Raw genomic sequence first — 61,571 nt, 5'->3', positions numbered from 1 at the left:
GAAGCTCTTTGGCACCGACAGGACAGACCCCGATACCACAGAGCCAGAGGGATGTGTTTGTTTAAGCAGCGGTGTGGCGTAGTGGTAAGACATAGGGCTCATGACCAAGAGGTGACAGGTTTGATTCCCTGCTGGGACGCTGCTGTTGTACCCTTGGGCAAGGCACTTAACCCACAGTTAATTCAGTAAATATCCAGCTGTATAAATGGGTAACATGTTAAAAATCGTGTAAGTCACTCTGGTTAAGAGTGTCTGCTAAATGACAATAATGTAGTTCACAGGATTCCTCATGGCCGTTCACACCGAGGCGTGTGAAGGAAGCAGCAACATGCCACTTAGCCAGTGAGGGGCAAAGTGCACCCTTCAGCAGCACACACCTGAGAGAGCGGGCACACCTGCTCCCTAGCCGCACGTCACCTGACACACAGGAGCTCCAGAGCGAGAGGCTGCTCTCACAAAGCAGACAGAAAACACTTCAAACGCTTCTTTACTGCAAGGACATCAAAGCTGCTCCTCCAAGCACAGGCAGCAGAGGAATTTATAATGTGTAGCATAAAAACACCAAAAAAACATATCTCACAACTCAAGCTGACGAGTGCCCTGCATTTTTAACAGAACTGGCTACAGAGAGATTTCTGTCACTGCGATAGACTTTCAGACAACCATGTACTGACAAGCTGATCTGTTAAATTGTTAAACAAAAAAGTCTACACACTCTTAGCTGCACTTAATGTATTTATTCACAAGGATAATGCTCTGATCCATATTCGATCTTTCTCAGGTCATCTGGTGAGGTAAGGCAATCCAGTACAAACTGAAACATTGTCCTTGTCATAAAAATATAAAGAGGAGCTGAGAGTTTGTGCATCCTTTCCTTTATAAAATCACCTGTTCAGTACCTCAGCTGCATTGGACAAGCACATGACCCCTCTTCAGCCTGTAAAACATGAATCATTTCCAAGAAAATTTCTCTAGGAAAAAATAAGCTCTTTTCATCCCCAAAATCTTCAGCTCCCCAGTTTTGGAGACTTAGTCTTCAGTATGCTGAATAGGGCGGGTGAGAGAGGAGTTCTTTAGAATATTTTATCAAATGGGTTTCAGACATACCAGGCTGCTCTGATAAGCAAACGCATTTCATTCACAAGAGGAAACGCAGGACGAAAAGAGACAGGACACTTTCACATAATTGTGTATAGCTTTTGTTTTATTCAAGAGTAACCAATTTGTCTGACTGACAAAAAAATCACTCAATAAGCAAAAGGGAGACACCTGTATCAGGTAACAGAATACAAAAAACGCTTCAAATGAAGCAACACTTCACTGTTTTTATCATAAACCCCATATAAAATCTGCCCACATGAATTCAAAAGGAGAATAGGACAATTAAAGTGCATCTGAGGGTCTCCGTTGAACAAGGAAGCACCCAATTGGATGAACAGAGGGCCCAATCAGACGAAGACGTCGGTGTTGGTCAAGGGGGACCGGATTGGGCTTGCTTGTAATTTCTGGAAACCAGTCACCTTTCAACACACGCAAATGTCATAGTGAATGACATTTCCTTTCACATGGTGCATTCTGCCCCACTGAATATTTTTGGTTATTTCTTTGACATCTCAAAATCTTTTAAATTCCCACACAATAGCCTAGCTTATTCTAATTTAGCAACCCCCCCCCCACTCCCCCCACCTTTGTGCAAAAAGGACACAGAACTCCAAGGTGGCCGGATTGAGACAGACTGGCACTGACTCAAACCAACATGAAGGTGAAGTTCCTTCATCACCCCTGTCCTGATAGAGTAATGCAACCCATTTAATGTGGACAAGAAGAGAGAAAAAAATCAACACTGTCCAATATAAATAGTTTCCACTTGGGCCTTTGGTGATTCTTCGGTTTTGTCATTTGTCCAGTCCTCTAACAGCTGTATATCATACTGACAGATACACCAAGTCCTCCACTTCCAACAGCAGAATTAATACCCAGAACAACTCCCCTGGAGAGCACAGAAAATGGGGTCTATATCCACACTGCAGGACACCCCCTTTCTGAGGGGACACTTTTGCAGGTGTTCAACCACGTGTTATCCGTGTGCTACTGTCTTCGTTTAAAAAAGTCCTGCCCCTGTATTTCTGCGCCAGGCATGCTGCCCCCTACAGTCCGAGGGGGGGAACAGCCAGGCTATCTCCAGCTCCCCATGTGTCCGATATGACTCCGTCCTGCTGATAAAACTCAGCACTGCAATCCATGTGTTTCAGGCCAGGTCAGAAGGCCGCTCAGTCTTCCACAGGGTGTGGGGTTATTTCAGTGGTGTGTGACACAGCCCCCCCCCTCGTTCTGTCGTTCTCGCTCTCCGTCTCCGGGCGGCTCATCTCTTCCTCCGCTGCCGCTGCTGCCGCAGGGCCTTCCTGCGCTTCATGATCATGTCGTGCAGACGCTGCAGGCCCTCGTCCAGCCCCTCCCCGATGATGGCGCATGCCGGCTGCAGGTGCCAGGGCGTGGCCGCCCCCAGCTCGCCCAGCGCCAGCGTCTCCTCAATCTCCGCCAGCGGCAGCGAGTTGCGCAGGTCCTGCTTGTTGGCCACCACCAGCACGGGCACGCCGTGGTTCTCGGAGAGCCGCGTGATCTTGTGCAGCTCCGTCCGCGCCTCCTCCATCCTCTCCGCGTCCACCGAGTCCACCACGAACACCAGGCCGTCCGCGCAGCGCGTGTACGAGCGCCACAGCGGCCGCAGCTTCTCCTGCCCGCCCACGTCCCAGAAGTGGAAGGTGGCCGTCCGCGAGCCGCCCAGCGCCACCTTTATCTTCTCCGTGTTGAAGCCCTTGGTGGGGACGGTGTTCACGAACTCGTTGAAGCGCAGCCGGTAGAGCACGGTGGTCTTCCCGGCGCAGTCCAGCCCGAGGATGACGATGTGCAGGGACTGGAAGGGCAGGAGGCTGGGGAAAAGCGAGCGCTGGTCGGATAATCCGTTTCCCATCCTGTCAAAAAAATGAAATAAAAAAACCGCGGCGGGCTGTGCGGGAGCGGGAGCGCGAGGCGTCGTCAGGAGACGGAGCGCCGCTTCATCGAATATTCACAAAGCCTCTTCAATCCCCCGAGGGCTGCAGCGCAAACCTAACAACACATACAAAAAAAGAGAGACATGATGGGGCTGCCGAATAAAGGAAAACCAATAAACACAGACAGCTGCCTTGCAACCGAAAATGACTTTTCATTTAAGTTAATGCCCCCCCCCCCCCCCCCCCACTCACTACACACCCCTCCCTCATTATCATATCAAAGCATTACATCTTCAGACCGGTAGGGTATCTTTGGGGGCCATCAGCGATCAATACCACATTAAACAGCGGGGCGCGCGGAGTGACATTTCCATGCAACGACTCAATGTCGAGTGATTTCACACGCTAATTTCAAAACACATCGGCATGCAAAGGGCTGCGAACCCTTCCATTCGCGTCTCTCGGCCCGTTTTCACCGCCTTGAACCTCACACACATTCCGCACGCGAGACCGCAGGCGCCAGCAGCGTGCAATGCACTTGCTCACGAGCATCTGCCTGAAGCACGCGCTGCCCAGCCCCAGGATTTTTTGGAAATATTTTGGAATGCAGTCATAATCATGGACGTCCAGAATCAGTCCATCCAGGTGAAAGCAAGACCAGCGATCGTGCTCTGAACTAATACCCCTGATTAAGTGGATATTTTTGCCCGTGTTACTGGCAAGAAGGAGAGTTTCATGTATACGGGTAACCACAAATGTGGTATCATCTACGGTTATATGAATAAAACACTAACAACATTAGCCTATTTGCTACCGAACAGACTAGACTGCCTGCTAAGTACAGCATGTTGATGATATGGAAAAGAGAAAGATTAGCATTCTCTTTCATTACCTTCTCTACGTATGGCTTTTCACAACCATTAGCTAGTTATGTTCTGCCAATAATACCGATGACAGCTTAACTGTACGTGTGTTGGCATTGGTTACATCGACTAGTTGTTTAATTGCAGTTTGTGAGCTAGGAAGTTAGCCGACTAAATCAAATGTATGTATCGTTCAACAACATACCTTACTCTGAATTGCAAACGGTATGCAATATATGCGGTTGCCTGTAGAAAGTCAAGTAGCGGTCGAGGCGAAGTATCCTCTGCTCACTTGATCCCGGATCGCCCTGCCGACCCTCGCCGTGAACCTCTCTAACCGCACTGAAAGATGAAGCGATCCAACTCTCATAGTCATCCCCACAGAACCACCCCGAGAGGACGGAGGCCGCTGATTGGCTGCGTTCCCCAGCAGGCTGATATGATTGGTGTACTAGCACGCCAGTCATTTTATTCTGCGACACACCTCCACCTGTGCCTGTCACACAAGAAGTCGCAAACACCCGGATAACTTCTCACTAGACGCTAAATCTGTGCCCCTCCGCAAAGGGTTCACGTGATTTGGCTCGGAAGAAACATTTAATGAAGACAATATACATATTTTCCCTATTATTCTAGGCGCAGTCGACAATGACACGAAATGTAATCAAATCAGTGAAAATGTAAAATTTCAAGTTCCCCGCCCAATTACCTGTTTTCTGTTTAAATATTCAAGTAGCTATGAGTATAATACATACCAAAGGAGAGAATACATTTAATACATCTCAGCACTGAATTTACCTGTGATCTTGTGTGCCTCTGTGTCCAGTTTGGTCTTGAAGGATCCCAGGGTCTCGAACTCCACTATAAATAGTGGAGTTTTTCCATGCACGTTAACTCTTCATGAGGAATAATAACTCCCTGTGAATTCCATACAACTAGAGTTGAGGTAGGTGGAGGAAAAATGGTTTGCAAAGATTGCGAAATTATTGTACTTTGGTATAATTCTATGGTGTAATATCTACATCTGACTCAACTATGTTTACCTGGTGATTATCAAATCTGTATTTAATACAAAGTAAAGGCTAAAAAGACTCAAAATGTACAGACTGTACATAAAATGTAAAAGGATTTAGGTTTACTAGCTGTGAACCCCGATAGCAATTCGTTTTACACAGCTCTTCAGAGGCCGGTGGATATTTTGAGTTTTAGCCTTCACCGTGTCGCCATCTCGTGGTGAAACGGCAGAAGTGAATAAAATGTTGACACAGGGTCCTGCGTCCTCGATGTAAGTTGACAAACAAGCAAATTGTCATAAAGCAATTTTTTCCAATGGAAACACTAACAGCATTGTAACGAATATATGTGTGAGAGAGTATAATTTTTGCCATTAACAATTCCACTCATCCCTTTTCAGAATTTTAATAAAAAGGCGTTTTAAACATTGCAAGAACGGCCATTGACCAGAAAGAGACTCGTGGCACAGACGTGTGGCAAGGCTGCATTCGTGATTTCTGAGCTTGAAGGAGTCAAGAATGTGCTCTCTTTGAAAGCCACTTCAGAAGTATCCCAGAAGCACTTCAAAATGCTGGTGTTCATTGCTGTGATTTTCACCTTTAACATGTCTCCTGAATAATAAAAAAACAATATGCCCACATGGCTGGGAAAATTAACACAGCAAGTAATTTCAATGGCTGTTTTTGGATCCTTTTGAAACCCTCAGAATATTTAGTTCAGCTGTCATATCAAAAACAGCGTAATCCCCTTAGACTTCCCTCTCCCATCTGCCTCCATGATATCTAACAAACACTCTGAAAGACTGAAGATTAAAGAATGTTCTGCTCAGTTGCTTTAACGTTGCTGATTTGTTAAATAACTTAGAGGATAGAAGGGCAAGGCTAAAACACGTGCTTAACAAAATGGCCACCAGAGCAGAGAGAAGATTCTCAGCTGAACAGAAGGAAATGCCTTAACTGGTTGGAGACCTGTGTGTGTGTGTGTGTGTGTGTGTGTGTGTGCGTGTGTGTATGAGAGAAAGAAGGGAAGAGATGGAGCGTCAGTTTCCTAAATCCTTTGCGCAGCGGGAGGGGGAACGAATGTCCAATATGTACAGTGTGGCACATTTTAGATGGAAAATAAAGTCTGTAAACAGGTATGAGGGTACCTGGACTCAGGTAAGAGTAATGACGAGGTGTGCTGTTTGAACCAGATAACAGAGACCTGCTGGGCTGGAGGAGATGGCAGAGCGTGAACCTGTGGCTGTACTCTCTGCTGTCACACCACACCACGCCCCCCCCCCCTTTCTCTCCACACTGTTACTCTTCAGTGTTGCTTTGAGGTTCCTCTTGCTCAGCTTTCATTCACAGAAGGTGCTAGACAGACCCACAGATCTAAGAAGGAACATCTTTCTTAAATGCTAATAAAGCCGAATATGAATTATGTCACATTTAGCACCCCCATTAGGAGCCACTCTTTCAAAGACCCATCATTTCAAAGGACAGGCGTTTCCCTCGGCCATTTCACTGATGTGTTAATTTTATTGAGCGATACGTGATTCATCATTTTTCATAGGTTAACGGCCTTGTAATGAGCTCTGTTCTCAGTTGTGAAGGCTGTGGTTATACATAAAAATACATCAAAGTGCAAACTGGATAACATACCCTTTCCCTGAAACTTTGGGAGAGCTACACATAATACTGATAAAAATGAATATAGGGCTCCTGATGTATGCAAAGCACTATTTCTGTAACATACATGGTAACAAAATGTTTTAAAAAAATTGCATCAGATTCAGCATAACGTGGTACATTGTAGTGAAGGTGATAATTTCCTATTAGCTGCACTCGGGTAATCAGAACAGGCTGCAATAGAAAAGGGAAGATTACATTACATTACAGTATTGAAGCTAGCCAAAGTTTTTAATATCACAGCTACTACAGTCATCACAGCTTTGCGGTCGTTCACCACGTTATGCTGAATCCAGCCCAAGTAGTTTACATAGGGAATAGCACTCAAAAGCATATAAAAAGCATTGGGGAAAAAAGCAGGAATCCAGGCTCCTCCGGTCAGGATGTCACTGGACCTGCAGTGATTTCATCGCCCGTGCGACGGGGTCGCTGTCCCAGCGCGAGGCGTCCCAGCCCAGGAACCAGCCGGTGAAGGTGGGGGGCTCGTGACCCTGCTTCACGAGCACGAGCGGGGTCTCCGCGTCCCGCCCCGCCGGGTCCGTCTCGATGTACATCCTCGCTGAAAACGGTACGACATTCCTCATTAAGCAAACCGGCCACCATCCATGTGCATACAGATCAAAGCCAAAAACAGGGAGATTGTATGTTGATATTTTTAATTCTATTAGAATTCATAAGAAAAAATATTGTACATGAAAACTGTGAGACTTGCAGGCGTCACTGTGTTGAGTCTGTATTCGTAATTCTAACACAAGAGGGCACTGTGGTAATACCCATGAAGCTCACTACAACATAAATGGTTACCTACACTTTTATTGTTTTAAAGTGTTGACTACACATTTTCTGAAAAGTCTTGTTTTAGCTGTTAGAAATCCTTCAAAATGCTTCAAAATGGATTTCTTGAATCAGTATTTCAAGAAATCCAAAATTCCAAAATTCAGCTGCTCTCACTTTGATTGAGGGCCCCCTGTATTTATGATGACAGTTCAAAGGCAGTCATAGACATCTGCAGCCTAAGGGTGAATCTAAAACTCAGGTATTGTATATTGGAAATTACCTGACCAATGACATCCTTCCTCTCTCCTTACATACCTGATTTCACTGACTCTGTCTTCTCAACTTCATTTGCATCCTTTCCAATCCAGATAAACACCTAGCCATGAAACATTACATCTGATGTGAAGTTCATCCAATGACAGTAATGAATTTTAAACTGTGCCTAAGATGGTTTTCAGGAAAAACAGACTCACGGTTTACTCTACAAGAATCATTTAATCTTGAGATCTACCTGGAGCTTCCAGTTTATTTGAAAAGATTTCTGAGGAAAAAGTAAGTATGCATTTGAAGATCAGCTCCAAGTTAGGGAGGATGTTTTCTTCACACCCCCCATGGCAATGGCCCATACTACTCTACTTTCAAAAGGTTTGGAATGTCCAGTCAAAAACTTTCCCAGGGTTTTATTTTCTCATATTGCCTCAGTATGGGGACATTCACATCTCTGCGATCCCATTGGTCTCACCTGATCCCAGGCGTCCAATAACATCACATCGTCTTCAGCCAGATCATCCTGCGTGAATTCTCCAGGCACTTCCTCAACCTGCATTCATAGAAAACACCTGCTACTGCATTCAGTTTTCTTTATCACCTACCAGGTAGGCTGGACCCAACAAATGTGGCATTACTGATTAGCAAAATGGATTCTTAGTGGGAAAACTCCTTGTAGTATATTTCGTATATTTAACTTAAGTCACATTTAATATGTGCCCCGTACTGAAGGAATAATTAAGTGTGTTTTGGAAAGCAAAAACATCTCAGAATGCCCTAATTTAGTTCATCTGCTTCATATTCTAATGAGGATGCAGCAGGATGGCAGGCCTTCAATGCTCTAACTGTGAACATTAGTGTTATTATCAGTAGAATGCAATGCATTCTCATGATCTATGACACTATTGTGAGCTCTGCTTGGGGTAGAGAGTGAGGATGTGCCTATGAAACACTGTGGTGTTTGCCGTTTGGCACTCACAGTGAAGCGACCGGTCTTGTTGGAGCAGGCGAACAGCCGAGGCGGGTGGCTGATGGTCTTACTCTCCAGACGTGTAGATGTCTGATACTCCTTCTTCCCGCCGAGAGCAGCCCAGAATTCAGCTGACAAAAACATATGCAACTGCACCTGTAAGCATTGCTCCACTCCAGGGAGGACATCGTCTTTATCACGTAACAATCTTCATCACGTAACAATCTTTACTGTTGACTCTGTATGGTTTTTTCTTGTGTTGTATTGTACCTCACTTGTAAGTTGCTTTGGATAAAGGCGTCTGCCAAATGAATAAATGTACATAACTTTTTAATACATATATATTATATATTATATATATTATAAGACAACAATCTTTATAACACAGCAATCTTTATCACAATCATCTTTATCACATAACAATATTTATCCCTCATCTTTATGACACATGATGTTGGGGGTGTAGATACCCGCGTGTGCAGGTTGCGGGTGCAGTGCAGATCCTGGCGCTCACCTGGCTCCTCCCCCTCAGCAATCTTATTGGCCGAGCAGTGCAGCACCTGGCTGATGTACTCCGCCCCCTGCACCTCCTCCTCACTGGCTCCCTTGCCCACCCACAGGTAGCCCTTCCCCTCGGGCAGCTTCAGCAGGTAGGCGTCGTTACAGTTCAGGTTGGGAGCCTCGGCCTCCACCTGGCAGGTATCACACATCACCAGGGACTCAGGTGTTTCAGTGGGGATTCCACAGTACAGTCAGTATAAGAAAGACGCCTGCATAGGCTTTCCTCTGTCTCTCTCGCAACCTGTCATTCTCCCTTTCTCCCCCGTCTTCCCCTCTCTCTTTCTTTCTCCCCTTTCTCCATCCATCTTTTCCCCTCCCCCTTATCTTCTTTTTCTTCCCCTTTTTCTTTCTCCCTCCCTCTCCCTCCTTCCCCTCCTCTCTCTCTCTCTCTCTCTCTCTCTCTCTCTCTCTCTCTCTCTCTCTCTCTCTCTCTCTCTCTCTCTCTCTCTCTCCCCCCCCCCCCCTCTCTCTCCCCCCCCCCCCCCCCCTCTCTCTCTCCCTGTCTGCGTCCGCCCCCCCCCCCACCTCAGCGATCCGCGTGATGCTCCCCAGGTTTCGGCGCACTTGGAAGAGGCGTGTCTGGGGGGTGGAGGCCTGCCCCCCGGAGCGGGACGTCCCATTCTTGAACACAATGAGGGGCTTGGCTTTGAAGAGGCTCAGCAGGTGGGGCGGCTCCTTGCCCTGGGACACTCTGACCTGGGATAGAACACAATGTGGGCGGGGCTTCGGTTGGCTTAGTGTGTAATAAAAATACTTTCCTACAATTCAGTGGAACTAGGGAAATGAGCTTTAACCCCAATGAAGCCCGTTATCTGGCCTTAAAAGACGGTTCACTAGTACGCGGCTTGAGCAAATGACTGCCTGGGTGTAAATGCATCGTTTTCACTAAACTGAGAGTTTCACCACAGACAGCCACCAGGTGGCGGTGTGTGGCCATTGAAGACACAATCACTTCTTGTTCATTTTCAGTCCCGTGTACCAGGAGATAAATAACATCAAATCCTCACATGCTCTGATGTCTCATCACCTCAGACAGTCAAACCTATAAAGCCACAGGTGCTGTCATGCCTATGGAAAATTTCCAAACAGACACGCGAACACTTCGACTCGTGTAAATGTCCAGCTCATTCACTTGACAGGAATCACAAGACCAGCAAATGCAGACGTGTGCTGACATTAGTGTGATAACTCTCTACTGTAGCTCCCAAAGCACTGAGAGAAAGCAGACAGTGCTTACACAACTACAACGCCTAACAGGAAAACTGCTTCTAAAAGGCCAATTCCATAGTTTCTTCAAGCGAATTTGTGCCATCTCCCGCAAATGGAACTGATCTAGCTGGTCAAACTGATGACATGAACCATGAGCACATACAGCCAGGCAGAGACAACATTCACCGTGAAACAGGTGTTTACTTTATTCTCGCTGGAGCATATTCTGCACTCACCTGCTGGCCAGGTACACATGCATGCCAAGCCATGCCGAGGGCTCTTAAATTCTACCTGGAATGGGTTTCCTTTCACTGAGATAGCCAGCTGCTAGTACCTGACCAGGGGCTACTTTTTTAGCAGTTATTGCCTGTTGCTCATACCTGGAGCAATTCATATTAGGCACCCTGACAGCCTCCTCAGCACTCAGCCACACCGCTGGCCTGCTTCCAGATTACCTCGCTCCATTTGACGGAAAAAAGAGAAACTCGTTTCTATTCCTGTCTGTGGTGGGGAAGCAGGGCGGAGGAACAGCCGTTTAAACGGCATTAAGTTAGCCGAGCGTGGAGCTTGTTTACTGTCCTGTGGAAACGGCAGGTGAGGGAACAGCAGCGGGGGTCCTCTCAGGCCACAGACATGAGCGAGGCTTTCGGGGAGAGGCAGTGAGCAAGGGCGGTGGAGATTATGAGTCAGCGAAGCATCAAAGCCGTGGGGAGAAGGCAGCTGAGAAGGGGAGTGCTGGCGTAGGTGGAGCGGTAGGCGAAATGAATGGTCTCTTTATGGAAGACCAGACGTCTATCACTGTATCCTCTGTGCACGGCGCCCTCTCTGTAGCCTGTCTGGCCTCTATGAGTGACTTGTCTGAAAGTTGCCTGCTGATCAGCGAGGCAGCAGTGTGACATAGCGGTAAGGAGCAGGGCTCATACCCAAAAGGTTGCTGGTTCAATTCCCCACTGAGGCACTGGAAATATCTGGCTGTATAAATGGATAACATGTAAAAATTGTAGCCTATATAAGTCGCTCTGGATAAGAGCATTTCGTAAATGACAATAATGTGATGTCAGGAACATTAGGCTTATATCAGAGGCCCTGATCTGGAACATGTAACTTATTCAGGCCTTCTGTCTCATCATTATTTCTTTAGGCTAGAATCCTTTAGAAGGCTTAAAGAGAGTCCACTTTTGAATGTATGATTTCTGCTATTAAAATTGAATCACGCAAAGCCTAAATGCCTCACCTGAACAGCACAGCCCCCGAGTGAGTGGTCCAGCTGCACTGTGAGGAAGGCCGAGGCGGTGAGCTCATCCCTTGAGGAGCTGGAGCCCTGCCTGCAGATAGGAAGGATCATGGAAACAGGAAGTCAAGACACCATGAAAACAGGAAGTAAAGACACCACGAAAACAGGAAGTCAAGACACCACGAAAACAGGAAGTCAAGACACCATGAAAACAGGAAGTAAAGACACCATGAAAAAAGGAAGTCAAGATGGGAAGCCAGCAAAGGTTACTATAGAAACGGGAAGTGAAGATGGAAAGTCAGCAAGGGTTACTACGGAAATGGGAAATAAACAGGAAGTGAAGATGGGAAGTTGGTAAGGGCCTTTTAGGGAAACAGGACATGAAGGCTGTGTGTCAGCAAGACCTACAAAAGGAAATGGGAAGTAAGGAGCAATTCAACCTACCAGAGAAAACTTCGAAGTAAACAGGAAATTGAGATTAAGAAATGGTAAGGGCTATCACGAAAACAGGAAGTGAAACAAGGTGACAGTAAGGCCTACGATAAATATAGGAAGTGAAAACATCGCTTGGGATACAAGCCTCATTGAACAAAGAATGCGATCACGCAGTCAGGAAACATGTACTGTATTTTACTTCTGCTGTGTAAACTGTTTCTGACAAGATTCTGGGAGCTGCAGACACTGAGCACATGTATGGCCAAAGACGTGCTGCCATCCCCTGAGAGATTATAACGCTTCAGCGTTCAGCCGTGAACTGTGTGGGTGGAGTCTCCCCCATCGCAGCGCTCATGAGTGCTCTGCTTCAGCTGGTGGTGAAGGTGCGACTCGTTCTTCTGCTGAGCTGTCTCTGCAGCTGCCAAACAAGTCATGCTCGACGGCGTCTGAGAGCGTGAACTGGCAGGGGACTCGTGATGCGCTTAAAAATAACTGCATTCTGATTTAAATATCAGCCAACACACAGACCTTCAGAAAATCTCCCTCAAAAGGAGAAAGTTCAACCAAGATGTTCTTATGAGAGAGACTGAATTATGGAATTTTTTGTCTCTTGGTCAATGGAATGAGACTGAACATATTTGATTGTGAGATCACTATTCAATTCCTTGCATCAGTATTTAAATATTTGTCAACAAATCTGAAAAGATCAGGGGTTTTATTCTATCCCATCCCCAATTCATGAAGTTGGGCCTAAGAAGCTGAAATGCAGAAATAAGTGGGGTTTCATTCAGTTATTGGGAAAGAAAATCAGAGGGCAGCTATGTGAATATTCAGTATTGGGAGCCATGGACTACCGTAATATGAAATAACTGCAAATGCACCTGCTTCACATGGTGCATTCCGTGTTCCGTGCTTTTTGGGTGACTCACCCCCTTCTAGCCACACAGGAAGTTGAGATTAATATTGTTACATAGTACAGTCAAGAGTATGATGTAAGTATGCCTATTGCATTTTCTGAATATCTAATTTAATAGATGTATGTTATAAACTGTAATTCTACATGATGTTATCAGTGTGAATTGACTTGTAAATTAAAGGAAGTTGTAAAAAAAAAAAAAAAAAAAAAACTCCTCTTGCTCCCTCAGTCTGAAGTGAGAGACGTGCGTTAGACTCACCAGGTGTAGATGATCTGCCCCTTGGTGTAGGTGTACAGGATGATGTAACAGTCTCCGCCATAGAACTGACCGTACGTGCCGGGGTCGACCGGAATGCGGCCACTGCTCTCCACTCTCCAGACCTGCAGCAGACAGACACCAGCTGGAACTCAGGAAACGTTGGTGTGTCTCAAGAGGCGTTCAGGCAGGTCAGATAAGGTACATTTCTGCTGTGCGGGTGTGGTTTGCATGCTCTCCAGATGCGGCCCATATGATTCCCAAATGTGGTTTGTACGTTTTTCAGACATGTACGTTTTCGTTTTGGAGCGCAGCCTGTGTGCTCAGCGCATGCGGGATGCTCGCGTTCACCTCTGTTTTCCCCGTCCCGTCGTCCACCATGTTGTACTGAGCCGCCATGTGCTGACACTCGTGAAGCTTGGAGGCGTCGAACTCCACCTGCTGGATTTTGGCGATTCTCTCGGTGACATAGACCTTCCCCAGTCCCTCGCTCTGGTCCTTGTCCTTCCAGTCTCTGAAGAACTGCTTGAAGATGGGAGTTTCGCCCCCCTCTGGCAGAACCTGGATCTGCAGGTAAATGAGAGGAACAAAGGCCTTCAGACCTGCTCATTAATTCACTGAGGAGTGAGTAAGAGTAAGCAGATGATTTCTGAAACCTTAGCCATACCAAGCACACATGAAGCCACTGACTTTTCCCCGGCTTTGTTTCTGAATGGCGTTCAGCCAAACATTTTCCCTGGAGTTTTATCACCTCATAGAACTGCCTCAAGTACAGGATTGACCAGGGTTTTTAAAGCACGAGTGATGGTTACAGGAAAAAGGCAGCTGCTTTAGAGCCCATGAGGAACCTGAGGCACAGTTGTCCGGTTTGAGCTGAGTAATCAGTAAGTTGAGGTGAGTAATGTTATCATTAGCCATTAGGCTGAAGTGTAGCATAGCGGTAAGGCACAGGGCTTGTAACCAGAAGGTTGCTTGGTTTGATTCCCTCCTGGGACACTGCTGTTGTGCCCTCGGGCAGGGTAATTAACCCACAATCGTCTCAGTGAATATCCAGCTGTGCAAATGGGTAAAATTGCAAGTTGTAAGTCGCTCTGGAAAAGAGAATCTGCTAAATGACAGTAATGTAACGTAAATGTAAGCTGTGGCAGACAGAACCTGGGTGTTGGGCGGGTAGCCCATCTGCTTGATGAAGCCCTCTGCAGTCTTCATCGCCTCCTTCCTCTCGCTGGGGTTCGCTTTGTGGCCTGTGGGGAAGGACATGGGCGTGGCACAGGAAGGATGGAGGTGACACAATAACTGAGAGAGTACGTGGTGTGGATGAGTCATGTGATGTGTGTCTGAAGTATTGATGCTGGATAGGCAGCGGCCATCTTGCTGACGTCGCAGTGGAGGAAGACGGTTGGCTCACCTTTCCAGACGAAGATGATCTTGCTTTTGCCGTGGTCCAGGATGAAGCACTCCTCCGACAGCAGCTGACTCTGGGAGAAGGGGTTCTCCTCCGACACCAGGGACACCTGCATGCTCCCCGATGCGTCCGACACCTGCAGGAACAACAACCATATTCTGCACTGGACATCTTTATGGGTGAAGACGTGCCTGAGGGTGTGTGTGTCTGTAAGAAAGAGACTTTAAGGGTATGTGACTGTAAGGGTGAAAGTGTGTGTGTGCTGTGTGTGCTTGTATGTGTGTGTGCGTGTGCGTGCATGTGTGTGTCCGTGCACTGATGTGTGTGCGTGTGTACATGTGTGCTCCTGTGGCCTCCATACCATGTAGAGTTTGGCGATTTTCCTGTTGGAGATGTCAGCTGTTGCATCATCATTGTCGTCCCCTTCCGGAAGGTCTGGCTTTTCCCCAAGAACCTACAGCCCCGACAGGGCAAAAGACACAGAGAAAATCCTCTATGAGACTGAAAACATTTACTAAAATATCATGCAGATTGCACTCTGTTATTTTAAAATGAAACAAAGTAAAGGGACTTTATTGGGAGGTTTACTGTCAAATACCAGAGGAATAGCAGCCATGTGAAAGCTGAGACTGTGGGCAGTAAAGGACCACAGAACAAGTATGCTTTATCAGAGACACAGTTTAACCACATAAAAAACCACAGACTGACTCACTGGTACATTGTGGTAGATTGGAACACTGCTAGATTGTATTTATCAGCCTCTTTTTGGTTAACTTCTGTCTGACCTCTGACCTCAGACCTCTGAACTCACTTATGTTGGAACAATAACAATTAATGTAACAATTACTAACCTGCATTTCAATTGAGAGACATTTTTGAATATCTCTTCCATGTTCAGAAGTTGGAAAACTGGCTTTTAATTAGAGTGTATATTCCACTTGTGGAATATGTTGCAAAAACAGTTAAAATGGATACTATGTTGCCTTATTAAACTTGAAAGCTTAATCCACAATACTGTTACCCAAGGAATGCTCCTGTTTCTAACTGTGTATATCCTGAATGTTATGCTCTCCATGTTTGTACTGTACACTTTTACGTTGTATTGTAAAATACAATGTGTGTGTTATAATTGTTTGATACTGCTGCTTGGCCAATAATGTTAAAATAAAGGATAAATAAAAATAAAATAATTAGAAGTTCCCCAAGTAGCTCCATCCATGAGTTCCAGCCGTGATCACAAACTCTCAGAAGCACACAGATGAGATATTTCCCATTATAAACGCAGAATAGAGTAACCCTACAAATGTGCGTTTTGTCATAGGATTCTGCTTGTCACCGTTGTCATTTTGGTTGGCTCATGTCCTTCCTCCACCACAATCAGCTGCGCCCTCCCACTCCTCTCGTTGTCACGGATACCAACTGCTACTTGGGTGGCCTTCACCCTCTCGAACTTGTTACACTTGGAGCCGCACCACTGATAGATCACCTGGAGACACAGAGAGAAGGGCAGTAACCTGTGGCTTCCTGAAAGAGCAGGACACTCAGAACAGCCTACAGGCAGCACTGGGTTTGATCCCAACCGTGTCATCAGCCAACAGAAGCAGAACAAAGCTGCTTTGTACACTGACAAGGTGGCAGGGGAGCATGGTGGTAAAGGAGCAGGGCTCATAACTGAAAGGTTGCTGGTTCAATTCCCTGCTGGGGTACTGCTGCTGTACCCATGGGTAAGGTACTTAACCCACAATTGCCTCAGTAAATATCCAGCTGTATAAATGGATAACAAAATGTAAAAAAAACTGTAACCGATGTAAGTCGCTCTGGATAAGAGCATCTGCTAAATGTCAGTAATGTAATGTTCCAGCAGTTGTAGTGCTGGGTGTGTCCACAGGGTTCCCACATCTCCCCACGTTGGTGCCCTCTAATGGCTCCTGAGGTGGCCCTCTGTGACATCAGTGGGGATCTGCCCATCCTCCAATCGGCATGCGCCCTGCTGTGGTGCACTGTGGGACTTGTAGTGTGAAACGCAGCTGTTGGGCTGAGTCTCAGAGCATCTTGCCCGGCTCGCTTCAGAACCTCCACACAAGCATAGAGTGTAATCAGTCAGTGTATAACCGATGATTCCAAACTCTGGTGAAAAGCATAGACGGTCAAGACAATTTGTGGTAAAAGGTAATTCATCACATTTCTAATAATGTTAATACTTATTTTTGTTGATATGCAAAATACTGAAAAAATTGAATTTGTCCTTGTTGAAATTGAAATTGTTTTCAGGAAGGGACTAGGTCTAGATCTTTATCTGGCTTCAGTGACTATTAGAAACTTGTCTTGCAGCAGCTGTAATACCTCAGGAAATTCTGAAAAAAATTCAGAGTAAATATGATAAGGCTCTTGGAAACTGCATATTCACTGTGTGGTTATGTCTGTGTGGGTAACACTATTCTTGTATTATCATATTTGCATATATCTTCAAAAAAAAGCAAACTGATGTGCAATCTTGAAACGGAAACGCATCAGTGATCCCTGAATGACAGATGCTGTCTCTTTTTTCACTCTTGAAGCTATGAGCCTATTAGAAGGGGTCTTGCAAACAAGCACTCGACAGCACCAAATCCCTCACAATCTGTAAAGCCTGCAAACAATGCGGGAGCCATTTTGTAGTCTGATGGGAGTAGAGAGATGGGGCCTTACTTCTCCGAGGTCCACGATGAAGCAGTCGCCCCTGTTGAAGCTGGCCCAGTTGAGGGGCACCTCCATGGCCCTCACCACCCTGCGGCCCTTGATGTGGAAGAGCCGCTGAGCGGTCAGGTCGTTGGTGACCACGTGGTGAAACCCGGACGCCACACCCCCAGCCTGGGGAGCAGAAGGGATAGAGCTGGTTTTCATCCCTCTCTCTCAATATTTCTCTGGAAAAAGAGCTTCTCTCTCCATCCCGCTCCCTCGTCCCAGTCACGGCCTGCACTGCTAGGCTCCTGCCAAGCTTCTCACAAACCCCAACCAGAAGAACATTCTACATGGCTAAAATATGTAATATTTTGACCGTAAAAGGGGGGGGGGGGGGGGGGGGCTAAACACTTATGTTAAAAGATTGTTTATGTAAATATATATGTATTTAATCAAAGAGAAGATTAACTAAATACTGTACTTTCTGGTTGTGAAACATTTCCTCTGTGGGATGAACAGAGCACGTCTTTGACCCAAATTTAGTTCTGCCAAAAACTTTGCAACTGGGAAAGAATGTGGTGAGCATTCGTGGGCAATAAAACAGAGAGTGCACTCGAAATGACAGTTATAAAAAGACAAAAATAGAAGAAGATGCATTTCCTGATCAGCAGCAGAGGCATGTTTCAGAACAATTAATAATATCAGTAATAATCATTATTAATTTTATCATTATAACAGTGCACGCTGACATTATTTATAACTACTAATGTATTAACCAATCAAAAGATGTTAAAGATTAAATATCACACACATCTCTTCAGCTGTTGGAATGGAGTTGGGTTTTTTTTTTTGCATCAATTCCAAATTTGTTATTTTCATACATCCACAGAGCAAAAGATTGGATTTGACCATTTACCCTTTTTTAACCTTTTTGACCTTAACCTCTTTTTAAAAAGTTAAATGTTTGAGTGGCATGCTCTGTGCAAGACAGTAAGCAGGAGTCTGGTGCTGTATCTGAAGCAGGGCAGCTAGACAGTCCTCTGCGGGCTCAGGGATGTAAGGCCTTTGGGGTGCATGGTAAGAGGCACACACAGGGTTAATAGAGGCACTGTACTTTGTAAGTGATTCCTGCTTTGAAGTAGCTGGAGAAGGTGGCCGACTCAAAGCCCTGCAGCTCGCGGTACTGCACTGGCTTTCCCTTCAGGTAGTCATCCAGCTGCACAGCAAAGATGGCCGCCGAGGTGCTCTCATCCTGGCTGCACTCCTTACCTGCACAGGTAACAGGTACAGGTACACATTCAGCTACAGTTAGAGCTATAGGTGAAGCTACGGGGACAGGTGTAACTACAGTTACGGTTAGAGGTAAAGTTGTACACACAGATACAAGTATAGTTACAAGTATAAATACGGGAGGAGATATAGTTAAGGTGCAATTAAAGGCAGAGTTACTGACACAAGTACAGGACAGGTAAAGATGGAAGTGAAATGCATGTTTTCCATGTGTTTCAGTCTATGGTGCAATATCAGTAACACATTACAGTTAGAGAAGTTAAAGAGTCTTGGTGTAGTTATAACTACACAATGAATCTGTCTTTGACTGCACCTTCACCTCCAGTTTTCTAAGAGAAATAAAAACCATTAGATTTCATTAGAATTCAGGGGCAGTCAAACAATGGTTGCAACATGTCCTTGAGAGGCAGAAATAGAGTCCTCTTCTAGGCCAATAAATGGTCCTTGTGTAAAGAGTTTTCTCATCCTAACAGACCCACGTAATAGCCTCACATAACAAGTTCACGATTCAATTCAACTTGCTTTGCAATCTGCTCTGTATAAGAGTGCCTGTTAAACGAAAAAAAAAAGTGATATAAATGTAACTTCAGCTTCAATTCAATTTCTATCAGTGTGAAAACCAACAGAGGTCTTTTGCAGAATAACATCTTCATTATTTGTAAATTAGGTTCACGCCATCACGCCATTTGATCTTTGCATTCTTAGAGCCTGGCTTGATGTGTCACGTACTGTTTTAGTGGATGTCCTGCAGACAGGTCTCTTGGACGACGCCATGCAGTTGCACTGCAGTGCTTGCATATTCTCACACCTTGCGCTGCACGGTGTTATTCTAACTTTGTGGATAGCAGCATGTATTGGAATTGATAAAAAAAAGCCAAAGCTCTTGCAGAATGATATGAGACAGAAGCACGTCACACTCTTCAACCTCAGACATTTAATTATTGATAAGAGTGAGGACAAGGCAACATCCAAGTACTATGGATTTTTCAGTACCAGAAATAGCAAGCAGTCAACTGATTCTTCTTTTGAATCGTCTTGTTATACACCTTTCAAGTTTCACTGGACATCACATGTGTGTTTCTGCCATGCAATGGTATGTTGAAAGAAGTGTAAAGAGTTAGATATAATCTGTGTGTGTCCACAGTAGAGACGTTAGTTTGTGTAATCATGGTAATGAGCCAATCGCTGGGCTTCCGAGAGGCTCAGCAAGGTGCTTGACCCAAGAACAGCCTGAGCCCTGGTTTTGAAATGGTGGAGCCATCAGCTGACAATGTCCAGAAGCTCACAGCTGTGGAATAAACTGGCTTCATTGATTAGGTGTGGGTATGTTGCCATGGTTTTCTGGTCTCTCTGCTCTCAGGCACCCTGCGGGTACTCAGGCACCTGTTGGTGCAGGTCACTATCCTCCAATGGGCACCCACCACACTGTGGTGCACTGTGGGACTTATTAGTGTGAAAAATAGCTATTGGTTGTGTGGGAATGTATCAGAGGACTACATTCATATCACTTCAGTGCTTCTACAACTGCAGAGGTTGCTGCTGTGAGACAAGCCGAACAGCTGGTTGTATTATTAGCAGCTTGTTGGTAGCATTAGTTTTACTTCATGACACAATGAATGCCATCACCCAGCAAAGTCCCTGTGCTCTTTCTGCACCAACAGACATCTGAGATTATCTGTGTGGCCCACTAGTGTTGGCATCTTCAAATCTTGAGCATTTGTGAAATATATGCATGTATGTCCAAACATTGTGAGTAAGTGACATGGACAGACTTTACCCTTTACCATAGTCCATGTGCCATACATATTTTTTATTAGCGTCTAACGAGAACAAAACGAGCTAATGTACCCCTGGCAATTGCTATATTACAAAGGGTCTGAGCTTCCTTAAAAAAAGACATGAATATCTATGCAATCTATATCATTATAATCCCTTTGGATGTCAATTTAAAACTGTTGCCTACACAAACTTGCCATGGCAGGCAGTGTTGATCCCTTCAGAAGAGATTGCTAAAGCTGGCTAGCTAATTTACAGCACCATGTCAATGCTATTGTGTCAACAATCTCCGTGTCTCCACATTAAAACTCCCTAATTTCTTACATATGTAACACCACATGTAACACCACATGTGTTTGCACGCAGCTGTGCAGGGGGTTTGGTTTCGGGCGGGTAAACCCCCCTGACGGCCCCGTGTGGAGGGGCAGCTCACTCACCCAGCCAGAAGTGCAGGTTGTAGAAGCAGGCGTCCTTCTGCTTGGCGGTGTGTAGGATCAGGTAGGCGTCGCCCACGTAGAAGCTGCCGTGCAGGGCGTCCGGGATGGGCACCAGTTCCATGCTCTCGATCCGCCAGACCTGCAGCCCGGCGGACCGGCCCGCCTTCTCGAACTCGCGGTGATACAGAACCATGGTCCGAAGGCTGGACACAGCAGGAGCCAGAGGAGGAAAGCCAGGTGCAGGGCAGAGTGTGTGAGGGACGCTGTCTGTGTGTGTGTGTGCGTGTGTGTGTTTGTGTCAGTTCCTGAGGAGGACTGAATCAATGAGACCAGTGTAAGTCAGAAAAGCAGAGTGGGTGTGTGCATCTAAACCACAAACCACTCTCTCTCTCTCTCTCTCTCTCTCTCTCTCACACACACACCTCTCTCTCTCAGTGCAGTGTTAATGCACTGTTGTGTCCCGTCAGTCAGTGTGTATATACTGTATTAACCTCTCTCTCAGTGCAGTGTTAATGTACTGTAGTGTACAGTCAGTCCTTGCATTTATACTGCAATAACCTCAATAAATCATTCTCTCTGTCCCTCTCTCTCCCTCTCTCTCTCTCTCTCACACACACACACACACACACACACACATACTTTCACCCTTACAGTCACATACTCTTACAGTCTCTTTTTTAAAGACACACACTGTCTTTCTCTCACTTTCACTCTTACTCTCATAGGCAAGGAAAAACAACCAATGGGATATTCATTTGCACACACACTCCCTCTCACTCACACAAACAAATAATCACACACACACTCCCTCTCACACAGACGCACACACATACACTCCCTCTCACTCACACAAACAAATAATCACACACACACTCCCTCTCACTCACTCACTCACTCACTCACTCACACTCCCTCTCACTCACTCACTCACTCACTCACTCACTCACTCACTCACACTCCCTCTCACTCACACAAACAAATAATCACACACACACTCCCTCTCACACAGACGCACACACACACACACACTCCCTCTCACTCTTGCTCTCGCTCTCACACACGCATGCACGCACACACACACACACACACACATGTATTAATCCCTCTCACCTAGACACACACATTTTCTCTTTCACTCTCTCTTTCATACACACAGATACACACAAATATCTCTCACTCTCTCAGACAAGAAAAAATGTTCATGGCTGCTCTGAACTCTGCCACATAAATGAACTCAAACGCAGTCCTGCTGGCTCTGTTTTGGCTCGGTGTTTATGGTTTTTTTAAAGTTGGTATTATGATTTCAGTTTTATAAGCCCCGTACCACAGTCATTTAAAATCCACACAATCGGGTACCAGCAGGAGATGGGTTTGAACCCCACTCCCCTCACACTCCCCTCAGAGAAGAGAGACAACGTGGAGAAACAGAGATACAGCCAATGAAACAATGAGAAACAGAATCCCTTTCTGAGGACCTTTTCTCCTGCTTTCTTGTACCTGGTTTCAGGTAGCTATAGTGGACACCTCCCCTCAATGCATTTCTCTAGCCTGCACCTAGCCTGTGCCAGTCTGCAAGTTCCCCACTCTTCAGATGACCTGGTATTTTTAGGGCAACTTAACAGTAATTACAGTACTTCTTAACTGCCCAGTGTTTATTTATTATGTAACTAAAATAAATGTATTCCTCTTGATAACATCAAGAAAAGCTCCCTGGCTAACAAGACCTTAAATACTATTTGGCAACTCCGAGCATGTGCTGTCCGAGTGTACCTGTGTCTGTCCAGTTAAAGTGCACCCAGCCATGTTTGTACAGGGGCCACCTGCTCCAAAAGCAACCCCTAGCTGCTATAAACCCAAACCACGCTTTGCGGCAGCGCCTTCATCATTACATCTTCATATACAACCTTGCATCCCTGTGCTAGCATGCAGTACCGGTAGAACTGCAGAAGAAAACAGCCATGAAACTTCAGTTGCTAAGTGAACAAACCTTACAGAACCTGAGACCTAGTTCTAACATACACCCTGATCCCTACACTCCGTCTGCCCTGGCCGGGAGATGTGTGTAGTATCACAATGTGTTTTGGATTCTGTGATCTAGGGACTCTCTAGTCGGGTTGCACAAGTTAACTTGAGGTAGGGCTTGAGTAGTGTTATACTCACTCTCACTGGTCTGGGAGTGCTGTTAGCCTGGTCTGACGCTGCTGGTCATTCAACTTGAATCAATACACTTCTGTTCTCTTGTGATGGAAGTCGCTCTGGATAAGAGCGTCTGCTGAATGAATATAATGTAACGTAATGTAATTTAATGAGATTGCCCACACACTCTTGGAGATCTCCAGCCTGGGCACCAGACAGACAGCACACTGTCCCAGACTCCTCTTCCTGCATGTGCACCTCTAATCACTGAACGCCTCGTTATCACCGATTCATTTCTCTTGGAGGGTGTGGAGTCTCGGCTGCCCTAAGAGCAATCATCAATCCCCCTGCCCTCAGACAGGCAGCGTAGGTTCTCTGGAGTTCGCAGGAACCGCCATTCCAGCATGCACGCCCTTTCCTCCGATTACAGCAGACGTGTGCTCCCTCAACCCCCCGTCCACGTCTGTTCCAAAGTCCCCCCCATGGCACCCACACAATCTCCCTAAACGGCGTGCTAACGAGTTCCTGGAACTCTTAATAATTCAGCATTACAGTGGAAGCCCTATCAGCAGGACCTTGAGACCAGGAGCTTTGCTCTCTCGGTAGCTTTGGTAATTGCTTATCTAGCCAGATTTTATCTCCTAACATCCTCTATTCAGGGGAAAAAGACAGACAGACGCATGGCGCGTGGTGGAGGGATACGATCGGAGAGAGTACGCGCTCTGGCATCAACCCACTCACACCTCCACCACACGCTGCCTCAACCCCTCCGCTCAACAAGCGCATCCCACTGAGCTGGAGGAGTTATACCTATGACGAAACATAATATTTTGCATAAATAATAATTATAAACTAACAAGACATGACTGAGACCCAGTGCCATGCTGAACCTCTCCAGTACCCTCTCTCTGAGCCGCTGGCAGGAGATTAAAATCCACAGTCATAAATGAGTTTGTGCTTCGTCTGCACGCTGCTATGAGACAAGATGGTGAAACCGGGGCCTGCATTTTGTACTGAACCATTTCTACTCAGGACAATTCTGGTGCCAGAGCGAGGCCACACAACGGTACAAAATAAATGAACACCCAGATAACACACAGAGACAAAGACAAAGAAAAATAATTATGAGGCGTGACATCTAGCAAAAAAGTGAGAAAGAGATGCAGAAATTAACAGCAGTGCAGAGCTGCAAGGAAACCACAGAGGCACCGTCCCCGGGGGGGGGGGGGGGGGGGGGTTCAGGTTGGGGGGGGGGGGGGTGGGGGGGGGGGTGGAGGGAGGGATGGTCTGTCATGGGGGTCGACCTTTTCCCATTTAAGATTCTGGGTCACACATATCCTCACCCTGCCCGTTGCACACCGAGTCCCCCTTCAGTGCCCACATTCTGGGTAATTAAATGCTCAAAAGAACCGTGGCTGAAACAAGGGGGTGGTCTAACTGAACTTACCTCTAAAAGGAGCACAGCGTGGTGGCAAGCAGCAGGCCTTGTAACCATAAGGATGCTGGTTTGATTCCCCGCCGGGGCACTGCTGTTGTACCCTTGGGCAACGTACCCAAAATCACCTCAGTAAATATCCAGCTGTATAAATGGGTAAAGCTGTCGGTCGCTCTGGATAAGAGCGCCTGCTAAATGACAAAGATGTAATGAAAAAGACAACCACCTCTTACGGCACCACTTCCTCTTGTAGCCGAATGAGATGCTAAACAGAGTTGGATTTATTTTCTCTTCAGTGACAAACCTGAGAAACTGATTAGAGAAAGGGCCATTTCTCCTGTCCCTTCTGCCAGGCTGATACCAATGCATCCATCCAGGTGAATTCACTCTGAGGCTGACTCTCAAAACTTTACTTTCTGGCATGACCTGGTCCCTCTCTCTCATGTCTGAGAAATGCTGAGGCACTTTTGAGAAATACTCTGTATTTCAGCTCCGTGTTCTCCTGTGTGACGCTGCCATTACACAACACTAAGACAAGTTGGTCTTGAAATTATTTTAATGTTTTTTCTCCACTGCAAAACAAAGACGACTTCATAGAACAGCTTTATATTAATCAGTACATGATGAATACAGATACCGAGAGAAATCTAAACTGGGAAACTACATATGTAACACCATGTTAATGTAGCTTAGGACACCCTTCATTGCAGTCCCTGCACCCTCAGTCAGTTACAATCCGGATTGGTTTAAAAAAAACAGGAAGTGACATCACACCACATTCCCACAGTCAACTACCTGTGGTAAAACGTGCAAAAAACCCCCAAAATAAACAAGAAAACAAACAACTGCACAGACTGTATACTAGAGTTTTCAACTGAGGTCTGGCTAACTGATTGACCAGAAGACAGAGAAACAGTCCCAGATCAAAGTATTCACTCCTTCAAAGTGCAATTTTGAATCATAAAGCATGATAATCAAACAACCTTAAGGTGTCCATACATTTACATACATATCTGATTAAATCTAAATCTACTACGCCAAAGAAGTAGACGGGTTTAAACCAACTTCTTAGAAATGTATTCTTGCAAATTTCATTAAAAATGTTTAAAAAATGTTAAGTTCCCCACAACCTTTGTAGAAAGAATATGGGTAAAAATGAAGTATTAAACACGTGATTATTAAAACATTGAAGATTAAATTAATTCAAGTTCTCCTAAAGAAATCTAATTATTCTGATATGTGTACCAGGTTGGGTTTGATTTTTTTGCATTCCCTTTTCAGAAAACCCCAACAAGGTTTTGTGACCTGAAAATATGGGGAAAAATAAAATGTACAAAGAGATGGAATGTTTTCTGTGAACTTGATTTATGGCCAAATTCAACAGGGTGTTGAAATGTGGATAGAAAGCACTGAGCTCAGAACTTAATACAAAAAATAAAAAAGCCCTGTAAAACTGCATGAGCAAGAAATATCCAGCAGGGGGAGCTCCAAGCTCATGGGGTTATGAATCTCTAGCGGGCATTTCCCACTGTACACTACAGCCTTGAATTTAACATGGCCCTGGAACACATTCACAAGGGATGTTTGTCTATTGTAGGCAATTCCGCTACCTCTGAACAATTGTTATGGTTATGGTATCTTACAGTATACAAACAACCAGCCCCCCCTTATTAGGGATGGTTGCATTTGAATTGCACCACGGCTCGTACACCAGGAGCAGACATTGTCATAAACTTCATTACAAAGAGCTGGTGTAGCATTATCAGATTTAAGATTTATGAAGTGATCATCCACAGAGAGGATCATAACGTCTAGTTAAAGCCTTCCATTTTGTTTAAAGGTTTCTCTGTGGCATTTGCCACAGTCCAGAATCCAGAGCTAACCAGCAATGCAGAATACCTGCCCCCTAGAGGAGATGTGGTGCATTACACATGTGCCACTGGTACCTACTGAAGGAGAATGAGGTAAGGTAACTACTGTCATAACAACTACAATGACTTCAAGTGATGTCTGAAATGAGGAGCGTCAAAAACAAAGTATAGTTTTTGGTTGCTTGAAAGACATCGGAGAGATGCGAGAACTTCACCACAGTTTAAAAAGAAACCTATTCTATATACAGACCCCACTGAAAGTGGTACGCTGCAGTGTTTCAGTGGTATCAGAACCTTCTGGCTGGTTTTACTCTGTAATATAATCTGTTTGCTGAAGTAACTATTACCCTCTAAAGTGCTTTTATTCCCTTTTAAATGTCCTTCTTAAAAACACATGGCAAGATGTTGCCAGAGTTGGGGAAAATCCCTCCTCCTCCCATCCATAAATCCCCAAAATTCTCATTCTCTTTCACCTTTAATGCTTCACAGCATCTCTGTATATTGGCACCTTACATTTTGCTCCATGGTCACCTAAAACACAGACACGTATGGCGTTTGAAACAGGAGATCTTTGTTGCTTTTCCTCCCAAAGTGAACGGGGTGGAGCCCGGGGACCCAGACAGGAGGGCTACCTTCCAGAGGGACAGCCATGCAGGCCGTGGGCTTCCTCCCGGGGGGGGTGGGGGAGGGGGTGGGGGTGGGGTGTTACTCAGGGGGTGGCAGGATGTTCGACACCTTGGGCCGCCCGTGCAGGGAAGTGGTGTTCCCCCCGCAGTCCACGTACTGGTACATCTCCTGGGAGACCTGCTCCGCATGCCCAAAGTATGCCGTGGTAACCGTCACCCTGGAGACGACATTAGAGCATAGATGGGTATACGGTCGCACAATGGGTGTCTGGCAGTGGGGGGGGGGGGGATGGGGTGACTGTGTGCAGGGCACTGTGTGACACTGAGGACTCCCCCAGCCATACATCCACATGCATTTCACCAATGACACGCCTGCAATTACTACTGACTCACATGTCTTACAAAGCAGATACCGCTATTTCATTTTCCAACAGAAGTGACCGTCACACTGTGTGCAAACTCCAGAATCATAAAGCTCAGGATTTTAGGTGGGTGGGTCACATGGGCCCAGAGGCTGGTCTGTGAGGGTGGTGAAGCTACTCCTGTCCCGGCATGCTGAGAGTCAGCGAGCTGCAAGACAGGTATCACAGCGTGCCAGGCAGTTTACCAAACAGAGAAGCCCCGTGGCGAAAATTACCCATTGGTGTGGAAGGTATGTGTGTGTAGCTTTAACCCTTGTGACCCCACAATAACACTGTGTTCTTTTAGAACTAGAGTAGCTGTACTGGAACAGCTCCAGATCTAATGGAGTTCAGTGGTCTGGTGGCCTAAAACCAAGGCTTTCAGAGACCCACTGTGTCTCGGAGGCAGAAAAACAAAGGTGGGTCTCTTACGCTTTTCTCAGTGTCAGTGTCAGATGGAACAGGCTGTACTTACTGCATCATGACCACGATGTTGTGCACTTTGATGGTCTGCAGGGTGCAGTAGTCGCTGAAAGAGGAAGCACACGGGATTGGTCAGAGTTGGCTGGTTCCCGCTTGGACTCACAGGTCATTGGTGGAAATCACTGACTGCAAAACTCTGGAGGGAATACTTACTACATGTAGCTCATTTCATCTGCTATAATGGTGGGAACCATGTAGTCGATCTGGGGAACGCAAACAGAAAGAGACAGTTATACTAATGACAGAACACCATTATTCAGAACGTTCAGGCCTGATGCAGGCTGTCCTTATGTTCTGGTGTGAAGGTACGACCTGACATCACATATGGGGACAGCTCTTCCGCTGAGGGGGCAAGGACTGAGGGAGCTTCTTCCTACAGGCCCTCAGAGAGCAGGCCTGGGGGGTGCTCCTTGCTAACACCACAGAGGGACCTGGGCCAGGACACCCGTGCCGTGTGGAGCTCACCTGCTGCATGTCCAGGGGCCTGATGGTGGTGACATTGCTCACACGGGACTTCCCGATCACTGTCTTGGAGAACTGCACCTGTGCGGTGATGTTGGCCACCTCCACGGAGTAGTAGTTATTATTGGTGATGTTCAAAGTGTTCTGCAACCGGAGAGATGCACTGACATTACTGCCACTGACTGAAAACAGTACAAAATTAACCAATAAATCCGGCACAGCACACTGCCTGGAAACACAGACATGGGAATTGTACGTTATACGCCTATTAACAACAACACATCAACAATATAAACATCTGTCCGGTTTGCTGATTCAGCTGGCAGAGAAGTCGAGTAAAATTCTTCCACTGCCGATAAAGTAACAATGTAGTAAAGCCTGCACTTCAGGGATAGCTGGGGCCGTGTTCTGAAAAATTACCAATACTTCATCTTACAGTTGTCATCTAGCTTAATAATTAGAGCGTGAAATCTCCTGAAAGCGGTTATCAGAATCTTAAAGTTAAACCCCAAGCAAAAGCATTTAGTTGAATAGACCTCAGCATACAAGGTCAACAGGAACATTACATTGTGTCCAAACAGATACTTTCCCTAGGTTTTATTTTTTCATATTAAACACCGTCCCTGCTTTTTAAATGATTAATCTTTTCCGTAACTCTGACAAGCAGGCTGAAATCAGAGCAGAATAAGCTGCTTACTGTGACGTTGAGGTAGACGATCCTCTTGCCCTGGTCGTAGTTGACGAAGACGGACTTGACGCCGACGTAGGAGACGTCAATGGAGCGCGGGAACAGGAAGAAGACGGCGAGGCCGGACAGCAGAAGGCAGACACTGACAGACGCCGTGACGTAGAGCTTTCTACAGGGGCAGACAGGGGACTGTTAGGGACAGACATCAGCCTGGATCCTCGGGTTTAAAACAGCATGCCCCCGCTGCACCCCCACAGTGCTCCAAACGATTTCAGCAGCAGTAAGGGCCACAGAGGGGGCTGTCCTTTACTCTGCACAGCAAATTTAAGCTAGTGCTGTTAATGGAAGTGGATGCTTTCAAGCCTTGCATAACATGATGGCTGTGAGGCTAAAAAAAACTAACTGATGGTGGTGTGATCAAAACAACCACTCTGACCAAGGCCAACCAGACGACCAAAAGATAAGACCCAAACTCGTAACTCCTAATTTCCCAAGTTCACAGCGCAGTGAAGAAGTGCTGTACTCACGTTCTTCTGGGCCTGAGCCGCTGGTCACTGTATGGGATCAAAGCAACGAGCTGGTTCTCCTGACCTGTGCAGGAGAAGGTCACATTTGAGATGATTAATGAAGGGTCCACCATTACAGCAGGCTCAGCAAAATGCTCAACACCAGGCTGTCACTGCAACTGCAAACAAGTACTCTACTGACCCTCCTGGTTAAACAAAGGTAAAATGAAAATAGTGCATTACAATACTGGTATTTAGCACAAGCTCTTCCAGAGTGACTTACACCGGTTACAGTTTTTTAGATGTTACCCATTTATACAGCTGGATTTTCTACCGAGGCAATTAAGTGGGTTAAGTACCTTGCCCAAGGGTACAACAGCAGTGCCCCAGTGGGGAATCAAACCGGCAAAGGCAACCTTTCGGTTACTTAACCACTATGCTAAACTACTGCCCCAGCAACCCATCAAATAAAAACACATCAAACGAATGTCACTGAGGATGCTAGCTCATGACCGCTTGATACGTCAAGCCGAACGCTTTCCCCGGGTTCCCGCTCCGCCCCGCCCCCCCTACCTCGCGGGATCCGCCCGGTGCCCTGGCAGGTGGGGCAGGTGACGCTGTCGCGGCCGGTGAACTCCACGTACGGGAACTGAGACACGTCCCCGCCCTTGCCATCCTCGCCGTGCGTGTCGCTGTACTCTGACGCCGACGTCAGGTCGTCCTGACTGTCGTCCTTGTGTTTGGGCAGCTGGGAGAAGGACTTCCCCATGGCAACGGCTGGGCAGGTGACAGGGAAGAGAAAGCACCAGCCGCATGAGCAGGGGTGCAGCGTATTTACCACCGGGGGCAAAAGGAAACTGGACAAGCTGGTTACAGGGTCACGCGCCCAGTAAGGCACTGCTGTTCAGCCTAAACCAAGGTGCCTACTGTCAAGCTTAAACCAAGTGATAATGGATCATATTTACACATCTGCTATGCAAAGCACCCGGAAGGGTGTTATGTTTCAGAGTGATGTGGTGATTTGCACTTACAGTAATGTTTTGTAATGATAAGGTGATATTTAGTGCTAATGATGTTTCAGCAAGATATGGTGATATGTAATGCTAATGATGTTTCAGAAAGATATGGTGATTTGTAGTTCTAAATACACTTCAGAAAGATGTGATGGTTTGTAGTTTTTATGACGTTTTGGAATGACATGATGGTGTGCAGTCTGTAGTAATAAGGTGGTGTGTAGTTTTAAAGACGTTTTGGAATGATATGGTAGTTTGTACTTCTGATGATGTTTTGGTTATGAGGCAGTTTGCTGTACCACAGCAGTGAGTAGGATAGTGTTCTGGCAAACTGACAGGGCTGTGGTCACCGATGGATGAATTCCAGGCCATTTCTGGGTTAAAGAATCCCAGCCATCCCGAACAACCTAAATGTCTAAATGAACGCTAACAGCGATCCACTGCCGGAAGGAGGGCTATTCATATGTCCACCGACAGGCTGTGATCAGTTCGCAACCGTTTCTGATGACAAAACACAAAAGACCTTAAATCTAAATGAAGGGCTTCTTGAGGAACTGTAAAACACCATCAGAGTTATTAAATGGCTATGAAGCTAATAAGCACGTTCTGCCTGCCACACCATCTCCGGTCCATTGACTTGATGCCTTGTGTTTTGTCCAACGCGCTGGGTTGTAACAAAGCGTTTCAAAGCAAAACACGATGTTGCGGCACTTCAGTTCAGAGACTCCCAGATAAAATATCAGTGCACCCGGTGACAAAGGCCAGGGAAGTTCTTTTCTACCCAGTATCTGTTCTTGCCTATCGATCGACAATTCAAACAAATTATCACTACAACACTCCTTTAAAGGACAAGAATCGATACTCCACAAAATTTGCAAGCTCGCTGTCGATACGGCATATCTGTACCGCTGACTCGCACGGATTTCCAGCTTGTCTGCTTAATATCATTTGTAACTGTATGGATTTGGGGTAGCTAAGGAAGACAGGCGGCTAATGAGAAACGGACATCGTACTAGCTGTGCTATGTAGCAATACCGCTACACAGCTAGCTAAGTAGCCCTGTTTTGAGTATTAGACAATAAAGGAGACGGTCATTGATCTAATCACATGGCAAAAATAGACGGACCGAGGATAAACACCGAAATCATTTGGTCGGGGCTTGTCCCCGCTAGGTGTTGTCAAGAGACAACTGTTGTAGGGCGTGAAGGACCGAGGTTACATAACCAGTGTACACAGTGTACCATTTAGGATACTAACGTTAGCTAGCTCGCCAGCCATCTTAATGTTAAAAACGTACAACGAAACGATCTTGCCACTCGCAAATATGTAGGGATCAAGCGACAATATACAGTCCTCGTTATCCCGTTTCTGACCGAATGTGGATTTAGAAAGATACCAAACAGACCTGCTACCTAATTTCTAAACAATACAGTTTCGCGATGCGTGTTAAGTCAGCCGTGCGTGACTTTGCCACCTGCACAAAGCTCACTCTGAAAACTATGCATTCAGCGATGCACCAGTAAAAAGCAGAAATCAGGATGAGTTTGTTAATTTGTGTTATAATGCAGCGAACCAGCCCGCTAAGTGTCTTACTTTAGCGAACAAATTCAGCTATCTTACAATATACAGTCGGCGGGTACACGTGCATTAGCTAACAGCTAACTAGTTGGCACCGTTCAGGACAAGTGCATAATTCGTTCACCTAGACATCGTACCACAATAAACGCTTTATCTAACTACCTGGCCACCACATACCATAATAAAAATATATCAAACTGTGGTCCTTTTACTTGCTAGGTCGTATTAGCCACCAAGCAATGCAACATTAAACCAGCTATCGAGTTTGCTATCTTTGTCTCGGGCTGGTGTTCATTCCGTTCTTTGTTGAATTACATGCAATGCTAAGGGTAATATCCTGTAGAGAATATCCATATTTTAAATCCACTGAAAATGTGTATGCTTCTAATAACTTTGTCAAACAGCACGACCCGCAGATCTTACCTGTTCGTGTCTGATCTGTCCTGTAGCTTCAACCTTGTTTACGTCCGATAGTCTGACATGCGCAGTGCCGGATACAGCCTCCCCCACCCCCAAGACTGTGTCGTCCGTGAAACCGTAGGGGTAGACTTTGCGACTTTCCTATCACAACCATAACTATGACAGTAATACGAACAACGACAACAACAAATGATAATTCATTGATATATTTAAGTTGGAGAAATAATAAAAAAAAATTTCTCATGATTGTTAACCATGAGCTACCATGTTAATATAGAATGGCAGGCAGACCATCTCCTGAATCCCTACACCTGTCCAAGAGTTAACTTCATGTTGTGGTACCGTGAGTAAGATATGGTACTTATTGTGTTGGGGCCATAATAGCAGACGTCGTTAGAGGGCGCTGTGAATATTTTCCATGCAAGGCTGTTGTTCTGAGGAAGTTACATTTATTCGGGAAGCAGGGCAGAGCCTGTTTCCCATGCTGTGTATGTATGTGGTCCCTACACTGAGTTGAGAGCAGTCAATAAAAAAAAAAAACATTCAAAGTTCATCTGGCCTGATCTTTCCACCTTAAGTTACCACACATGTGCTCTCCATATTTCTTATTTTATTCAATTTCATACAATATTTATTTATACAATATTTATATATTTATCATCTATGTATTGAAAACAGTCCTTTTTGGGCTGTAAAATGGTATGTGTCATAAAACAACAAGGATCAAAACTTGTAAGAATCGACAAACAAAATCCTGCTAAAATAATCTTGCTTCAATATTCTTTTTTTCTAGACATTCATGGGAAGCTTCTGTAAGTTCACAGAAGCTGTCAGATGATGCCTGCTTCGTTGGCATATGTGAGGAGGTAACAATAGTAATGAAACCCCCCAGTAGCATCCATTATAGTTTAGAAGTTGCAGAAAATAGGGCACCAGAAAACGCCATTAAATCCGTGTCAAAGTGAGCTTCAGTTAAATACTTACATATTCAAGAGCTAGTTAGTAAGAAAAAGATGTGTCAGTTTTGATTGAGAACCCACCTAGTGCTGTACTTGTTCTACATTGAACAGTGTATGGTGAGCCAGTGTGTGGTTGTCACGTGACTTGGGGAAGACGTGCGCATCAACGCCATTACATTACATTACAATATTTTCAGACGCTCTTACCCAGGGCGACTTACGGATGTTCGCATGTTATCCATGTATACAGCTGGATATTTACTGAGGCAATTTTGGGTCAAATACCTTGCCCAAGGGTGTAGCGGCAGTGCCTCAGCAGGGAATCGAATTAACAACCTTTCAGTTACAAACTACACTGCTGCCATGTCATTTGTATTTTAATGTAAAATAATATCTAAACCTTCAAACCACAGCAGGGAGTGTGTGAACCTTAAGCAAGCATACTTACTTCACACTGAAGTATCTGTTACCTTACAGCGCTGTGGAATCCTGCCGATCACAAAATTCCACATGCGTTTTGCGTTCTGTTTGTAACGTTTCTTTTTCATATGCATACATTTATATGAACATACATCTGTTATGTTAGTGACCAAGGATGGCCGAAGCGCATAGGTAAGGATGCGTACCTTTGCCCGGTGCTTGTGCAAGTTTCGCCAAGGTTTTACTCCGATCATTAATTTTTCCATTGTCAGCGGCAGAGGTGATAGTCTGTTATCATCATTATCAGTCTATTATTACTGCCAGTTTAGTCTATTGACAGGCGAGTAACTGAAATAACGGTCTTCGGTTTAGCTTCGCTTGAAGTTTGTGTGTTGCAGACTCGAGTTAATTTCATTCTTTATCGATAGCTACATGTACACGAACCGTCAAAAGTTAGTTGTCAGAGTCACTTTGACATGGACATCACCTTAACTGAAGTGACACTGACGACTTTGACCATGTGTTAAAACGGACATTGGGCTGACTGGGAAATGCAGATAGCTTGCTTGCTATTTTAAGATAAAAGTTTTAGTACCACCTTTTCTGAGCTATCGATATCCGCTGGTGTTCATATTAGCTGTTTAGATATCCCTCGGTCAATTTTTATTTGACGACCTGCAATCATTCTCTTCAAAACCTGTCTGCATAGTTACATATAGTTTAAATATCAAATAAGCTAGCTGAGAGTACGTAGCTAACTTCTGTCCATCTAGGAATTTGCTAGCTATTGTAGCTACCTAGTTATAAACACCGTATTGAAAAAAGTAACAGGTTTCCTGCTCTCACATAAAATTGTATGTAAATATGTAAAAATTTCAATCAATTGCTGGGCATATGAAGCTACATACGGTGGTAGTTGGCCTAAGTAAGCCGTTATTGTAAGGTAATTACTGTTTCTCATACCTAGCTTTCTGCAGTATTAAATCTGATTTAGATTTAATAGATTAAATCTGTTTTAGTTTTAGATGTTCTCAATTTAAGTGGGAGCAGCTGGACAATGAAGGACAAAGTAGAGAAATCCCCCAGTTTTGGGAATGGAAAATGTAGCTGTCACCAGCAGTCATCTCATGGCTGTGTTTTCATTTTCACCCTAACAGAGACGAGCTTTTCCCCGCTCCTGGGGGGCTGAATCCCGCCAATCCACCCTTAGAGGCCGGCGGGAACGAGGAAGGCATGGCCGCCAAAATGGGAGGAGACAGAGAGGTGGAGATGCCTGCGGTGGACGACATAGACGATGAGCTGCTGGTGCTGGACCCTGAACACGTGAGTGACCCCTCTCTCTCTCTCCCTGTCTCCCTCAGCATCAGCGTTTTTTGCATGCTTCGTTTCATGTCCCGTCTGAGTCACACTGTCCCCCTGTTTGACCGTGTCCGGCCTCCCCCTGTGTCCCCACAGCCTCTGATGAAGGGCTTCCAGTCCTCTTTGAAGAATCACCTGGAGAAGCAGCTGGAGAAGGTGGACATGGAGCTTCGAGAGCTGGTACACAGCCGTCTCGCCCTGCTTCTGAGCTCCTGAGCCCTACCCCCCGAGCCGTGATTCGATTTCTCTACTTGATCGCCATGCTAGACATTAACAGAATCAAAGAATTCATACCTCACATGCCGTCTGCCGTGTTCCACTTCAGAACACAGGTGTGCAGTGAGCTGTGCAGAAAAGAATAGGGCTAAAGTGCCGGGGGGAGCAGACAGGGGTCCAGAGCTTTTTCTGGGGCACCACAAAGCCTTAAGCTCATATCACTGGCCTCATACATATCGACACTTTGATTACATTGTCGTTTGAAGCCAGTAACTGTTTCCACAATAAGCATTTGGAAAGGAATGGAACATCTGTGACAGATGCTGAAGGATGCAGTAGCAGTGCCCCAGCAAGGAATCAAACTGCCACCCTTTTAAGTGAAGGAGCCCTGCTACTTACCACTATGCCACACTGCTGCCCATTCAGATACGTATGTGAGAAGTACAAGATGTCAGATAATCTGCACAAGGACCTGAGTTGTCTGTTGCCTGTTGGAAGGCCACGCCTCGTTGTAGGCGGGCCTTAATATGATTCGCCAGGAGTTAACAGAGGGGCGTGTCCTTTCCCAGAGGGCCATGGAGCGCGCGGAGGGTGACGGCAGAGTGGATCTGGGCGTGGAGCTGTATAAGGTGCAGGACGAGCTGAACAAACTGCAGACCAAGCTGAAGGGCCAGCATAAGTCCAACAAGCAGGCCGCCTCCCAGCGTCTGCAGGCCCAGGACCACCTGGAGGGCGTGCGGCAGAATTACCGCACCGCCATGGCGCAGACCAGCCAGCAGAGGGGGCAAGGTAGCAGGAAGGCTTTACCGACAAATGTCCTTTCACTCAAATCTCATCAATACAAAAGTTAGGCTTTTGAATCCAGATTGAGTTAGTTATTTTTGTATTTTGTAATTTTTACACATGAATGTCTTGTCTATCTGGAAAATGTTACACGGGAAAAAATATTGTAGATGCATATGAAGATGTAAGTAGTAATGGTTCATGTGCATATGCAGATACATTGATGTAATGACTGTATAAGAAAGAAAGAGGGAGGGAATGAGAGGAGGGAGTGAGGGCGGTGGTGTCAGACATCACAGCGTTTTGCTGCACTGAGAATCCTGGGATCCTAGAAGCAAGAGCTTTGGAAGCAGGTGGTCGGAGCAGCTGTGCCGTTTCGAACCCGATGCCCTCATCCGAATCGCCGGTCCGCTCACCGCGCCCTTCTGTGCCCGCAGTGTCCCAGCTGCAGACGGAGGTGGACCAGATGGCCGTGCGGCTGCTCTACATGCAGGGTGCCGACGCAGACCTGCGCTCAGACATCGCCGCCGTGCAGACTGCCTCCCGCAAGGGCCAGGCCGAGAAGCTGCGAGCCGCCGAGCAGAAGAACGTCCAGGTGGGGGTGCTGTTGCGGCACACCGGGGGGGGGGGGGGGGGGGCATTCCTCCCTCACTAACACTGTAAACACACATTAATTTTATTCTTAGCAAATGCAATTTAGCCAGTTCAGTGATCACGAAAATGAATGAAATCAATTGCTTAATTTGAACTTTTATTGAAAAAAGGAATACTTGGCATTTATGTAGTCAAAGGTTACATTACGTTACATTGCATTACATCTATTTAGCAGATGCTTTTATCCAGACCGATTTCCACCACAAAAGAACAGAAGTGTATCCATTCAAGCTTAATGAGCAACAGTGTCAGACCAGGCTAACAGCACTCCCAGACCAGTGAGTGTGAGTGCAACACTATTTAAGCACTACCACAAGTTAACAAATCTGACTAGACAAGGGAAACCAAGTGTATTACCATACATCACAGTCAGTAGCACAAAGGTAAGGACAAATGTTAATTGAATCCAGGTCTGATGACCTGTGTGTGCTGTGGGCGTGTCCACCTCTGACCCCTGACCCCTGACCTCTCCCCTCTCAGGACCTGTATGTGGAGCGTCTGACACAGCAGCTGGAGCGGCTGGTGGAGCAGGGGGCGCTGTATGACGTCCAGGCCGCGTCGCAGACTGTGGAGACGCAGGTGGCCCAGGAGGCTCTGTCTGAGGTAGGCCTCTGTGCCCAGTGCCCAGCAACTGATCTCAGTTCAGTGCACAGGGTTAGCTCCTGCTCGTGTAGCTGATCTAAGTTCAGTACAGAGTGCTATCTCCTGTTGTGAGTGGCTGATCTCAGTGCAGAGTGTTACCTCCTGCTCTGAGTGGCTGATCTCAGTGCAGAGTGTTACCTCCTGCTGTGAGTGGCTGATCTCAGTGCAGAGTGTGATCTCCTGCTCTGAGAGGCTGGTCTCAGTTCAGTGCAGCGTGTTACCCCCCTCCCGTGTGCTGCAGGCTCAGACGGAGTTGGACGCGCTCTTGGTGGAGCAGAAGCAGCTGCTGCAGCAGTGGAATAACAGTCTGCACGGCGTGAGGAAGCGCGACGAGGCCTACACCACCATGCAGGAGGCGCTGCGGTGAGCCAGTGCGCTACGCTCCACTGTGCTATACTCTACTGCGCTACGCTCCACTGCGCTGCGCTCCACTGCGCTGCGCTCCACTGCGCTACGCTCCACTGCGCTACACTCCACTGCGTTATGCTCCACTGTGCTATGCTCTACTGCGCTACGCTCCACTGCGCTACGCTCCACTGCGCTACGCTCCACTGCGCTACGCTCCACTGCGTGATACTGCACTGCGTTATACTGCACTGCGCTACGCTCCACTGCGCTACACTCCACTGCGCTACGCTCCACTGCATTATACTGCACTGCGTTATACTGCACTGCACTACGCTCCACTGTGCTATACTCTACTGCGCTACGCTCCACTGCGCCACGCTGCACTGTGCTAAAAGCTACTATTACTACACATCACATACCTCACCAATTCGCCTGACAAGAACAGCTGTGTTTCTTCTTTTGCAAATCCGCTGTGTGCGCTGTTGCACTGAGGCTCTGACCGCAGGCTGTGCAGTGACACTGTCTGCCCCACAGGGGCGTGCGGGACCAGGTGCGGTCGCTGGACACGGAGATCGAGGGCTTTAACAGGTCCATCATGGAGGAGGAGGAGCGTAACGAGCGGCTGACCGTGCTGCTGAACCGCGCCCAGCTCGACTGCGCCACCTCCCGCAAGCTGATGAACCGCAGCCAGAGCCAGCAGGAGGCGCTGCTGGCCAAGCACAGCACCTACACCCGCATGCTGCAGGAGACCGAGCACACGCTGGCCCAAGTGAAGGGGGTGAGAGCGCATCTGCGTGCCTCCGGGGGGCGCTGTCACGCACACATTACACACAGTCTTCCCTGTATCACAAATCACATGTCGTGTGTGAAAGAGAAGTTCATTTTACGTGTTTCGATCCTGATGGTACCTGGGTGTACACACATGCGTCCAAAATTTAATTAGGCTAGGTTATCCTTCACACACACACACACACACACACACACAGCACGTACACAGCACATACACACACACACACACACACACACACACACACACACACAGCACATACACAGCACACACACACACACACACACACACACACACACACACACGCACACACACACTCTCAGGCGCTGACCCTGCCCCCGTGCCTGCAGGACTGCTCGGCGCGCCAGGCCGAGGTCGCCGCCCTGCGGTCGCAGATGGACAGGGAGATGGCCGTCCGCCGCGAGCTGGAGGAGAAGATCATGTCCAAGATGCAGGAGCAGCTGACGCACGACCAGGCCGCCAAGTACTCACGGCGACAGATCGAGAAGATCGCTGCGCAGAAGAAGGAGAGGGTGAGGCGCGGAGCACAGAATAAAACTCTAACACACACGCACAGACTCAGCTGTACGGGGAGACTGTACTGAGTGTGTGTGTGTGTCTGTGTGTGTGTGTGTGTGTGTGTGCGTGTGTGTGTGCGTGTGTGTGTGTGCGTGTGTGTGTGTGTGTGTTCTGAGAGCAGGAGCTGCAGCTGGCCCTGCTGGAGGATGAGATGGCGCAGGTGATGTTGGAGTGCACGGAGGTGAGGCTGCGTCTGGGCTCTCTGGAGCGGGCGCTGGCCGAGGTGGAGCAGGAGACGAGCCGGCAGCAGGAGCTGCTGGCCCACAGCGAGGCGGAGATCAGCCGGCAGGCCGTGCTGCTGGAGCGCAAGCAGGCCGCCATCGCCAGCCTCAACAAGAAGATCGCCGACATGAGCACTAAGGCGAGTACCGCTGCACGGCATTGTGGGATACGCCACGAGAGCCACCAGTCAAACTGAAAAACTGAAAAAAGCTGGAAGCTAACATTTGAGTGCAAACTGCAGTACAAGCGTGTATATAATGCTTATGTTTTACATTTGTATGGGTGTGCGCGCGCGCGCGTGTGTGTGTGTGTGTGTGTAGCACGAGGACCTGGGCGGTTTGGAGATCCGGGTGCATAAGCTGACTAAGGAGCTGGAGGAGGTGGAGTCGGAGGTGCAGGGGCAGCAGCAGGCCTGGCTCAGGCAGCAGGAGGAGCTGGTGAGGCTGAACCAGGAGAAGCAGACGCAGAGCTCCGCCCTGCTGGCCCTGCAGGCCAAGCTCACCACCCTGCAGCAGAAGAAGGTTCGCACAGAGGGTAGGTGTCCTGACCGGGGCCTGCGCGGAGACGTTTCCGGTTCAGTGTCTGCGATGTGTGTACGTGAGCGGGTTTGAAATGACTCACCTGTGTCCCGCGCTCAGGTGAGATTCAGCAGGAGCAGAGGGAGCAGGCGGAGGTGGATCGGCACATGAACAGCCTGATGCTGGACATCGTGAAGCTCAACGCTGTGCTGAACAAGAACAGCCAGCAGCGCGAGGCCCTGGAGCAGAGCAACGCCCTGATGGAGAGCGACTTCCTCAGCCGCCTCAAGGTCAGGCCTCATCCACACGCGGCCGCACGCTGTGCAGCACAGGACTCTGTTCCCATCCACTCTAACCCACAGAGCTCTCTGTTCCCATCCACTCTAACCCACAGGACTCTGTTCCCATCCACTCTAACCCACAGAGCTCTCTGTTCCCATCCACTCTAACCCACAGGACTCTGTGTTCCCATCCACTCTAACCCACAGAGCTCTCTGTTCCCATCCACTCTAACCCACAGGACTCTGTGTTCCCATCCACTCTAACCCACAGGACTCTGTTCCCATCCACTCTAACCCACAGAGCTCTCTGTTCCCATCCACTCTAACCCACAGAGCTCTCTGTTCCCATCCGCTCTAACCCACAGGACTCTGTTCCCATCCACTCTAACCCACAGGACACTGTGTTCCCATCCACTCTAACCCACAGGACTCTGTTCCCATCCACTCTAACCCACAGGACTCTGTGTTCCCATCCACTCTAACCCACAGGACTCTGTGTTCCCTTCCACTCTAACCCACAGGACTCTGTTCCCATCCACTCTAACCCACAGGACTCTGTTCCCATTCTAATCCACATTAAACTGATCTACTATAGGATTCTGAATTCTAATCTGATCTAACTCAATCTAGTGCAGAACTCTGCATTCTAATCCACTCTAACCTCACACTGTTGGCTCTGCCGGGGGTCTGTGTGTGTTCTGTAGGATGCTGAGAGGGAGTCCATCACTATGCAGATGAATTTTGACAAGATCCAAGAGGAGAAGGACATTCTGCTCAACAGTCTGGTGGAGGCAGAGTAAGTCACTGAGGCCAGACCCACCAAGACTGTATGTGTGTGTGTGTGCTGATGTTGTTGTGTGTACCAGGCGGCAGGTCTTGCTTTGGGAGAAGAAGACCCAGCTTGTGAGGGAGACACAGATGGCAGTGAGAGAGGAGATCGGTCAGGGAGACATTCACTTCCTCAAGGCTGAGATTCACCGCATGGAGGTCAGTTCCTGCACCTGGCCAAGGCTCTTACTCACAAAATACACTTCAGATCACGCTAAATTTAGACAGGGCTGTGTCCCTGCAAAGCTTCAAAATACCTCATTAGAACAAAGAGCTCCAAATGCTTTTCAGAGGACTCGGTTTGGAGTTGTTGAAAGAGGTTGGGGTTTGTTTGATGGAGTTTCAGCTGCAGCTGCATCAGCTGTGGCAAACTGGCTGCTGCCTTCTCTGCCATGTGATCACTATCTCTGGAGATGGGCAGTTGAAGACACTCTACATGTGCATGCTGATAGTGTGCGGAGCTGACGGCTCTGTCTGCGTGTGTGTGCAGCTGACGGCTCTGTCTGCGTGTGTGCGCACCTGATGACCCTGTCTGCGTGTGTGCGCAGCTGACGGCTCTGTCTGCGTGTGTGCGCAGCTGACGGCTCTGTCTGCGTCTGCGCAGGTGCGGTACGAGCAGCTGATGAAGCAGCAGGGCCGGCTGCTGAGGGAGATGGAGGCGGTGGTGGCTCGGCGCGAGGCCATCGAGCTGCACAGCGAGGCCCAGGCGCGCTCCAGCAGCAAGCGCCACGCCCAGTCCGACCCCCACAGCGCGCTTCAGAACCTGCGCAGGAGGGTACAGGACACGCAGAAGGTGAGAGAGTCAGCGGGACATCAGCTCTCCCGCACCCACTGTCAGCTCAGCTCTCCCGCACCCACTGTCAGCTCAGCTCTCCCGCACCCACTGTCAGCTCAGCTCTCCCGCACCCACTGTCAGCTCAGCTCTCCCACACCCACTGCCAGCTCTCCCACACCCACTGCCAGCTCTCCCACACCCACTGTCAGCTCAGCTCTCCCGCACCCACTCCCACTCACACCCAACTCTCCCACACTCACACCCAGCTCTCCCACTCACACCCAACTCCCCCACTCCCACTCACACCCAACTCTCCCACTCACACTCACACCCAACTCTCCCACTCACACCCAACTCTCCAACTCTCACTCTCTCTCGCTCCGGCTCACACTGTCTCTCACTCCCCCTCTCCCCCCTCGCACTGTACTGATGGTAACCTGCTGCATGTGTGTTCCTGTAGAAGTCAGAGTGTGACCACGTGTGTGTGTGTCAGTAGAAGTCAAAGGACTGCGACCGCGTGTGTGTGTGTCAGTAGAAGTCAAAGGAGTGTGACTGCGTGTGTGTGTGTCAGTAGAAGTCAAAGGAGTGCGACCGCGTGTGTGTGTGTCAGTAGAAGTCAAAGGAGTGCGACCGCGTGTGTGTGTGTCAGTAGAAGTCAAAGGAGTGTGACTGCGTGTGTGTGTGTCAGTAGAAGTCGAAGGAGTGTGACCACGTGTGTGTGTGTCAGTAGAAGTCAAAGGAGTGCGACCGCGTGTGTGTGTGTCAGTAGAAGTCAAAGGAGTGCGACCGCGTGTGTGTGTGTCAGTAGAAGTCAAAGGAGTGCGACCGCGTGTGTGTGTGTCAGTAGAAGTCAAAGGAGTGTGACCGCGTGTGTGTGTGTCAGTAGAAGTCAAAGGAGTGTGACTGCGTGTGTGTGTGTCAGTAGAAGTCAAAGGACTGCGACCGCGTGTGTGTGTGTCAGTAGAAGTCAAAGGAGTGCGACCGCGTGTGTGTGTGTCAGTAGAAGTCAAAGGAGTGTGACTGCGTGTGTGTGTGTCAGTAGAAGTCAAAGGAGTGCGACCGCGTGTGTGTGTGTCAGTAGAAGTCAAAGGAGTGTGACTGCGTGTGTGTGTGTCAGTAGAAGTCAAAGGAGTGCGACCGCGTGTGTGTGTGTCAGTAGAAGTCAAAGGAGTGCGACCGCGTGTGTGTGTGTCAGTAGAAGTCAAAGGAGTGTGACCGCGTGTGTGTGTGTCAGTAGAAGTCGAAGGAGTGTGACCGCGTGTGTGTGTGTCAGTAGAAGTCAAAGGAGTGCGACCGCGTGTGTGTGTGTCAGTAGAAGTCAAAGGAGTGCGACCGCGTGTGTGTGTGTCAGTAGAAGTCAAAGGAGTGCGACCGCGTGTGTGTGTGTCAGTAGAAGTCAAAGGAGTGTGACCGCGTGTGTGTGTGTCAGTAGAAGTCAAAGGAGTGTGACCGCGTGTGTGTGTGTCAGTAGAAGTCAAAGGAGTGTGACCGCGTGTGTGTGTGTCAGTAGAAGTCAAAGGAGTGTGACCGCGTGTGTGTGTGTCAGTAGAAGTCAAAGGAGTGTGACCGCGTGTGTGTGTGTCAGTAGAAGTCAAAGGAGTGTGACCGCGTGTGTGTGTGTCAGTAGAAGTCGAAGGAGTGTGACCGCGTGTGTGTGTGTCAGTAGAAGTCAAAGGAGTGCGACCGCGTGTGTGTGTGTCAGTAGAAGTCAAAGGAGTGCGACCGCGTGTGTGTGTGTCAGTAGAAGTCAAAGGAGTGCGACCGCGTGTGTGTGTGTCAGTAGAAGTCAAAGGAGTGTGACCGCGTGTGTGTGTGTCAGTAGAAGTCAAAGGAGTGTGACCGCGTGTGTGTGTGTCAGTAGAAGTCAAAGGAGTGTGACCGCGTGTGTGTGTGTCAGTAGAAGTCAAAGGAGTGTGACCGCGTGTGTGTGTGTCAGTAGAAGTCAAAGGAGTGTGACCACGTGTGTGTGTGTCAGTAGAAGTCAAAGGAGTGCGACCGCGTGTGTGTGTGTCAGTAAAGTCAAAGGAGTGTGACTGCGTGTGTGTGTGTCAGTAGAAGTCAAACGGGTGTGACTGCGTGTGTGTGTGTCAGTAGAAGTCAAAGGAGTGTGACCGCGTGTGTGTGTGTCAGTAGAAGTCAAAGGAGTGTGACCGCGTGTGTGTGTGTCAGTAGAAGTCAAAGGAGTGTGACCGCGTGTGTGTGTGTCAGTAGAAGTCAAAGGAGTGTGACCGCGTGTGTGTGTGTCAGTAGAAGTCAAAGGAGTGTGACCGCGTGTGTGTGTGTCAGTAGAAGTCAAAGGAGTGTGACCGCGTGTGTGTGTGTGTGTGTGTGTGTGTGTGTGTTTGTGTGTGTGTGTCAGTAGAAGTCAAAGGAGTGTGACCGCGTGTGTGTGTGTGTGTGTGTGTGTGTGTGTTTGTGTGTGTGTGTCAGTAGAAGTCAAAGGAGTGCGACTGTGTGATTGACGAGCTGCTGGACACCCAGCGCAGTCTGAGGAGCAGCCTCAATGAGAAGAAGCAGCAGCTGGACGAGCTGCGCAGCTCCAACGACGCCATGACCTCAGAGCTGCGCAGTCAGCAGGACACAAAGGAGAAGGTCAGTGCACAGCCCCCTACTGATCACACTGCCCCCTACTGATCACACTGCCCCCTACTGATCACACTGCCCCCAACTGATCACACTGCCCCCTACTGATCACACTGCCCCCTACTGATCACACTGCCCCCTACTGATCACAAAGCATACTACTGATCACACTGCCCCATACTGATCACACTGCCCCATACTGATCACACTGCCTCCTACTGATCACACTGCCCCCTACTGATCACACTGCCCCATACTGATCACACTGCCCCCTACTGATCACACTGCCTCCTACTGATCACACTGCCCCCTACTGATCACACTGCCCCCTACTGATCACACTGCCCCCTACTGATCACAAAGTATACTACTGATCACACTGCCCCCTACTGATCACACTGCCCCCTACTGATCACAAAGTATACTATTGATCACACTGCCCCCTACTGATCACAAAGTATACTACTGATCACAAAGCATACTACTGATCACAAAGCATACTACTGATCACACTGCCCCCTACTGATCACAAAGCATACTACTGATCACACTGCCCCCTACTGATCACACTGCCCCCTAATGATCACACTGCCCCCTACTGATCACAAAGCATACTACTGATCACACTGCCCCCTACTGATCACACTGCCCCCAACTGATCACAAAGCATACTACTGATCACACTGCCCCCAACTGATCACAAAGCATACTACTGATCACACTGCCCCCTACTGATCACAAAGCATACTACTGATCACACTGCCCCCTACTGATCACACTGCCCCCTACTGATCACAAAGCATACTACTGATCACACTGCCCCCAACTGATCACACTGCCCCCTACTGAGCACACTGCCCCCTACTGAGCACACTGCCCCCTACTGATCACACTGCCCCCTACTGATCACAAAGTATACTACTGATCACAAAGCATACTACTGATCACACTGCCCCCTACTGATCACACTGCCCCCTACTGAGCACACTGCCCCCTACTGAGCACACTGCCCCCTACTGATCACACTGCCCCCAACTGATCACACTGCCCCCTACTGAGCACACTGCCCCCTACTGATCACACTGCATCCTACTGATCACACTGCCCCCTACTGATCACACTGCATCCTACTGATCACACTGCCCCCTACTGATCACACTGCATCCTACTGATCACACTGCCCCCTACTGATCACAAAGCATACTACTGATCACACTGCCCCCTACTGATCACACTGCCCCCAACTGATCACACTGCCCCTTACTGATCACACTGCCCCCAACTGATCACACTGCCCCCAACTGATCACACTGCCCCCAACTGATCACACTGCCCCCTACTGATCACACTGCATCCTACTGATCACACTGCCCCCAACTGATCACACTGCCTCCTACTGATCACACTGCCCCCAACTGATCACACTGCCCCCTACTGATCACAAAGCATACTACTGATCACACTGCCCCCTACTGATCACACTGCCCCCTACTGATCACACTGCCCCCAACTGATCACACTGCCCCCAACTGATCACACTGCCTCCTACTGATCATACTGCCCCCAACTGATCACACTGCCCCCTACTGATCACACTGCTCCCTACTGATCACACTGCCCCCAACTGATCACACTGCCCCCTACTGATCACACTGCCCCCAACTGATCACACTGCCCCATACTGATCACACTACCCCCTACTGATCACACTGCATCCTACTGATCACACTGCCCCCAACTGATCACACTGCCCCCTACTGATCACACTGCATCCTACTGATCACACTGCCCCCTACTGATCACACTGCCCCCTACTGATCACACTGCCCCCAACTGATCACACTGCCTCCTACTGATCACACTGCCCCCAACTGATCACACTGCCCCCTACTGATCACACTGCCCCCAACTGATCACACTGCCCCCTACTGATCACACTGCCCCCAACTGATCACACTGCCTCCTACTGATACCTCACTGAGACACCCATAAACTGTCTGAAACACACAACACACTACTTGAAACACCTTGACTGAGGCATGATCTCTCTCACACACTGAGGTACTAGCATTTAAACACACAACAGCAGCCACCACACGCAGTGAAACTCAAATACACTCTGATACAGCCAAGAACATACAGACTTCAGCTCCCATGATTTCCTCCCTGTGTCTCACCCCCCTCACCCCCCCTCACCCCCCTCCCGGGTCAGAACCGGGCGCGGCTGATCGCCCTGCAGGCCCGGGCGAAGCAGCTGCAGGCGGTGCGGGACGGGCGGTACCGCTCGCTGTCCAGCAGCATCGGCTCGGCGCCCGAGACCGCCGCTCAGCGCCTGGAGGAGAGGCTGCAGAACGTCAACGCCATCGTGCAGCACATCTACCAGGAGTCCCCCGAACACCAGGGGGCGCTGCGCCGCCTCACCCTGGCCTTCGCGGCCCGCAGGGAGTACATCTGAGAGGTCTACAGAAATGGGGTGGGGGTAGGGGGGCAGGTTGCACACACTATAAAAACACTCTGATAGGGTTAAGGTTAGGTTAGGTTAGGCTACCCTGATAAAGGCAGGTACTTCACCGTAGTCCCACTTATGTTATGAAAGGAAGACGTCATGTCTGTATATAACGTTAGCACGAACAGCAGCTGTTCACTGTTGTACTTCTGCTGCTCAGGGGAGTCAGTATTTCCACTGAAGTGCAAGGCCTGTTCCGGGCCTCAGGTGCAAAGCCTGACGGACATTATTGCAAGCAGCTAATGAGTATGTGTGCCAAAGTCTCTGAGAGCCAGCACTGCTATGATCACTACAGTACAGACATGATTAAACTATGAATAAGGCTGAAGGTTTCACCCTTTCTCTGCTCTGATTCCTTCTTTTGTCCTAACCTAGTGATTGATGGTGCTCAAGCAAGGTTATACTTCCTTTCAGAAATGCATTCAACAAAAACACCAATTCTTACTGGCGTGGGAGTAACCAACTACAGAATTCCTGACAGTTATAGGATCACGTCCTTGTCGAAGAGATTGCAATTCAGTAGGAAATGTCACTCTGTCTCTCCCTGTCTCTGGGGGCAGAGTGAGTACAGCCTGTAACAGCTGGTCTCATGGCCAGGCTATTCCCACTGAATCTGTACATTGTCAGTGTTTTTCTCAGTATTTTATCAATCACAGATGATAAAAGATGAGATGTTCTGCCGCAGCATATTGTCTGTTCAGGACCAAACAGCATTCAGATTTCTTTTGTGATTCCTTTCCAACATGTAGTCTTCTTTTTGTTTGGTTGGTCTGAATTTTCTGAGGTTTGCAGTCTTTTAGGAAAGAATCCTGCCGTTAACCCTTCGCATTCCACTCTGTCCTTCTGTGTTACACAAGGTGTCTGATTGGTTATCACCCTGTCAGTCATACACACCTCTGGGCAAGAGCAGGGAAAAGGGTACAGTTTACTCATTTTGATTGGTCCATGGCTCAGAAAGGTCATCCTATCACAAGTAAGCAACAGCCTGAGGCTAAATCTGGATGACCCAGTAAGCCAAACAAAAATGGAATGACCCTTTTCCAGACTTCCTTTCTATAAAAGAGGAGCCTTCACCACATTGGACAAGTAACTGCTGACTTCAAAAATCTTGGTAATAAGTCATGGCTGGTGATAACTTACAATAACTTCCTGATCATAACACTGTGGTTATCCCAAAAATACTCTAATCAATAAAATATGCCACCAATCATTTCATGGGTCATGCTTCATTAGTCTTCAAATAGTTTATATCTTGCATAATTAGAATTATCCTAACCACAGGGCAGAAGACTCACCTCGCAGATAGTCGCTAACTGTATTTGAACAATACAGATGATCACTGCCCCTCCTACTGGCCTTTCAGTGGCATCTATGCTGCCAAAGGTGAAACCCGTATCCATAAGCCCGAGTAAGCACTACGTTATCCACTCATAGCGTCAGTAATTGTCCTCTACAGGAGCAGCAGCTATTTCAGACTCGGCCTCCAATCACCGAATCAATAGCGCTGATCCGCGAGCGGGGCGCCAGAGTCCAGCGCCATGGTAACATACAGTGCAGATGGTCAGCAGTGTCCCTGGTCTGAAATAGCAGGCGAAATGAGAAATCTGTGCGCTTAAACTTTTTATAATGCATCTGCAAAAACTCGATGTCTGTGACCTGAATTCGCTTTTCGGTCTCTTTATCTACGTCTTACACTACATCTCCCTCTCCGTGTCTCTCAGAGACAGTGTCATAATAATATTTCACTATTGTAATAATAATAATTTAACAAAATCAAAAGGCACACACACACACCACATCTAACATGCTGCCAATGGATTGTCAGTGTATCACATGGTGGTATAGATGTACCCCGGTCCTGTCCGGAGCAGCAGTGTGGTGGTGTAGTGTGTTAGGATTACAACCGCACACTCTTCATGCACACACACTTTCTGTTTTGTTCTTCATGTGGCACTTACTGCTACTTCATCAAACAGGTGCCGGCAGCGTTCCTTCCAGGTAAACCTATAAAGGTGAATCGCTGACCGGAAGAGGAGGGAGAATGCAATTTCATGGCGGCAACTTTGAACTTGAGGGCGGAGTTGGTGTCTAGTAGTTTGGTGCAGTCTGGACGGGGACAGCAGAAGTCAGCATTTGATGGGGCTAATAACGAGTGGGATCGTCCTGATGGCACTGTTTGATTTTGCTGGGACGACACGAGACAGCAATCCTACGCCGGGTCGCTTTGTTATGCTGTTGTATAGCTGGAACTTAGAAGGCGGCATTTCGGAGTCACGGATTGGTCTTCAGGTCCCTGAAGCCGGCAATGGGACTATTGCCTTTGCGCCATCGTTTAAATAAAAATACACTAAACCAAAGAAACCACCAGGTGATCCCAAGAGTCGGGTGAGTCAGTAAATTTACCTTCGCGATCTTGGATTGGGAGGTCTGCCCGGTGCCAAGTTTGGGTTTGTTTGTTGTTGTGTTTTTATAGGCTACTGTCACAGATTACACAAACAGGCTACGCTAGCTTTCCGTTTTACAGCGATAACCATCCTTTGTTTTCGAGCCACAGGGAAACTGGTTGTTACAAGTGGTAAAAAAAAAAGCAGGGCAGCAGTGTGGTGTAGCGGTAAGGAGCAGGGCAGCAGTGTCGTGTAGGTGTATCGGTGAGGAACAGTGTGAAGGCCATGCAGCCCGTCCCAAACCTCAAGAGACCCGACGAAGCATGTCTGGTTCAGGCCGGTCCGAGCCTGCAATTGCGCTCTATAATTCTGGTTTGTATCGAGTCGCGCTCGGCTTTTCAGAATGTCGGGTTTTAAATGCACCGCAAACATCTGGGCCAAAATCTCATTTTGAATGAATAGCATACACGAGTGGAATTGGCATTTTAAGGCTGCCGAACATATGAGGCTTTAATAGGGAATTAGTTTATTTGTTGAGACAACAGCTTATTTTCATCTAGGTGCCCAACATTTTGCGGAGAAGGACTATTAGTTTTGCTAAATAAATCTTTATTCACTGTATATTGCACTGTTTTCATACAAGGACAGATTTTAAGGTGCTGAAGGTTACATACTGTGGAATTTATTTATTTACTTATTTATTGAACTGAGCTTTATTCACTGGGTATCAGTGTTTTACCGAAAAGGAGAAGACTTGGTAAGATAAATTTGATATAGCCTATGCAAGCTACTGAATGTGATTTTGATTTGAATTATTCTTTACCAGCAGCTGGTTTGGTAACTACAGATGGTTATGATAATGGAATATGTGAGGCTGTACTCTCATAGAATCTCTCTCCTGTTGTTTCTTTGGGTAACGTTCATAACCTGAATTTCCTCAGCAAGCATCCACCTGTATCAACAGATAAAATGTAAAAACCGTAAGGTATGCAAGTTGCTCAGGATAAGAGCGTCACCTAAGCACACTTGATATAACTTAATGTATTTGACAGGTAAGAACTCGTTCAGCTCAGGACCTTATGGAACCGGTCGGGTCGAGGGCGGATCGAGGCTCTTTCCTCTCGGGGCGTGAGGTGGGAGTAGACTAATTTAGCTTTGGACCCATGAGGATGTTGACGCTCCCGTAATTTTCTAGTTCATCTGAAAAATATGGTCTGCAGTGTGGTATAGTGGTAAGGAGCAGGGCTCTTATGTCCAGCTCTTTAAATGGATAACATGTATGAATTGTAACTTGTGTAAGTCGCCCTGGATAAGACCATCTACTGAATTATAATGTAATGTAAAGTAAAATACAAATAATAGAGGATTATATTGTTTAAAGCTGGTGTTTCTCAGTAGTGTAATGGTGAGATGGTGACTTACGTAAGCTATTACACCAGGTCAAATATTAGGCCATTACATCAACTCAAGTTTGATCTCCAAGCTAGCAAACCAGCCCCTGCTTTCTCGGGATCGGAGAAACTTAAAGCTACTTCAGCTTCAACCATTACATTGTATTATTGGCATTTAGCAGACGCTCTTATCCAGAGTGACTTGCATGGGTGACAGTTTTGTTTTTTGTTACCCATTTATACAGCTGGATATTTACTGAGGCAGTTCTGGGTTAAACACCTTGCCCAAGGGTACAACAGCAGTGCCCCAGCGGGGAATCGAACCGGTCGAAAGATGCGAAATATTATACCATATAGGCACGATGTGCGTAGTCAGACAGTCGCTCCGGACCGCTCTGAGTCATGCTGCTCCGGCTTTTACGCAAATCAAGCCGTTATGGCAAGAACTGTTTGGTGGATTTGATGCGCTCTCGGTGATTTAGAACCAAAGAACAAAGTAAGGCATCGCTAGTCCCGTGCTAAAGACCAGGACAACCTGAAAGTGGACTGAACCTTTCCTGAGGGTCTCCTCCCGCCGGTCAAGCACTTTCGAATGATGATAGTACCGCGCGCGGTCTCGCACCCCCTCGCGCACCTGCCGGGATTTCCCCCAGCAGCGGGGCGCGTGTCCACAGGTCGGTGCTTTGTATGTCACGCGCGTGGTGTGTGAGATGTTGCATCTCGTCCAGTAGAAAAAACAAGACATTAGTTATGTAAAGGCTTGCAAATGAGCAACGGGGAAATTTACAAGATCAAAAACACTAACACAACGATACGAAAACGGCAAGCGCTGTATTCGGACCCAAACCGGTGTTTACTCTCGCGTCGGTAAGTCGCACGTTCCTATATCAGGTGACGTCTGTACGCATCTAAAGCTTTGACCGAGTGAAAATGGTTTATCCTCTGCAGCGCTGTCGAATATCACTGCACGCAGTGACAGATTGAGTCATTTAATGCAGCAGCATTGTGTATTGGCGACCGGATTTTAAAAGCAGTGCTGTAGTTGCTAAAGTATCTGCTTGCCTGAACTTAAACGTTTTACTGAAAAGCGTTCTGTGTCAGAGCGCTTTTATTTTGATGAAAGCTGGAATCCTGCTGTTGTGTTTTGCGTAAGAACGTTATTACTCCGGCACGTGCACGCGTCTTTCATAGTGTGCTTACTGGAAGGCCTGTTTGGCAGAACAAATCACTAATGATTTAAAGGTGTCATATCAAGGTCTGGTGAGGAGATGAACTTTAACCTGTAGGATAATTACAAAACTGGCTTTTGTAAGGGTGGGCTGTGCCTAAGATGGCGTATGTCATTCTTTACAGCTGCTTCTTGTATGGTGATATTGTTAGTATAGAAAATTGGCACAACTTCTACAGGAAGAGGGGAAAAGTTCCCTTCACATTGCTCCCACATATCTTGTATTTTCATTAAGTACAAGTTGAACGATAGACCTCCCAAGATGGGCTGCTGCATTGGTGGCAGTGGTGGGATTCAAACCCACACCTTACTGGATGGGATACTGACCCCTTTGGGTTTAAACAGTACATGGATGTGGATTGCCCATTCACTGCACTCTTTCTTTGCAAAATGGTAGTAATGTAATGAACTAGATCATCGGTAACATTCTGAAGACTTTTTACAGTGTTCTTTAAATTAATGGAGAGTGTTTTCCAGTTCATGTAGAGCCCAATCAAATGCCCAGTGAGATCACTGCTGAAGTGTACATCAGTATGTGACACTTATAGGAGTGACTTTCCCCTCCCTCTCTCCTTCTCACTCTCTATCCCTCTCTTCTCTCTCTTTGCCTCTGTCTGTAGGGCATCCGTTTCCAGACTGATTTCCTGCAGTTTTCATGCATGTAGAGAGCCTTTGATGTCTGTCACACTGAGGTCCATCTGCAGGAAAGTCTTCACATTCTACTAATGCAGTCAGATTACAGTCTGTTAATTAAAGCAGTTACGCAGTATGCCAGCTTGGTGTTGGGAGGAATCTGTAGTACGTGCTTTTGGCATCAAATCAAGGGTAAAGTTACTTTTTTCCTACAACGTGCGAAAATGCGGTCTTCAATACATATTCATATTTTAACATGATGTCAGCAAACCTCCACTGATAATGAATATGGCATTTCCGTTCACAGGACGGAATTTAAGATTTTGGTTACGTAACATGAGGAAATGTCTTGAGGGATGAATACTGGAGATTTAATAACCCACAGAGCTCTCATGCTAAGAATGCTGTAAGGCATTTTCAGGCATGCTGGTATCCGTGATGTCCACATTCTTACAGAACATTCCAGCATTCTGTGCACATGCACTGCACATTGTCAAACACCACACTGCCATTGTGTACGAGCAAAAGGTTATTGGTTCAAAAGCCTTGGGTAAATTTGTGTGCCCAAACGTGGGTGCCATTACATAGAGTTCAGTGAAGAATAGTAGTAATTGAATGATGAAGAGGGATCATTTACTCCAGTTAGGCTCATCATTTCGCATACATTATTTCCAATACAGTGTCAAACATGGTCCCTATATTCGCTACGTACGCTAATAAACTAGCATATCAGTGAAGTTTAAGATAAAAACGTACAGCTCAGGTGACCTGAAAAAAATATATTGAATCCATGTATTACTCTAGATACCCACAAGAGGGCAATCAGCGTGCTATTTTCCAAATATGAATTTAAATTTATTACTGTTTGTTTCAATTGTTATAAACATTACAAACAATTTAATATTGGCATCGGTCCCATATAACTAATTATACATGTACATGTACACCACAGATATTTTTATCTGAAGGGAAATTCCGGCCAAAAGGAGCACATTGCCCACTCCAAGTGTTTTTTTTTATGTAATTACTAAAAATGCACACTAGATGGCGAAATGCGATCAGTAACGTAATGCATCGATGCAATGTGCCGAGAAAGAGAATTTAAGTCACAGTATTATTTATACACCGTTTTCTTGATATTTATCCATACCCCTGTTAAGCAGAACATGATTCAAATGAAAACAAACTGTGTGTGTGTGTGTGTGTGTGTGTGTGTGTGTGTGTGTGTGTGTGTGTGTGTCTGCATTCATAGTTGTCTTATAGCCTTATTCATTTGCTGGTAACAAATATGAAAAGAGCAGCATTGCATTTTCCTTTTTGTCCTTCAGAATAATTCTAGTTCAGGAAGCTCCAAAGCTCTGTCTTAAGTGTCATTTTAAATGCAGTTTGGAAAAAAAAAAATCTGTTCTTATTGTGGCTTTTGAAGAGTTTTATTCAAACCTCAAATTGCCAGACCTGGAGGAAGACAAAAATCACCCTGAAAAGAGGAGCATCGTGTGTTTTTCAAACAGTGGCTTGCCCTTCAAAGTGAGTTTGCACCACTTTCACACAGAATGTTCTGTGACATTCCAGGAGCTTCCCCTGGATACACAGATGGCAGAAGATCACAGCCAGATTACTGTAGACTGCAGCTTCCGTGTGCAGGTGTATGCTTTTGTCTGAAGGTACTTAACAGTGTGAATAATCTTGATCACTGTGTTTTTGAAAGACAATCCTTTGTAATCCATCTGATGCACAACTTGAGTGGTTCATATTAAAACTAGATTCTCTTATTTTAAATTTTATTCTGCCATCATTTTTACGTTGAACTGATTTTTTTAAATTATACATATTTGCTCTTATTGTGGAATTTCGGGACTTTGTGTTTTGTCATGATTGACTTAGTTATGTTTGTAAAAGGATTTTCAGTGCTTGAGAAGTTCCCTACCGATGAAGACATTCACAAATGCAGGTGTGTTTTTTTTTAAACATGTGAATGATATTTTGAGTTTCAAATCTGACATTATATCAGACACATACTAAGATGATAAAAGTATGCATCCCCACCCCAGACAGCACAGAATTGGCCTGAGTAAAACTGGTCTATTGACCCATGACCTAGCAACCTCTTGAATGTCAGTCTGAATGCTAATCTTCTAGTGGAAAGAGTTGCCACATATGATGGCAGGGTGATTTTGATGATCAAGGTCTTTTCCTTTTGGTTTATTTTTATGCCAGATTACTCAGATCTGAGGGGAAATTTTGTTATATATGTATATATATATATATATATATATATAATTTTTTTTTTTCTTTTTTTTTTTAAAGCTGAATGGGGAAACTGCAAGGCTGCCAGCTCTTTGCGCTTGTCATGGGTGCCCTGTATGCATTTGTGTACATATGTATGTCAGTGTGTGTAGACAACATGTTTAACAACACTAACAAATCAGCATGCAGAAAGCACACACAGTTATAGACAGTCTGTTTGCTTGCAGATTGCCACCGGCTGTCACACCACGGAAAACAGTCCCTCACAAAACTTTCCACTTGCTTACGCTGGTTTGCAGCAAAGGGTTCAGAGGTGAATTTGTTCCCGTTTCCCCATCAGCAGGTAGGGGGCTTGGCGCTGAGCTGCCGGCGTTTTTGGGGGCATCGCTTCCAGTCATTGAGGTGATAAAACGTGAACGGATAGACTTGGACTGGAGCGCCCTGTCAAGATGATCTGCGGTCTGGATGCAGCACGAGCTCTTACGGGTTGTCTTTCAGATTTAAAATGACACAGTCACCATATCACCATATTTTTTTACTTTTTCAGTAAAAAAAAAAATCTATTAGGCTAATATTCAAAATGACGTTCCTGTTATTATTATTTTTTTTTTTTACAATTGTATTTATTGTAATTAGAAAATGGGTTCTTTTTTACAACTATAAAAAAAGAACAAATCCCAACCCTAACGCTGATACAATGATACTATTTATTGAGTAATCAAGTCGGGCTGTTTGACAGAAATAAGACATTAGTGAGAACGAAGCGTATCCGCGGAGCGGAGCGGGCGGCGGTGGTGGTGAGGCGGAGAAGAGGCGAGATTACCGCAAAGACTTTGATGCCCGGCCTGCCTGTGGGAACGCGCAGAGCCCGGGGGGAGCGCGCCTCTCCCACCGCATCCATTATGAATGAGAGGCTCTCGCGCTCCGCGGAAAGATGAACTTCGCCAGCATACTGATTTCTTCATCTCAGCCTCATGCAAAAGCAATGGCATTGGTGTCTTTGTCCATATCATTCATTTCAACATTAAAAGTGATGCAAATTTCCGTGCTGAAGGGATAAAGCAAATCAGCAAGGTAAAACACAGACCATTTGCTTTTCCATATTAAGGTGATAATACTTTTATCTTGTGTGCTGGATAAAACACAACATTTGGTAAACGACAGGAGTTATTTTTGTGTATGTGGTTAACTGGAGGCAGCGCAGATGGAAAAGATAACGTTACCGGCGCGGAAGACGAAACTAAGCCGTATAAAAAGCAGGGGACACTTTCCCATAGAGTTTTCCGGAGAGACGGAGTAGAAGTCTGTAAAGTGACCAAATCATGAGCACTCCGGCCACACTCCTGCTGCTGCGGAACGTCATGCCATTTGTTAGAGCGTTCACTTACGGCACGCTGACGGAAAACAGGAATTTTCTGAGTATGAGCATAACTAACGATCATTACAGGCTGTTATTAATAAAGGCATCGCCACGTATGCAATTATACAACTGCATTTATCTATAAGTGTGTAATTGTGTATATGTACTAATTTATGTATTGTTTGCTTTCGTACGTTTATTCTCTCCCACGCTCCCACACAGTTGCATGGCTATTATATAGGCTATTTCTGTTCTGTGGAAACAGTATAAAAATTAGAGATCCAAACCGCTCATGCGGTAAAATCCATGCAGTGATTAAAGGCGTTTGAATAAATGAGTGGGCTCTTTGAATCATACACTCAAACCCGACAAAAGACTCTTCTAAATGTTTATGACGCATCCCGTGCGCGGGGTCTTGTGGGAGGGAGGCGAGGGGAACGTGATGCGCCTTCGTTGCCTGCGAGTCTTTAAAGTGCCATGATTCCTGCATTAAAATCTCTATTAAACAAGAAGAGGTCCTGGGATTTCTCTGTTGCAGATGTTATTTGAAGGGCATTTTGTTCTGTTTCAAAATACGGTTTCAATTTGCAATGCAAATGAGTCCAGTCTCATCTGAATAATCCTCCCGGTTACCTAACAGTTTGGCATTGCCGTCCGCTCTCATGTGTCCGCACTGCCGTGGCGGCCGCGGAGCGCCGGAGGGACTCGGCGCGTGCACTCCCCCGTATTACAACCGAGGCAAACACGGTGCAATCCCAAAGAAGGCTCTACAATCAGGAAAAATAGACCTCATTATCAACATTCCAGTATGATATTCACGCACGCAATCTTGCGCTCAAAGGTGAAAATATGAGTGATGAGAATTCCGGTGCAAAATGGCTGCTGAGCGTCACCCAAGTGGGTTCTACACATGGTTTGAGGCTTAATTACACCAACACTCTCTCCACAAAGTGCTTTGAGATTCAGAGGTACTATATAAATGTGGTCTGTTATTATCCTGTGTAATTATGGGCATGCTTCCCTAAACAAGTTGGTTCAGTATACTCTGGGTCAAATGCTTGCACTCTCTGTAGCGTCATACATAAACCTGCACACTGAAAAAGAAGATATCCATGAATCACTTGACTGTGTGTAGGAGTAAAAACTGCCAAAGTTCTAGAGCAGGCATCAAACTCTTCTCTAGTGTTGTTTAATACTGGCCTACGCACTAACTTGTAGGTAATCATCAGCAGTGTAGCACAGTGGTTAAGGAGCAGGACTCATAACAGAAAAGTTGCCAGTTTGATTCCCCGTCTGGGCACTGCTGCTGTTCCCACAACTGCCTCAGTGATATCCAACTGTATGGATGGATACAATGGATAACTTAAAAAAAAAAAAAAGCTGCAACCGATGTAAGTGGCTCTGGATAAGCGCATCTGCTAAATGCCAATAATGTAATGTAACGGTACGTAATGTAATGTAAATCGTCACCAGCCGCTGTGCTGGGGAGCGCAGGTGAGATTACCTGTGCTTCATCATAACGTACAACGAGCTCATCATGCTTACCAAAGAAATTTCCAGATGGCTCTCTAAGTGTCACTAAACCCCTGTGACATCGCAAGTATTTCTGTGTCCTGATAAGAATGGCTTGTTGAGGTTTTTATAGGTTGCGCAGAATTTTTAGCATTTTGGTTTGAACGCGTTCAGTTTGATGAGAAATGGCTTCTCCAGATGTGTTCTTTTTAATACATGTCTGCCCCCCCGCCTACAGGTCTCTTGGTATAACATTATTTTAGAAGTTTAATGTGCAGGGCAGATTTGGTTGGGAGAGTATGAGGGTGCATTTGCTTGCTAGACCCTGTGGAACCAATTACAGACCCCGTATTAAAACGATATTGAAGAGGCTCCCTTTTGTGCAAAATAATTAAATTTTTTTCCCTGGCTATGTTAAATGTCCTCTTTGCGGTCTTCATGAGCCAAAGCGGGTCAATGTTGTTGTCAAGATTTAAACGCATTTGTACCACTCTGCCATGAAGATGGGATTTTTCTGTGCTTATTGAGAAACTAGTGGAAAATAATTACCCAGTGTCCAAAAACCAGCTGCCAGGTTCATTCCATGGATATTTCAGTTGAGTGTTCTTCCTCTGCCTCCTCTTAATGAGGCTGAATTCATTGTGCATGTCCTCCAGATGGCAAACCTACAGCCCGGTCTGATAAAAAAACGCATCTTTTTTTAGGCATTTGAGTGATGCCAAATTATCGAGGGGTCGGGTCCCAAATACTTAAGGAAAACAAGCACTTCTTTGAGCCTCTCCAATAAGTTAAGATGTTTTCAGCCTTGGTGCAGGTACGGGTTACTATAGGGATAAGTGCTGTGGAGCATTGATGTAGCAGCGGTTTCCTGGAATATCAGATGCAGAGTGGAGCACTCTAACCAATGCAGTGCACGGCACACAGCCGCCAGTCTGTGCATCATATGATGTCCATAGCAGCAGAGGTCACTGTATTTTAGTTGGAGAGAAAAGAGGTGCAGCTGCATCCTCATTCCTAGGGCCTGTAGGTGTCGTAAAAATCATTTGAGCTTTTGTGTGTGTATGTATATGGGTGTATCTGTGTAAATGTACTAAACATTGATGATTCCCTGTGTTAATGTTCAGAAAATTTGTGTATCTTTAATATTTCAAACATCTGTGTTCCTCTGTTAATATTCTGAGCATTCTTTGCGTTAGTATTCTGAACACCAGTGTATCCGTGTTAATATTCCAAACACCTGTGTTTCTGTCAGTAATGAGGGGAGCAATTCACCTCTTTCTGAACCCTTGAAAGCGGGCCGATGCCAGTGAGGATGTTGGCCCATCTTTCGCCAGCCTGTGCCAGGCGTTTGAACCCGTTCGCAGCTCCTGGCAGGAGGAGGTGGAGCACAAGAGCTGAACATCCTGTTCCACCGTGTGGACAGAGACCGTTTCTGTGCCTCCGCTTTCCATAATCTCCTCTCCGCCATTTAACTGTGTGTGCGCGCGCGTGTGCGCGAGCGTGTGCGAACGTGTGTGTGTGCGCGCATGTGCATTAACATTTTCATGTGTGAATTGGTGGTCAGTTTACGTGTTTACTGTAGCTTGCATTTGCAGGTCAGCAGGATTCCCAGCCCTCTCCAATCTACCATCTTACAGCTGGAGAGGAAAGCCATGCGGTTTCAGGCAGGTAGCCCTGCAGGTACCGCTGCCCTCCAGGACCAGGGTAGAGTAGCCCTGTAGGCACTGTGGCCCTCCAGGACCAGGGTAGAGTAGCCCTGTAAGCACCGAGGCCCTCCAGGACCAGGGTAGAGTAGCCCTGTAGGCACCGAGGCCCTCCAGGACCAGGGTAGAGTAGCCCTGCAGGTACCGCTGCCCTCCAGGACCAGGGTGGAGCAGCCCTGCAGGCACCGAGGCCCTCCAGGACCAGGGCAGAGTAGCCCTGCAGGCACCGCGGCCCTCCAGGACCCGGGTGGAGTGGCCTTCTCCAGTACTTTCAGCTTTCCAACACATTAAAGCTACAGCTTTGTGCCCAGAGAGAAACATAGCTTTACTGAGGGCTGTACAGATTGCAGACGAGGCTGCCTGATTGGGGAGCGTGCTGGAGCCTCCTGCATTCGTACGTGTGCCGCTGTGGGGCAGAACGCTCCTTTGTCTTTTCTCTCGCGCCTTTGGGTCCGCCGGGGCGTGCGTGCCCATGGCGCTGGTGCCGGCCCGATTCTGCATTCTCGTCAGTTTTGCAGGCCTTCAGTGGCACCCCAAAAGACTACGGAGCAGAACGGGTCAGATCTGCTCTGATCTGGCACTCGTTGCCTTGGGAACAGCAGGAGCATCTCCACTCCGGAGTTCAGGGTTCGAAATCTCACGGGATTAGGAGGCTCAGCCTTTAGAATCCCGTTAAACCCGCATTTGATTTGCGTTCCACAGAGGCAACGCATCTGCCGTGCCGCTAAGGAGGCAACATGACTGTGAATATTGATGCCTTAAAGGGGGCAGCCTTCTCTCTCAGGGGAGAACAGGCCTTCTCTGCAGAAGCAGCACATCTCAGAGGACAGTAGTTGTAACGTCAGTGAAAAATGCACACACTCCTGAAAGAACACCATGGCTCACAGTGTAAAGACATTGCCCAGGTGTATGCTGGGAATGATCCCTGTTAAGTTTCTGTCTTCTGTCTCTAACCCTGTCACTCTGCATGCTACTGTGAGAGGCAGAATAACTCTGTACACCCTTTTACACTGATGCATGTTTGTGTGTGTGTGTGTGTGTGTGTGTGTGTGTGTGTGTGTGTGTGTGTGTGAAAGAGTGTGGGTGCTGGATTGTGCATGTGTGTCTGTGTGTGCTTGCATGTAAGAGTGTGTGCACTGGTCTGAGTGTGTGTGCGTGCATGCTTGTGTGTGTGCACATGCGTGCATGCTTGCTTGTGTGTGTGTGTGTGTGTGTGTGCGCGTGCGCATGCTTCTGTGTGCGTGTGCGTGCGTGCGTGCGTTTGCGCGCACGTGTCAGGGTCACTGTGGTTAACGCAGTAATGGAGAGGCACAGAGAGGTCAGCTGAACCCTGAGGCCCTGAGTCTCAGAGCAGCTGAGCCAATGTGAGCGATGCCTCTGGAGTCAGGGTGCTGGGCCCTGTCCGAGTCTCAGAGTGGCAGGAGAGCACGCTTCAGCTACAGAAGCTTCAAATATGCTACTGTAACTGACAAATGTTTATAAGGGCGATGAGCTGCGATTGGATAATACCGATCCAGCTGTATAATTTTGACTTTGTCCCAAAGGAGGTCCTGGGATGCCGGTGGAGGAATCTGGTTATATCCAGAGGAACCATTGTAGAATTAGCCTTCCCAAACATTAGGAATACTGTAGATAATTTCCTTATGGTTTAATTTTAAATCTTTGCTGCATCTGTTATTCTTTACTTAATCACAATAACCAATGCTGTGGGGAAGCCCAAGGGTCCCTGACATCTTGGGTTACAAGTATGTGGCTACATCTGTATAGCTGTTAAAGTTATATATCAGTACACACATATATTTGCATGCATGTCTGCTCACACACTTCTCTGTAGTGACTAGCTTCCGTAGTCCAGAGGGAAGGATGTGCTCTTTCTGTCTCTCTTTCACGGTCTGTCTCTCTCTCTGTCACTGTCTGTTGGTCTCTTTCACTCTGTCTCTCATCAGGGCCAGGTCATTGGTGATTTATCGTGACAATACATATCCCCTCTGGCGATGTCATTGTCCCTCTCCATAAAGAATGACCAAGGGAAGCCCAAACTGATTATCTTTTCCACATCCCACAACAGGCCTCTAAGTCTGGGTAATTCAATTTAGATCCATCAGTGTGCCATTTTTCTTCACTAGTGTGCTGTCAGGCATTTACCCACAATGCTCTACTCTGGCTGGTTGCTATGGCCTCTATTTCACATCCTGGGTCTTGACCAAAGGAGATTAATGTTGCAGCGTGTGAACGAGGAAGGTGGCATTTCAGGGCTGTCTCGGATATGCCCGACGTTTATACTGTCCACATGAATCACG

At 47.0% G+C, this 61,571-nt stretch overlaps 4 protein-coding genes across 4 annotated transcripts; 1 reads left to right on the top strand and 3 right to left on the bottom strand.

The window, feature by feature from the left end:
- Positions 1-1,712: 1,712 nt before the first annotated feature.
- Positions 1,713-4,189, bottom strand: LOC118796531 (ADP-ribosylation factor-like protein 4A). Its single transcript, XM_036555470.1, has 2 exons — positions 4,062-4,189; positions 1,713-3,108 (listed from the first exon to the last, which is right to left on the bottom strand). Exon 2 carries the CDS (start codon positions 2,969-2,971, stop codon positions 2,363-2,365), a length of 609 nt encoding a protein of 202 aa, XP_036411363.1. The 5' UTR covers positions 2,972-3,108; positions 4,062-4,189; the 3' UTR covers positions 1,713-2,362.
- A 2,219-nt stretch (positions 4,190-6,408) lies between these two features.
- On the bottom strand, positions 6,409-21,016 carry scin (scinderin). The gene is made up of 16 exons (XM_036555328.1): positions 20,735-21,016; positions 18,346-18,500; positions 17,259-17,420; positions 15,907-16,056; positions 14,932-15,024; positions 14,574-14,706; positions 14,321-14,409; positions 13,517-13,732; positions 13,169-13,290; positions 11,559-11,649; positions 9,641-9,811; positions 9,069-9,246; positions 8,564-8,685; positions 8,060-8,137; positions 7,633-7,693; positions 6,409-7,099 (listed from the first exon to the last, which is right to left on the bottom strand). The coding sequence occupies exons 1-16, from the start codon at positions 20,925-20,927 to the stop codon at positions 6,927-6,929; spliced, it is 2,187 nt and encodes a 728-aa protein (XP_036411221.1). The 5' UTR covers positions 20,928-21,016; the 3' UTR covers positions 6,409-6,926.
- A 5,840-nt stretch (positions 21,017-26,856) lies between these two features.
- On the bottom strand, positions 26,857-32,432 carry LOC118769207 (transmembrane protein 106B-like). The gene is made up of 8 exons (XM_036516238.1): positions 32,357-32,432; positions 29,916-30,119; positions 29,364-29,427; positions 28,846-29,005; positions 28,152-28,292; positions 27,840-27,889; positions 27,679-27,732; positions 26,857-27,020 (listed from the first exon to the last, which is right to left on the bottom strand). Exons 2-8 carry the CDS (start codon positions 30,109-30,111, stop codon positions 26,882-26,884), a joined length of 804 nt encoding a protein of 267 aa, XP_036372131.1. The 5' UTR covers positions 30,112-30,119; positions 32,357-32,432; the 3' UTR covers positions 26,857-26,881.
- Positions 32,433-33,907: 1,475 nt separating this feature from the next.
- Positions 33,908-46,762, top strand: LOC118769058 (coiled-coil domain-containing protein 40-like). The gene is made up of 17 exons (XM_036516068.1): positions 33,908-33,924; positions 34,890-35,055; positions 35,188-35,271; positions 35,877-36,096; positions 36,528-36,685; positions 37,225-37,347; positions 37,628-37,749; positions 38,269-38,512; positions 38,872-39,054; positions 39,222-39,473; positions 39,643-39,856; positions 39,961-40,130; positions 40,826-40,917; positions 40,988-41,108; positions 41,554-41,742; positions 44,158-44,316; positions 46,520-46,762. Exons 1-17 carry the CDS (start codon positions 33,908-33,910, stop codon positions 46,760-46,762), a joined length of 2,757 nt encoding a protein of 918 aa, XP_036371961.1.
- The last annotated feature ends 14,809 nt before the right edge of the window (positions 46,763-61,571 follow it).

This window comes from Megalops cyprinoides, chromosome 21 (assembly GCF_013368585.1).
Source record: "Megalops cyprinoides isolate fMegCyp1 chromosome 21, fMegCyp1.pri, whole genome shotgun sequence".
Taxonomy (NCBI): Eukaryota; Metazoa; Chordata; class Actinopteri; order Elopiformes; family Megalopidae; genus Megalops; species Megalops cyprinoides.
This window is presented reverse-complemented; position numbering and strand designations above follow the sequence as displayed.

Excerpts from the sequence above, each read along its gene's own strand:
- LOC118796531 (XM_036555470.1), bottom strand. The coding sequence starts at position 2,971 with ATGGGAAACGGATTATCCGACCAGCGCTCGCTTTTCCCCAGCCTCCTG.
- scin (XM_036555328.1), bottom strand. The coding sequence starts at position 20,927 with ATGGTTCTGTATCACCGCGAGTTCGAGAAGGCGGGCCGGTCCGCCGGG. Across the intron at positions 13,291-13,516 it reads ACGGGACGGGGAAAACAGAG|GTCTGGAGAGTGGAGAGCAG; the intron begins GTGAACGCGAGC and ends TGTCTGCTGCAG. Across the intron at positions 9,247-9,640 it reads GCATCACGCGGATCGCTGAG|GTGGAGGCCGAGGCTCCCAA; the intron begins GTGGGGGGGGGG and ends GATACCTGCCAG.
- LOC118769207 (XM_036516238.1), bottom strand. The coding sequence starts at position 30,111 with ATGGGGAAGTCCTTCTCCCAGCTGCCCAAACACAAGGACGACAGTCAG. Across the intron at positions 28,293-28,845 it reads TCGTCTACCTCAACGTCACA|AACACTTTGAACATCACCAA; the intron begins GTAAGCAGCTTA and ends CTCCGGTTGCAG. Across the intron at positions 27,733-27,839 it reads GATGAAATGAGCTACATGTA|CGACTACTGCACCCTGCAGA; the intron begins GTAAGTATTCCC and ends TTCCTCTTTCAG.
- LOC118769058 (XM_036516068.1), top strand. Across the intron at positions 35,056-35,187 it reads TGGTGCTGGACCCTGAACAC|CCTCTGATGAAGGGCTTCCA; the intron begins GTGAGTGACCCC and ends GTGTCCCCACAG. Across the intron at positions 36,097-36,527 it reads CAGCCAGCAGAGGGGGCAAG|TGTCCCAGCTGCAGACGGAG; the intron begins GTAGCAGGAAGG and ends CTGTGCCCGCAG.